This window comes from Solanum dulcamara, chromosome 4 (assembly GCF_947179165.1).
Source record: "Solanum dulcamara chromosome 4, daSolDulc1.2, whole genome shotgun sequence".
Lineage (NCBI taxonomy): Eukaryota > Viridiplantae > Streptophyta > Magnoliopsida > Solanales > Solanaceae > Solanum > Solanum dulcamara.
Genome location: NC_077240.1, coordinates 76,143,489 through 76,205,000, shown reverse-complemented (window position 1 = coordinate 76,205,000; position 61,512 = coordinate 76,143,489). Strand labels below are relative to the sequence as shown.

Here is a 61,512-nt window from a genome sequence, read left to right as displayed (position 1 = left end):
ATTTTTAAACTGCAAATCAAACACTATATTAATTTTTATATAGTAAAAAAGATATTCTACGAAATATAATATTACTTATGAAGAATTTAATATATAAATTACGAATCTCCTAATTAGCTATCAAATGACTCTTTATTCTTTGCAGGATCTTATTACCCCAAAATAATTTTAAAATAGAATTAAATTCACCCTGAAAAACTACAACCATATGATCTGTATTATGTGGCATGTGTATTAACCATTAAAAAAAAATTTAAAGATCTTTTTCCCTTACTTTTTATATATATATAAAGTAAAATTACAAATGTAATGACCCGTTAGGTTATTTTGAGAACAAGTCATTTTTGTTTCATAAAATACTTTTTACTAAATTTAAATTGGAATTTTGGACTTTTTGGTAACTACGATTAATTAGTTGACAGGTAATTTTAGATAATTAATTTAGTTAATGAACTAAATTGATAATTTATTAAATATCCTATATTATTAGTGCCATATTTATTAAAATTAATTAATGGTAAATTGAGGGTTACTATCGTTTGGGTCAGAAAACTCTGACACAATGTGAAGCGCCGACGAAAGTAGTGGGATCACACTTTCACGTGTAAGCCTAAGGGTTGAAGGAATTGTTTCATAAGTGCAGGTAATCAATTTGAATGAAATGGTTACAGGTGTTGTCAATTTGAATGAAATGGTTGCAGGTGTTGTCTTTGTTTTCTTTGTATTATATTACTTCTCTTTAAGAGAATGAGATGGTTGCAGTTGTTTTTTATAGACTAAAATTTGAGTGGACAATTAGTCAATGATAGGGTAATGAAGCATAATGATGAATATATGGCTGTATATGTTAGCTATTGCATGCTTTTTTGTATTTCGATGGTGATAAACTTAAATTCTTTGTTAACTTGGTTCTGCGTTGGAGCTTTTCTTATGGTATTACATTATTATTAAAGTTTGATAATATTAGCAAATCTAATTAAATATTAGGTATGTTTTGTTAAATGAATTTCATCGGATTTTATGATATTTGAAGTGTAACACCTCTTAAAAACGTTGTATATGATGTTTCAATTCTCGATGAAAATGATATTGGTTCTGTATTTTGGGCATAACGTTTAATAGGATGGTCCAAATTAGGTGATTCAAATTTTTAAATAACCCTAACATCATTACCTACAACTTTTGTAAGACCATAATTTAATTTTCGGAGGTTAAGTAAGTCAAATAAATTAATTATTGCAAGACATGGTGCTGTGACTAAATAGAATGTTTGTAGAAGAAAAATCATATCTCACTGTAGGATTCTCCAAATTGGTTGATTCTTGAACGACATAAAAGTAGACTTCTAGAAGCAAGCTGGGAAGGGGCTAAGACTTAGGATTCGAAGACCAAGTCAGAGACAATAATTCATATTAAGACACCAAATCTCAATGAGGAAGTTATCTTTTTCAAACGCAACTCCAAAAAAGGATATTCCGTTAAAAGAAGGTTCATCTCACCAACCATAGAAAGATCTATATCCATTTAACATCACCCATGTCATCAATAGTCCTCCATTTGACATCACCCGTGACATCACAATCTTCCATTAAATTTCCAGATTTGTTTAATAATTATTTTAATTATTGTTAGGTCTCTCCTTCACACCTATAAATACCCACCTTATTTCATTATTTTGTTCATCAAGCTTTCTCAAGCAACTCTCCTCTCTATACACTCCTTTACTCATTCTCAAAATATAGTTTTAGTTCTTAGTAGTGTAGAAATACTATTTCGGTGATTCATATACTTCGGGTAGAACACAAAACGCTCCGGCAAGGAGAAAATGCTAGGATTCAAGAGTGTTTATTAAGTCATTCGATTCTGAGTAACGCTTCGGATTTCAGGTATGTGAGACTTCAATGAGAGTATTCCTTCCATTCTCATACCTAAAGTATTTTGATTATATGATAAATTATATTTATTTTCTTTAAGTTTTACTCTAACGTATATGAGTATTGATTTATGGATCCTTTCATACATGAATCCCAAATAAATTGTCAAAGTCTTATATTTAATTCAAATATGAAACTTTATGGGTTTTCATATCATTATTCCAAATGCATAGATTATTAAGTAGTTGAAGTTTACTTACCTATCTTATATTAGCGTATGTAAGGCTTCAATGAGAGTATTCCTTCCACTCTCATGTCTAAAGTATTTTGATTATATGATAAATTATGTTTATTTTATTTAAGCTTTACTCTAAGTTATGTGGGTGTTTATCCATGGATTCTCCACCATGTAGTCCAAAACTCTTTCAACTAAATCTCTTGATTTCAAGTAATATTTTCTTATGGGTAATTCTTATTTCTACTTAATAGAATGAATCATGGTTAAACTAATAATTATTGGTCTATTTTGATGCAAAATAATTTCATATGTATGATTTGATGGTTTTCAAGTATTTTTCTCTATTTCGCTCTTTAAAGGTTCTTGAAATTTATGATGGATTGTTTAAAGCATGATTTTTAATTAATGGATTTCAAAATGTTTATGCATATTCACTTACATACATGTTTGCAAGTTGAAGTGATTTGAACCCACCTAGTTTTGCTATGTTTTCAATGAAGTTTGACTTGAAAGCTTTGACTCCAAATGAATGTTTATGAAAGCAATGTCTATGATTAAAAGGGAGTCTTATGAAATGAAAGAATGATGAAATGATATGAATGATGGATTCTTTATGCAATAAGGACAATTCTTGCATATTTGAATTACCAAAGGTTTTAATGAGCCATTCTACCGAATATGATGTTTTGAATTCTCAAGCTATATACTGTGACTATTTTGAAGTATTAAACTATTCTGTGGGATTGACTTAGCATCGAATGGGTCATTAAGGTGGAATTCGGTAAGACAATCCTAGTAACAACCCTTTGTCTCATTAACTATGTGTCAACATAGGAACCCTTGTAGGCTTAGGCTAATGGATCCACAAATAGCCCTTAAAGCTAAAGTTAAAGAAATGAATGAAGTTGACGGAGTTCTACCCGGCAAGTAGTCTCCCCGGCCAACGTAGGGGGCTATGTTGGATTTCATGTAATAGCTCGCATGATTTTAAATATCGGTTATGGTCATCTTCCGACAAAATAAATATTTTAAAGGATATCTATATGATTAATTATGCATGCATTGCATTATATTTCATATTACATAAATGTTTTAATGTTTCCTGAATGTTCATGCATGCTTACATACTTAGTATATTCAAAGTACTAACATATACTCTTTTTCCTACATGATATCACCATGTAGGGACCAGTGCTCCTCCACGTGGCTAGTTGAGATTTCGTTTGAAGACTACTTTTGGTGAGTTCCCATGTTCCGGGAACAATACTCTTTTATCTTTCTAGCTTATGATATGTTGAGATCTTTAGACACTTACTATGATATTTCTTTCTATTATGATTAAGGGTGAGATATGGACTTGTCTTAGCCCCGTTAAATCTAAAAGTTAGAGGTATTGTTGGATATATGTAAGTTGAAGATTTACTATTATAATTTCTGCTTGTTTATTTATTTTCATTACCTATGAAAAGCTAAAAGAATGCTAAGAGGCTTGTTTGAGGTACTTTCGGGTTCCTCATTCATCATGTCACATCTAGGCCCTAGGCTTGGGTCGTGATATAAAGGAATTGAGACCTAACCCTAGACTTGATAATTGAGACTTGATTATAGGTTTGGGCAAGTTTTTGGGTCTAGACTAGACATATAGTGATGTGGGTGTTGTTAGTTTCGAAATCTTATTGTGATCATTTATTTGATTAGATTGTGGTGTTTCAGATACTGTACGAAAGGGGAAGACTCAAGTCCCGAGTGATTTCTTGATTATTTGAGGCAAGTAAACTTCTAAAACTCTATAAATCATTAGAATACTCGAAGTTCATTTCTTGTATACATTGGGGAGTAATGGGAATGAGGTGATTGGTTATTTGTTCACATGAATTGACTTTAATAAATGAATGAAATTAATAAAAAGGCAATGTTTTTCTTTGATTGTAATTGAAAAATGTGAAATGCATTGATCTTGCTATTGATGACCATTTTTATGATATGCTTTGCTAGCTGCATTATGATTGTGAATTGCTTAGATTTGTCATTACCACATTATTGTGTGAACAAGTTGAATTGCATTTTATTCTTGAACACTGTGATGAGATGGACATGTGTGATGTTGAGGTCATTTCCAGTGAGAGTATGATGCCGAGGTCATTTTTGGTGAGAATATGGTGTCGAGGTCATTTTTGGCGAGAGTGTGGTTCCGAGGTCATTTTCGGCGAGAGTGTGATGTCGAGGTCATTTTCGGCGAGAGTGTGATGCCTAGGTTATTTTCTATGAGAGTGTGATGCCGAGGTCATTTTCGGCGAGATTATGATGCCGAGGTTATTTCTGGTGAGAGTGTGATGTTGAGGTCATTTCCGGCGAGAGTGTGATGCCAAGGTCATTTCAGGTGAGAGTGTGATGCTGAGGTCATTTTCGGCAACAGTGTGATGCTGAGGTCATTATCGGTGAATGTGACTAATGCTCAATTATTAATTGTGCATGAGCATCCTTGCATATATATTCGTGGTGTATTGACTCGTGTTTGATTCATGCGATACTTGTGATCTTTGTCTTGTCATGACTTAGTAGTGACGGTGGAACATATTTGAATTGTATATTGTGAAATCTAGGTTGGCTGATTTTTTTTGTGCAAGTTGTAGTTATGGAGGTTCGGTTGGAAAGAAAGGAGTTCCTTATTTTTTAGATTTCCTTAGTTTTGTTAGTTGACTTGCTAAGTACCGTGTTTGTTGGTACTCACTCCTTGCTTCTACACTTGTGTAGGTTCTAAGCCCAGACACTGAGTTCAAGATATCCAAAGGCTTCGAGGTGACTTAGAGAGGTAGCTGATTGACGTCCGGCGATATCCCTTGTCCCTTTTTACTTTATACTTTGTTTTATTTGAGATACAAAGACATTTGAGACTTGTATTATCTTTCATTTCACATTAATTAATGGCTTGTATACGTGACTATCAGATTTTTGGAAGTTATTTGAGATTATTTAAGACTTCCGCTTTTGGTTATTTTATATACGTAGTATTTCCGTGAGTATCTTCTATAATCATTGGATTTAGGCTAACTTGTTCTAATGGGATCAGACAAGTGCCATCACACTCAATTTTGGATTGTGACAACAAAACAAGTATATGATACACTACAACCTAGTCATAAAGGAATCGGTCAGGATAAAAAAAATCAAAAATGACTTGCTAAACATGCAATATGAACTATTGAAGATGTAAAAGGAAAAATACTTCAAGAAATACTGTAACACCCCCTAAAATGTTGTATGTCGGTATTTCAATTCTCGACGAAAATGATAATGCCTCTGTATTTTGGGCATAACTTTTCATAGAATAATCCAAATTAGGTGATTCAAATTTCGGAGTAACCACAACATCATTACCTATAACTTTAATGAGAACATATCTTAAGATTCAGAGTTTAAGTATATTAAATAAATTAATCTTTGCAAGACATAGTGCTGTGACAGAATGGAGTATTTGTAGAATAAAATTCATATCTCGATGTAGCATGCTCCAAATTGGATGATTATTGAACTAACTGAAACTAAACTTCTATATCTACAATTCTTATAAAGACACCAAATCTTAATAAGGAATTTATCTTGTTCAAACACAGCTTTGAATACGAATATTCCATTAAAAGAGATCTCATCTCACCTACCATATAAAGATCTAGAACCATTTGACATCATCCATGACATCAAAATTCTCCATTGAATTTTCAAGATCATCCTTTGTAATTAATTTTATTTATTGTTAAGTCCCTCCTCCACACCTATAAATACCCACCTTATTTCCTTATTTTATTCATCAAGCTTTCTTAAGCAACTCTTCTCTCTATATACTTCTTTACTCATTCTCAAATATAGTTTTAGTAGTATAAAAATACTACTCCGGTGATTCTTATACTCCGGGTAGTACACAAAACGCTCCGGCAAGAAGAAAAGGCTAGGGGTCCAAGAGTGCTCTAATTCAGAGTAAAGCTTCGAATTTAAGGTATGTAAGGCTTTCATAGCATCGGATTGAGTTTGTCCATGCGCCCAATATTTAAATTCATTATAATTGAGTTATAGTTGAGTTTTATCCAAATCTTGAATTCTAAATGAAATAATTCTTCTTCTATTGAGTTTGATATATTTATGCATTAATATTATTATTATTCTTATCTCTCATATTATTAGAATTATTGTTCATGGCTACTTTCCCATGAATCCAAATTGATTTGATGTTCATGAATATTTTTACACATGTTTTGAGTAAAGATGTTGGCTTTTTATTATTTTCATTGATAAAAAGAAAGTTATATGAATTAATACTATATATGTATTTTATTGGGTTTTGAAAGAGCAAAAGAGTTGAATTTGAATGAATTTGAGAAAAATGATATTTTGAGCAAGATGTTTTGATGAGATGTAAATGATGTTTTTGGAAGTATAATGATTGATGAACATGAAATGAGATGAGTTTGATGATTTAAATTAAAGTCCAATGAGACTAGATGATGAGATTAATATGAGCACATATTTTGGGAGTAGTATTGAGCACCGAGTTGGGTAAGAGTTTAATTGACTCAAACTCCTGAACTACGTAGCCAGCATAGGATAGAGGTTATGCCTCTTAAGTCCCAAAAAGAGGACTTTGATGAGTGAATCCAAGATAGTGATGTCCTTTACCCTGGCAAGGTATTGAATGGATGTGGCAACGACATCCCTTCGTTGTATCATCGCTAGCTCATAAGTGATGGTTGTCGGTTAGAGAAACTCTCAACTGAGTAAGCATTTCTTATTATTATTTTGAATTTACATTACATATTAATGTTGAGATGATGTTGAGTTCTGAGCTGAGTTTTCCTAAGAGGAATTTCTTGATGTATGTCCTTACCTTCCTTCCATTTTACATACTCGTATATTCCACGTATTGACGTCATTCGACCTACATCATTTTATGATGCAGATACAGGTGTTAGAGATCCTCAACAGGCGCATCGTTGAAGATCATTATTTTTCAGCTATTTGGTAAGTCCTTATATTTGGAGGAACTCTCTATCCTTTTATTATTTTTGAGTATTATGTTTCTTTTAAGGTAGTCATAGACATGTCATTGACACCATCTAAGAGTATTAGAAGCTTCATAGACAAAGGTTGATGATGTAATCGGAGTAGTTCTCCTTAGAAACTACTTCTTCTAAGAATTATCTATTTTTCCTTTGATGTTGATGATGACAAGCTCACATTAGTATTCTTAAGTCTTCCGCTGATGAACAAATGAGTAATGAGATCAAGTGGTTCTCTCGGAAGCCAGAAATAATTTTTGAGTGCCGGTCACGCCTAGGATACCCTCTCGGGCAGTGGCGGCCTAGGATTTTTAATAAGGGGGTTCAAAATCTGAAAAAGTAAACACACGAACTAGCCGAAGGGGATTCGACATCTACTATTTATACATAAAAAAATATTTTAACCATGTATAAATAGTATAATTTTTCGCCGAAGGGGGTTCGGATGAACCCCCTAATTACATGCTAGATCCGCCCCTGCTCTCGGGACGGGACAAATACTCAATAGATTCATGCATGATGTCACTAATTAATTAAATTATGTTGGAGAAGTCATCCTTCAAAGCAACATGATTGGAAAACTTTTGAATATCTTACTTGAATTATGGAAAAGAAAGCTCAATGCGATAATGAAAGTAGTGGCGGACTTGGAATTTTATATAACGTGATTCAATTTACAATGATTATAACTAATAGTATAAATAGTATTCAGCATCACAAGCCGAGTTTTGTGGCTTTTATTTATTTATTTTTACGATCACAAAATGAAATCATTTTAAAGTCAAAACTTTGTAATTTTAACAAAGTTAGAAACATTTTGCTTAAGAAAAGAAGAAACAACAAATTATTTACTTCTAATTTTTAACAATTGAATTATTTAAATTTGGAAAAAAAATATTTCAATAAAAATAATGAAATTAGCCAATTTAAATATTCATTAACTCTATAAAATTTAACAAAATCTAGCTTTTTTCTTGAAGAGTTGTTATTTGGAAATAAAAGATAATAAATAAAAGGTACACAACTAAACTAAATTAATGCATATAATTAAGGAAACGGTGTTATGTACTAATTTTAGAAATTTCAATATAAAACATCAAATGAAAGTAATAAATTGTTAAGCAAAAAAACAAATATAATAATCGGAGCACAAAAAACATTGATAACAGCTGAAATCAATGAACAAGAAACTACAAGAATAGTTTTAATACTATCTTAATAAGCAAGGTCCAAATATGACCATCAAATCTATCTCACATATTTAACTATCAACTAATTTTTATTCTAGTTAATCTGCGATCTTCAAATTCTTCCATCTAAATTCATATACTCGATGAGCTCTTAAACAGATGTAGGTCCGCCCCTGATAGAAGGTAGGAAGTTGGAAACTATGGCCACGAATGATCTCATGGGAAACATAAAAATCAATGAGATGATGACGAAGCTTCAAAATCAATGAGGTTATTTTCTTAATAGAGATAGTACCTTAATTAATTGATTTAAAATGTTCACTCTACCTTTACCTCGTCAATCTTTATTTTTTACTTCTTTTAACTTATGATACCCTTTTAAAAAATTCTATGAAAAAATCACTTATAGAAAAATAAATATTATTTTCAAGATGAAAAAATAGAGAAATGTTAATTGAGTACATAAGTTAATAATGTTTTACAATGAAAATAAATTAACAGAATAGGATAATTAAATTTTATTAATAATAATCAAAACTCTATGTCTATGTAAGCAAGTGAAAAACAAATAGTCATAACTTTATAAGCATATTTCAGTATAGGTAATATACAAATTAATTCATAAAAATAGTGGTATGTAATATAATATATTTTACAATAAATTCTTAAAATATTATTTATTGATATAGTAAAGAAATTTTAATTTTAATTTTAAAAATTATTTAATTACAATTAAAATTAATTTATCTATAAATACAATAAAAATAATAGAGAAGTGAATTCCCACAAAGTGGGATCTGGGAGGGTAAGGTGTACAAAGATCTTACCACTACCTCGTGGAGGTAGAGGGACTGTGTCCGAAAGAACCTCGGTTCAAGTGTATCAAATTCAAGTAAAAGAAAAAGAAAACAATAGAGAAAGTATAGCGGCTAAAAAGAAAAGCAATGTAAAGTCTACAAGAAAAAATTATAACAACAACAACAAAATAATGTGATAATCGAAAAATAATAACAACACAATTATAGTGGCACGACTAGTCCTATGACATATCCAAAACCGTCACAAGGTAAGACAACACTCTAACCCTACTAGCCTTCTACCCTAATACGCGACCTCCACTCCTTCCTATCTAAAGTTATGTCATCGGTAATATGATGCTGCATCATGTCCTGTCTAATCACCTTTCCCCAATACTTTTTCGGCCTACCTCCCCTTCGCATACCCCCTAAATACAACCTCTCGCACCTCTTTACTAGGGTGTCGGTGCACCTCCTCTATACATGTCCGAATCCATCTCAATCTCGCTTCCATCATCTTGTCTGTCATAGAGGTCACTCCCACCTTCTCCCAAATAACCTCATTACTAATCTTGTCACTCCTAGTATACCCACATATCCATCTCAATATCTCATCTTTGCAGCATGCATTTTCTAGACCTGTAAATTCTTGACTGTCCAAAACTCCACCACATACTACAAGGACGATCTAACCACCACTCTGTAGCATACCTACATACATAAATATTCATAAATACTTAATGCATGTAATATTAAAATAACAATTATAAAATAATAGCATTAGATTTTGTAATAAATTTATAAAAAGATTATCCTGCTTAAATTGCTAACGAACTTAAATGAAAATATATGATAAAATATAAAATTATTTAAACTGCAGGTTAAATACCAAGGTGAAAAGATAAAATATTATAAATAATTTTAAAAACATTACAAAAATGGTGATTGAAAATATTAAGGGTAGAATAGATATTGCACAAGATAAATGGGAAAGAATGTCTATTGTTGAAAGTTGAGGGGGGTTGATTTTAAAACAAAGTTTTGTGTGTGTGTGTGGTGGGGGTGCGGGGGGTGGGGGGGTTAAAATGGTTTTCACCTATTACATCCATACTTGTTTAATAACTATATTTTAACAAAACAATATGTATATATCTTGAATCCCTAATATTGTATAAAATTTAATAATATTTCTTATAAATATACCTATAACATAAATTTAGTTTTTGATAATTATTTTTTAATTTTTTTTAGCTATTTAATTATAGGCATAATATATTAGTGTACCCTTTTAATTTAACTTCGGTTGACCTCTATGCCTAACAACATTTGATGTGAACAAGTAGACACTTGCATAAAGTAGAATAAGTAAGCACATGTGTCGTGCATGGAAATTCATGTGAGACGTACTTGTGCATATCCAAAGTTGAATGACATAAATATTAGTTGATATCAAAGTTAAAAAAATATATATTTATATATTGTGTATTAATTATATTTGTGTGACCAAATATTACATTTATAATTACACCATTTTGACAAATAAACATATCTTTATAATAACCATACATTATGTAATTAGTAATTACACAAGTAACTTTCCAAACTATATAAGTACTATTACAATTTTTTTCACCCCATTCTTGTCTGGTTGTATCACAATTAATTCTAGTACGTTGTCTCTTTCACACACACGCACAACTTGCAATATAAGTATAGACCAGTTTTGCCTCTCTCTTCTCACTTTTTAGTTTCCTTTCTCATATAAAAAAGAAAACAAAGGCGCCCTAAGCTGCAATCTCTCTTTAGAAATATTTTGTCTTCAATAAGTTGTCAATTCTGTCAATCAAGGTAATTTTATCATTCTTTTTTAGATTGAAGTTCATGTTTTATGTATTGTATTACTATTTATAACTTTGAAGTTTTTTGGATTTTTGGGACTTCTAGTCACAATACTTCAAAAATAATTCAAGTAAAATGCATGTCCACTAACTTTCGAATTCTAGAAATCACAATTTCCAAAGTTTAATTTTTCAAGTTTTAAGTTTGAACTTCAAAATTCTATGATCAAAGTTTAATGTGTTCACAATAGTTCTTATGAGTTCGAAATTTAATAGTCCGCTGCTGAAATTCTCACATATTTATCAATATCTAGAAAGAAAAGTACCGAATATAGATGCGCTTGTAGGTCTGTGTGTATGTTTATATCTTTGTTTACTTTTTACTTATTATATTTGCTTCTTGACAGTCAAACTGTATAAACTTTGACCATCATTTTCTGATGTGTGTTTTCATCATATTACTATGAGAAGGATAGTAATTCAATTTAGCTTTGAAAATTAGTCAAATTGATTTTCGTAAAGCAAAATGTGACAAGTAAAAATTAACTATAGGAATAGTTACTAACTTGTTTACTAAATTGTATATTATGAGTAATTGTGTTTTGTTTACTAATAAATGTAGGGAGATATAGCCAAACTGTTGAAACACACATGCTATGAAATACAAGAAGATCAAGCATCCAAATCTTGACTTGAAACTAAACAAATCACCAACTAGGGTTACATCACAAAGAGCAGAAGCTTTCATGGAAAGAATATCATCACCTGCAAGCTCTTGTGTGTCTCGGGAACCGAGCCCCGACGACGACGAGAAGTACTCAGAGAAGACTAACATGTCCATCATGCTTGTGGGTTGCCCTAGATGCTTAATGTATATCATCATATTAGAAGAGAATCCAAAATGTCCCAAATGCAAGAGCACTGTCTTGCTTGATTTTTTCAAGGAGGAAAGGATCAAGAATTCAAAGACTTGAAATTAAGAAAATGTCATGATCTTCTTTTGTGTGGTGAGCTATGTTGTTCAGATTCTTTAAAATAATTGTTGTGTGCATATCGGATCTTTCATAAACAATACATTTTAGAGAATTCGAATACGTATGTGACAACAGTTTTTGAAGAGTCCGACAAGTGTGTGATTGGGGTGAGGTGTTGGGATGCTATTGTTTGCTAATTACATAGTGTTGGGTTTTTTAAGTTGACAGCTGTTGAGGTCTCTAATGGATTGAGAGTGACTATTTATGAAGTTTGTTTTATTATAATTAGCTGGTCATGTTTTGCTAATTTATAATGGTTTGATCCTACTAATTATTCTCATTATCATTTGACCAAATATTAGACAAGTAACACAAGCTTTAGGTGTGTTGTTGGTTTGGAGGAAACCATTTTTCAGCCATTTTCCCCTACCTCTCTAGTATTTGTCTAGATTTCATATACATATTATTTTCTATTTACTTACCAATCATTTCGTATTTTTCACGAAAAATATTTTCCAAGAAATCAAACACACCAATGCTTATGAGTATATATTTCTTGGAAGAAGCTTGACATGTCGCAATTGGTTAAACCTTGAAAGACAAATCGAGTGGTCTCAGTAAAATTCTTCAAGCAATTCGCTAAAGAACGTGTGATAAACGTTCAAATAAAATGTTTATCCAGTCAATCTTCTATAACACATCATTTGTCCAGATATTTTTTAGTTGTTAATTATGAAATGCTCATTTAGAGAGCATATAGCATAACATACAAAATCGATTCCAAAAACAAAAACAAACAAAAAAGAACTTGAGCATTATAATGAAATATTGCTATAAGGATAACTGTTATAAACGGGGGGGGGGACCTTAGTGAGTGCCAAGGGGTTCACTCGAACCCCCTCAGCAAAAAATTACACAATATATATATATATATATATATATATATATATATATATATATATATATATATATATATATATATATATATATATTAGGTAGGTTTTCTATATTTTTGTACATATACTAATTTTGGACAATCTAAATCAAAGAGGAGAGATAGCCTAGTAATACTAGACTCCCAAACTTGGGCCACGAATACTATTTCCAATTTGTAGGTTTAATTTTTGTTGGGTGCACATGTTACCTAATTTCTTAAAATTTAATTCTTTGCTAGTGTACAATTACTACTTTTAAAAAAAAAGCACTAAGAATAACTTAAAACGTTTTCCCTTTGATGTTTGTATAATTTGCACTCTAGAGCCCGCTTGGATGGGCTTTAAGTTGGCCAAAACCAACTTAAAGCCCCTGTTTAACTTTTGAACGTGTTTGCCTAATGTTAACTTTAAGCCATAAAGTTCTTAAAGTCGGTCAAAAATGAAAAGTTAGGATTCCTAACCTTTTTTTTAAGTGTTTAAAGTCATTTTCTTTGACCATGGAAATTACTTTTATATCCCTTATATTTTAACTAAATTCTCAAACTACCCTTTTTATTCTTTTAACCTTAAAATTTACATCATTTTCCTCATTTAAGCACTTTTATCCAAACACTCAACTGCTTATTTATAAAAATAACTTTCAGCACTTCAAAGTTCTAAAAGCACTTCATACATAAAAGTTATTTTTTTAAGCCCATCCAAACGGGCTCCTAGTTCACACATTTTTATTTTTCAAACCCCCTGAGTGAAAATTATGAATCCTCCAATGGTTATAAAAATGTCTTATTGTTTAGGACATCGATCAAGTGTTCTCACAAGAGATCAAATTCTTCAAGTATTTTTCTATAGACTGGTTCGATTAAACGTTCAAACTAAATGTTGAGAAGAGAGGAAAAAGCATTGTAGCGTGATTGATCTAGCAACACTGGTGTGAGAAGTTAATTAGAAAGAGGGTAGATTAGTCATTCACCAAGAATCAGTTTAAGCCTCTAACTAACAAGTTGTTAAAGTTGTTAGAGTAACTGATTTTGGTTAGTTAGCCTAACAAAGTGTATATATATATACACTAAGTGTAATTAGTTGTTGTTGAGCTGAAAAATAAAAAATATCTTCATTTTGTTACTTTACTCTTTCTCTCCTCTTCTTCTCTCTTCTGTTCGCTTATTCTCTCTTCTCTGCTCTTCTCTGCATTTGCTCTCTTCTTCTTGTTCTTTCTTCTTTGTTTTGCAGCTCACACTTATCTGCATGGTATCAAAGCGGATCGTCACAGTTGTCGCTGTGAGAAGCTGATCCTCATTTTTAAGTCAAAGAATCGAAATGAGATTCATAGATTCATCTAGGTTTTAAGACGGATCTATAGATCGAAGCTTTGTCGGAGTTAAAATTCCGTGATTTTGTTGTTGTTTGAAGGAATGACAGGTGACACAGCAGCAGCAAGTTCACCTCAAAATCTCAACCAAAACCATCAACAAGCCAGTGTGCCCTTCTCCTCGAGTAGCAATCTCACTCAAGGACAAGGTATTGACTATAATCATCCCTTATTTCTTAGTCCCACAGATGTAAGTGGAGTTAGCTCATCTCGTTTCATCTAACTGGTGTTGAGAACTACACCTTGTGGAGTCGTTCAGTCAAGTTAGCTTTGTTAGGGAGGAACAAGTTAGGGCTGGTTAATGGAACATGCAGAAAGGACATGTATCGTGAAGAACTATGGTGTCAATGGAAAAGGGTGAATGCAATTGTCCTGTCGTGGTTAATGAACTCGGTTTCAAAGAGCTTACTTAGTGAAATTGCATTTGCTTCAAGTGCATTGCAGGTGTGGACTGATCTACAAGAGAGGTTTGATAGAGTAGATGGATAAGGACTTACAGTTTACACAAAGATATTGTTACTCTACAGCAGGGTACTACCTTTGTCTCAGTATACTATACGAAGCTGAAAACACTGTGGGATGAATTTGAGGTGTTAGTGTCCTCGCCCTGTTGCAACTATGAGAAGTCTAGAGGATTTGTAGCTCACATGAATAGACAAAAGTTATATTAATTTCTAATGGGATTATATGACTCATACATTCAGGCTAGGAGTCGAATTCTCATGATAGACCCACTACCAACTATCAATCAAGCATATGCCATGATAGTAGGAGATGAAAGCCAAAAATTTGTTATTACAGGCGTCAATAATTTGGGACTACATTCATCCATCTTAGACTCAGTTGCTATGTACTCTAAAGGTGGCAGTAGTTCAGGTGTCAGTAACAGATTCAAGAAAAATAAACTTTTAATCTGTGATTTTTGTAAGTGTAGAGGTCATACCAAAGAGTTTTTCTATAATGTTGTTGGATATCCACCATACTTAAAGTTCAATAGGAAGGCACAAAGTGCAAACACTGCCTATACTGATACTTCTAGATTCTCTAATCAACCTCAGAAATCAGGTCAAGCTAATTTTTCTTATGGTTTGAACACAAATGTAACTGATGAATCAGTGTGGGGTAGGAATATTACAGCATAGCATATTACACATACAACATCAACTGAAGCTTCCAATAAGACTATGAGTCAAGCTGAGAAAGATGTCAAATAATTACTTCAAGGTTGCACATTCACAAAAGATCAATATGAACACAATCTTAAGATGATGAGTCAACAGTCAAACTCAAGAGCTACTATATCTGATTGTAATAAGGCAAATACTGCAGGTAAAGTCTTATTTGTAACTGAAAATAGTGATGTGTGGATTGTAGATACAGGTGCAACAAACCACATGGTGTCTAAGTTAGATATGTTACAGAAAGAATTTGTGCTAAAGCTTGACACTCCTAAGGATGTATGCTTACCAAATTGTAGTACCACACAAGTAACTTATATTGGCTCTTATAGTCTATCAGCTAAAAGTGTGATTACTAATGTGTTTCATATACCAGAGTTCAAGTATAACTTAATGTCTGTCAGCAAAATAACAAAGGAACTAGGCTGCTCAGTCTCCTTCTTCCCTGATTTTTGTGTTTTCCAAAAGCTTTACACTAGGAAGGTGAAGGAAGTTGGTAAAGAAGAAGGAGGACTATACTTGCTGTGGAGATATTTAACTCAAAATAGTGCTAATAATACCAAGGAATTTGCTCATGATATTGATACAGTTCATTCAAATGGCAAGGAGTCAAACATAGAGCTATGGCATCAAAGGCTTGGACATCCCTCTTCAACAGTACTTACAAAAATGTTTATTGACAATAAAGCCACTATGTGTAAGGTGTCTAAGTGTTTAGTTTGCCCATTTGCAAAACAAACTAGACTTGTATTTCCTTCTAGCAGCATTAAAAGCAGTAGATGCTTTGACTTAATACATGTTAACCTTTGGGACCCTATAACACAGCTCCTTTTGATGGCAATAAATACTTTCTAACAATTATGGATGATGTTTCAAGAATGACCTAGCTATTTTTACTTAAACAAAAGCCAGATGTTTGTGTATCTCTTCAAATGTTCTTGCAATATGCAGAAACTTAGTTTGACAGAGTGGTGAAGATTATCAAATCCTATAATGGTACAGAATTTGCTAATTCTGTGTGTTGCAATATGTTCAAAGAATAGGGCATTACTCATCAAAGATCTTGTCCTTATACTCCTCAACAGAATGGTGTTGCTGAGAGAAAGCATAGACACCTGCTAAAAGTGATAAGAGCTTTGAGGCTTCAAGTTAAAATACCTATCAGGTTTTGGGGTCACTGTGTTCTAGCTGCAGCCTATCAAATTAACAGACTTACTAGTAGTGTAATTGGTTCTCAAACTCCCTATGAAAGACTATATGGCATCAAACCAGGGCTATCTCATTTGAAGACTCTTGGATGTCTTTCCTTTGCTAAGAACCTTACTGAACATGACAAACTCATGCCCATGTCAAGGTTAGCAATTCACATGGGCTATTTTGAGGTGCATAAGGGCTATATCTTATTTGACTTACTCAATAAATCTTTCTTTATCAGTAGAGATATTATTTTTAGGGAGAATATCTTTCCATTTACCAATAATATTGGTGTTGATTCACAACAGCTGTTTGTAGACAATCTGCAAGAAGCAGATGTGGCTAGTCAAGATTTCTCTCTTATGGCTCCCATACTTTTTAACAACACTGATCAAGCTGTCATACCAGATGATAATCCAATTCTTGATGCAAGGTGTGATCACACTAATGTGGAGCAGCTTGAGGACCAGATACCTACTGATGGTACTGTCTCTGAGGCATCAACCATTGCAGAAGCAACTCTTACTAAGGGTACAAGTGTTCCTAGAAGATCTGCAAGATCTAAACAGCCTCCAACATGGCTGAAGGATTTTGTTTCTTTAAATATAACCAATGATGTTCAATATCCCCTGTCTAACTATGTGAGTTATTCCCATCTTTCTCCCACCTATCAGTGCTACATTGTTGCTACTTCTACTATAACAGAACCTACCAGCTATGCAAAAGCTATCAAGGATCCAAGATGGGTTGATGCTATGCTAGCAGAGATCCAAGCATTAGAGAGAAACCATACCTGGGAGATCACTATCTTACCTGCAGGTAAGAGATCTATTGGTTGCAGGTGGATTTATAAAAATTAAATACAAGTCCACAGGTAAAGTAGAAAGGTTTAAGGCCAAATTAGTTGTCAAAGGCTACAGTCAGCAAAAAGGTATTGACTACAAAGAAACATTCTCTCCAGTTGTGAAGATGGTTACAATAAGGCTTATCCTAGCTCTTGCTACCTCCAGACAGTGGCATATCCATCAAATGAATATGTTTAATACTTTTCTCCATGGGGATCTTGATGATAAAATTTATATGCACCTTCCTCGGGGTTTTGTCAGTCAAGGAAAAAAGATGTGTAGACTGACAAAGTCCCTATATGGACTAAAGCAAGCCCCAAGACAATGGAATCGTAAACTCACTGAGGCACTTTTCTCTCTTAAATTTAAACAGATCCAGTATGATCATTCACTATTCATCAGCAAATTAGAAGAAGGAATTATAATTATACTTGTGTATGTAGGTGACATGCTGATTACTGGAAGCTCCTTGAAGTTGATAGAAGACATAAAGAAGGCCCTACAAAAGGCCTTCAAGATGAAAGACTTAGAGGAGCTCAAATACTTTCTAGAAATTGAATTTACAAGGTCCACAGAAGGAATACTAATGCATCAAAGGAAATATGCCCTTGAGCTTATAGCAGAAGTTGGAATGGGAGCAGCTAAACCAGCAAGAACACCTATAGATGTTAATGTCAAACTAACATCAAGAGATTATGATCAACATGTGAAGAAAAGGCAAGAAGCGGCTGATGATCCCTTGATAGATCAGGTCAGCTATCAAAAACTCATAGGAAAACTCTTATATCTCAATATGACAAGACTAGATATAGCTTTTAGCACTCAGACATTAAGCTAGTTCCTGAGTCAACCAAAAAAATCTCACATGGAAGCTGCACTAAGAGTGGTGAGATACTTAAAGAAGCAACCTAGACAAGGAATACTACTGTCCAGCAACTCAGATCACAAAGTTACTGCATTTTGTAATGCTGATTGGGCCTCTTGTCCACTCACTAGGAAATTTGTAATTGGGTACATGATTAAGATTGGAAAGTCCTTGGTTTCATGGAAAGCCAAGAAGCAAACCACAGTATCAAAGAGTTCAGCTGAGGCTTAGTATAGGAGCATGGCATCCACTATGTCAGAGTTGGTATGGCTGCTTGGAATGCTGAAAGAAGTAGAAGCTGCAGTTGAGCTGCCAGTACAAGTATACAGTGACAGCAAGGCTGCAATTCAAATTGCAGCAAACCAAGTCTATCACGAAAAAATGAAACACATAAAAATAGATTGTCACTTCATCAGAGAGAGATTACAACAAGGTTTGATCAAGGTGGACTATCTACCGACTCAAGAACAACCTGCAGATATATTAACTAAAGGGTTATCCAGAATGCAGCATGAACATCTTCTATCCAAGATGGGAGTTTTGAATATATTTGCACCTCCTAGCTTGAAGGGGAGTGTTGTGAGAAGTTAATTAGAAAGAGGGTAGATTAGTCATTTACCAAGAATCAGTTTAAGCCTCTAACTAACAAGTTGTTAAAGTTGTTAGAGTAACTGATTTTGGTTAGTTAGCCTAACAAAGTGTGTATATATATACACTAAGTGTAATTAGTTGTTGTTGAGCTGAAAAATAAAAAATATCTCCATTTTGCTACTTTACTCTTTCTCTCCTCTTCTTCTCTCTTATGTTCGCTTCTTCTCTCTTCTCTGCTCTTCTCTGCATCTGCTCTCTTCTTCTTGTTCTTTCTTCTTTGTTTTGCAGCTCACACTTATCTGCAAACACACCTCTCGGTTAATGTTAAAAGGACAGTCTGATGCACTAAAGCTCCCTCTATGCGCGGGGTCCGGGGAAGGGCATGACCACAAGGGTCTATTGTACGCAGTCTTACCTAGCATTTCTATCAGAGACTGTTTCCAAGGCTTGAACGCGTGACCTCTCGATTAATGTTGGTGGCTAAAAAACTTCTAGTTAAGAATAAAGGAATTCCACCATCCTATCACACCTCTTGATCAATGGTGACTATATATATCACAAACACGTTTTCATTTATTCATAGTCGAATTCAGAATTTCAGAGTCTTTATAATTACGTAGGAAATTTTGGGAAGTCCAACTTAAACTACAAGTTGTCAAAAGGCTGGCAAATGAATAATAAGTTATAAGATGCCCACGTCTTTATCAATGGAGATCATTAATAACAATGGTTGGTGAGCTAATTAGCTAGCTCACCTTTCCTAGTCACAATTGAGATTTAATTTGAAGACTTTTAGCATTCAATTATATGTACTATTATTGTCACTTTTTATGTTGAAGACAAAAAAAAATTCAACAGTTAGGTTATTACCTAATTGAACTTATTGAATTTCATCTAATCTTCAACAGGGCATATACCTAGGGATATCACGTGGGGCGGTGCGGGTGCAAGCAGCGGTGGAGTCAGATATTTGGCGTAGATTTGCAAAATAAATTCTCAGTTATGTTAAGAGTGTACAAAATTAAATATAAAATTCATAATAACTAACATTTAACCTCTATATACTATATAATTTTTCAATGTAAAGTGTGTATCGAATTACCCTTCACCTGAGATGGCTCCGCCCATTGGTACAGGTTTAGACATATGTGGGTGCAGAGCAAGGCGGGGAGAGTCCAAAAAAAATTTAATTCTATACGGGCGTAGTTATGGCTTAGGATTAATATTTGTTTACAAAATATAAGTTAGAGTTGGTCATGTTACCTAGCTATTCAAATGTTTAAACTATTTTTGTCCTCATAAAAATAGCACAATGAATTAGTAATATAATGCATTTATTTGTGAAAATATGTAGGTGGAAATATTTGTGAGCTTGTGATATTAGTTTAATTGTGAGATAATTATGAATGGCAATTATACATATGTATATGCTTTGTTAATAACGATATTAGTTTTGATTTTGACTAATGAAGCCAAGATTGTGAATTTGTGATAGCTCTAATTAATGTAAGATCCTATGAGGCAATATACTATGAACCTGTGGTAAAGCAAGTATAGAAGATGATCACTGATCAGTGATCACTATGATTTTTTAAAAAAGGGCCTAAAGGCAAAAAGTATTATAATTTGAAAATCTATATTTTATTAGAGATGTATTTTTGTACAGCCCATGCATATAACTATGACAAGATAGAACAACAACAACAAACCCAGTATAGTCCCACCATGTGGGGTTTGGGGAAGGTAAAGTGTATGCAGATCTAAAACCCACCTTGAAAGGTAGGGCGGTTGTTTTCGAAGGATCCTCGGCTCAAGAGAGTAAACCAAGATAAAAGGTCAAATAGGGACAAGCATACCGGAAACAAGATGAAAACAAGAAATAGCAAAAGTGAGAAAGTCATGATAGAATAGTACGGGAAAAAAGAGGCATTAACTACTATAAATAAATAAGATAATCAAAGTACAATGGTCTCACACCTATAAACAACAATACAGTGCAGAAATTAAATGGCAATAAACAATGAGCAGAACTACAACTACTATGACAAAATGTATGACGTAAAGGTACATAATACATAGACGATGTCAGAGTTCTTGGAAAAGACTTTTTTTCCATCTAGTGTCCGAAATCCGTGGAGCCTCGACTAAATTCGGATTGCGCACCGCAGAGCTCATTCGGGGTGGCGCTCCCAACATGATTTTTTCCATACCCAGAGCTCGAATTCTAGATCTTTGGTTAATGGTGAAACAATTCCACCACTGCACCACAATTCATGTTGATTTGGAAAAGACTTACTCTCTCCGATCTTATCGGAATCAGATATATAGAGTACGACGCCAGTAAGTAGTAATATAAAATAAATAGAGATAATTTTAAATATATATAATAAATTAATTAGTTTACAACAAATATAGTAATATTTTATTTACATAAAAAAATAGCCTAAAATCATAGAAAATATACAGTGACTATACAACATAACTTGCAAAAGTCATAAAAAGCATATACTGATTATACGATATAGATTACTTATACATGAGTTATACACTGACTATATATTATGATACATTTTATACATAAAATATACACTAAATATACATAAATATACATCAAATAACCATTTTTTTTTATAATTAAAATAATCAAATGGTCATCTACTCTAATTATTTCAAATAAATATTGACAAGGAATGAAGGATGTAATTAAAAAAAATAGGATTGTTTTAGATGAAGAAAAGACAAACTTATAGTTATCGGTTTAAATTATGACGCAAACATGATGCCAAATATAGAGGTTAATGTTTGGGGGGGGGGGGGGGGGGGAAGCTAAGCAGTGAAGTTGCTCGTTGGAAGCAAAGTGGCCTGACCAGTAAATAGTCAGAAGGGAGTTTATTGGTGGTTATTAAGAAAAATTAATATAAGTAACCAATTAAAAAGATATGTGTTCAATTTTTTTCACTCGTCAGTTGTCTTTAAGAGAGTGTGCACACTCTTTATACCACGTCAGCTTTTAAAGTATATTTATTTCATTTTAAAATAATTTAGGAGATAATAAGACCCTAATAAAATTAAGGTGTATGTTGAAATATCGATCATAATTCAAAGTTCTTTTGCATTATCCCAATTATATTCGATATATTATTGTAAATTACTAATAAAGATTATCCTCTACTCCACCTTTTATCATAAGTAATTATGTAATCTGTTAAATTGTTTGACATTACAATTAATATGTGTACCCCAATATGAAATTCTATAAATAAAAAATGTAAAATTGCAATTTTTGCAAATTAGAAAAAGTTTTCGAGCTTGCTTCAATTGTAATAAATTGAAAAGAAAAAATAAGGAAAATGAGTAGTGTCGTCGCAAATCTTGAACTCCCGGGTCATATATAAGTTTCTGGAGCGCCTATATTTTCTTCATCATCTCAATAGTATATGTATCCGTGTGATGTGCGAATAATATTAAATTAATATTTTTGATCATTTCATATTGAAATATCTCATTTGAGCATGTTAAAATCATACTGTTATGTTAGAAAAAGACGGTGTTAATTCAACTTTATATAGAAAAAATCAATTTTAGAAAACAAGAGTCGCCACTTAATTTTTTTAAAAAATTAAGAAAACTTAATTTAAAATACCCTAACAAATTTAAGTCTTAAAAATTCAGAGAAAAAGGTACGAGATTCTTATTTCCACTTTGAGAAGGTGTTAAACATTCAAAGCGGCCGCTAACGCGCGGTTATCCAACGATTTGAAAAATTATTTAACTAACTTTTGAAAATATTAATTTAAAAGAAAATGAAGACTTTAAAATTATTTTTTAGAAAAAATGATCAAACTTAAACTTTGAAAATAATATACATGTATATAAAAAAAAAGTAAAAGTTTATCAAATGACTAAGTAAAGGTAGAAAATCATTTAAAGAGTAAATTAACATGAATTGATTTATTTTTAGAGGAGTTTAATTAAGTTAAAATAAATTAAAATTAATATCTAAGCAAGCATAAATAATATAAGTAAATAAATTATTACAATCCGAATCAATATAAATAAATAATAAATAACACATGAAAATATGGTCCGACACTTAGTTTCTGTACGTCTGGACTAAGTTGTTGGGCCATCTGCGTTTTGGGCCTTAAGCCCAATTCCACTATATATCGTAGCTGTATATACAATGTATACAATATTATTTCTGTATATCGAACTGTATACACACTGTATATCACATATTTTTTCCTGTATCTGTTGTATATCAATATATATATCAGACTGTATATTAGTGTATACAAATTTTCTTACATATCGGACTGTATATATATTATATATCAGTGTATACAACACTGTTTTCCACCTCTATTCCGTGTATACAATCCAATATCAATATTAAACCATGTATATTAACTTCCTTTCCATGTATCAACTCAAAACTCAATAATATGTAAGGAAGAAGTCCAAAGATGGACTCGAATTGATATCACATGTATCAAAATAAAATTACATAAACATTTACTCATTTTAAGTTAAACCAAGGAATATATCATGATATTTTAAGATGTTAAATTGATGGACATCCTAGAAGTGACTAACAACATGCATATATGTAGACAAAGGAAAGGAAAGAAGAAATAGATTCAAGTAACTAAAGAACACGGATTTAATATATACGTTATACTAGTTCAAATTTTAAAAAAAGAATTAAATCAATTAGGCCATGAAAGTTCTAATTAAATAACAATTTTAAGCATATTTTTGTTATCTAAATCATGTTAAAAGAAAAAATTAAAAACATGAAAATCTATATTGTCAAAGAAAACTATTTGGAAAAATAATGAACAAAACTAAGAGCTTTCATTAAATAATCCTAACGCATGATAGTTAATTAATCATTATACATGTTAACTATAAGAAATTTCTATCATTAATTTAATTATTCTTAATACATGCTAACTAAAAAACAAGATTACGAATCAACTAAATATAAAACATGAAATAATTAAATAAAATAAAACTGAATTTTTTTTTACCTCTTTTCGGGCAGCGAGACTAAAGATGACAAACAGAAGACAACTTCACCACCACCCAAGAGCTTGATGGAACTCCAATCCACAAAAAAAAAATAAAAAATTTTGACTTGAACCTTCGTGGGTTCGATGTTATAAGAACATTGTTCTTAGCCTAAATTTCAACTTCAATTTCCTATTTTTTCTTAAAGAAAAATATAGATTGAAAACTAGAAAATTTCACAACTTTTAGGCTGGGGACAAGAGTCCAAAATCCTAGTCAAGTTAAGAAAAATTCTAACTTTGGGTGGCTAAAAAACCTCCACTTCTTTTCCCTTCTTAATGAGAATATGAATCTTTATATAGGCTCCAAAAATCTCAAATTCTTCATGAATTTTTGATGTGGGAGAATGGTATTTTTTTTTGAAAAAACTAAAGATTTCAAAAATATAAACTATAATTAAACTAACCTAACTAACATTGTATTTAGTAAAAAATAAAAAAAATTGAGATGGTTTTCGAATAACCACATAAATAGTAATCAAAGATATAGTTATATAGAAATATGTATATATTATACTAAAATTTATAAAAAAGATAAAAATAGTTAAGAACAACATGAAAATATTTTTGTTTTTTTTATAAAAGCTAATTATTTAAAAAATGTTCGAAATTTAAAAAAACTTGGCAGTTAATTTGCGTTGTGGAATGTCAAAATTGGGTGTCAACACATATAACCTTGAAAAAAGAGTTCAACTATTATCATATCTCTCAATAAAATAGGGGGGGGAGTCTGCGCTCACCCCTACACTCACCCCCACCCCTCAATTGTTATTTTATTTTTTTTAAAAAAATGTTCTACTCTCCCCACACCCCCACACCCCACCCCATGACTCTAATACCCCGACCTCTAATTCAATTTATACGAAAAAAATATCCATGTAGTAGTAAAAAGAAAAGACATTTATTCTTCATATTTTAAAGTTATATTATTCAAAATCTAAACATATTAGATTGATAATATCTCCTTCCCCCTCCCCCTCATCCCTTACCCTACCTCTAATCAAAATCTATATGAGTGAAAATAATTATGTAATTAACAATAAAACTTTTGCGTTTAATATTTTTACTTATTATATTATTTACAATATAAAGATTTTTTATTCTCAAAAATAATTTAAATTTTTATTCTACTTTTTTCTCATTTCTCCCATTTTAAATTTCATAAATAATAATATGTGTATTATCTAATTACATTGTTATATTATCAAAAATTGTTCATCCCCCTATCCCCAACCCCAACCCCCGTTTACATTTTTTCGATTGTATTTTAATTACTTTATTTTTCTCTAATTTAACTTTGACTCTAATACCCCATGACTCTAATATCCTGACATTTAATCCAATTTATACGAAAAAAAATATTCATGTAATCGTAAAAAAAAGATTTTTATTCTTCATATTTTTTAATTATATTATTCAAAATCTAACCATATTAGATTGTTAATACCCCCCCCCCATTCCCTTACCCTACCTCTAATCAAAATCTATATGAGTGAAAATAATTATGTAATTAACAGTAAAAATTTTGCGTTTAATATTTTTTTCTTATTATATTATTTACAATATAAAGATTTTTGATTGTCAAAAATAATTAAAATTTTTATTCTATTTTCTCCCATTTCTCCCATTTAAAATTTATAAATAATGATATGTGTATTATCTAATTAAATTTTTATATTATCAAAAATAGTTCATCCCCCCCCCTCCAACCCCCGTTTACATTTTTTTCTATTGTATTTTAATTACTTCACTTTTCTCTAATTTAACATTGACTTAAATTATTTTTTTGTGTTCAAAGAATAATCAGTTGAGTTTTCTTTTCTCTTATATCAACATATAAAAATTAGAATAGACAATTTTGTTATGCATGATTAAATCAATGAAATATAGATTAGAAAAAGACTCCAAAATATTCTACTGTGTTAGAAGTGTTTATAATTTAAAATTTAAGTTAAACACTTTCTAAAAATATATATAAATTTTATCTTATATTTTATTTTATGTTTTTTTTTAAATCGTACCAAATCAAAGAGTGTCATATAAAATAAGACGGAAGGAGTATTAATTTAAAAAGGTGCAATTATTATATTGCTCTTCAATGAAATATACCGCTCTATCCCTTCATAATCAAATATTATATAGAAACGACGAATCATGTTAGAGCTCGTTTGGATTGGCTTAAAAAAGTGACTTTTATGTATGGAGTGGTTTTAGAACTTTTAAGTGCTGAAAATTATTTTTATAAATAAGCAGTTGAGTGTTTGGATAAAAGTACTTATGCTCAAAATAAGTTGTTGATGTGTTTGACAAACAACACTTATTTTTTGTCAAAATGACTGAAATACCCTTAAAGACTCCCTGATATATCCATAACTAGAAGATCCCTGGCTTTGACAACATTAATATACAAAAAATGCATTTGCTCCACCAAATCATAAGTACTAGCAGTCTTATCTCTACCCAATACCCTATTCTTGCAGCCAAAGGTGGCCTTGTTTCCACTAACCCAAATTCAGGCATTGGACCATCACCCATTTGCATCTGCATTACATTGCTAGCCATATATCCATCGATCTTTGTAAAATCAACCCTTTTTTCTATAACCACCGGAGGAGGTAGTGGGCGAGACGCCGGCGTCGGTGCCCGTGCCGGAATAGAATGAAAATTTCTTAACTCTGGTTCGTTCTTCTTCGTCGTCTTCTTGATTTCAGTCTCCTTCATTTACTGTTCTTCAAATTTGTTGGTGTTAATTTCTTGAAAAGGGGTTGCTCTATCTTCAACATTATTCACATTCTGCTGCTTCGTTGTTGCTCAAAAAATGAGGAACAAATGTAAATTTTAGGGCTTTAGCTGAGAGGGTACTTTGGGAATTAAAATAAAATATAAGGGATATAAAAGTAATTTTCATGATCAACGAAAATGACTTTAAGCCCTCGGAAAAAAAGTTAGGATTTCAAACTTTTTATTTTTTGGTGACTCTACGAATTTTATGGCTTAAATTTAGCATTTTAAATTGATAGTCAAACACCACAATAAGCTAAAAAAGGCTTATAAGTTGGTTGACCAACTTATAAGCCCTTCCAAACAGGCTCTAAGTCAAATAATTTTTATGTTTCATATTTTTTGTTTTCACGTTGTTCACTATTTTAATTTATTATATCACTAATATTAGTTGTTATTAGTTTATCACTTGGCTTTATATAATCAAGAGCATTTTTTATTAATATAAAATAGATATATTTATTTTGTTTACTATAAAAAATAATAATTTTTATTTAATTGTTCACATGGATCTCTTCAATTTTAAATTTATGGACAATAATATGTGTATTATCTAAATACTTCACAACATTATTAAAATTACTTCAAAAATATTATCTTCCGAGCCTCATTCACCTCTCCATTTTTGTCCGTTTTCTTATTCCTGGAATTAAATTTATTTCTAAACTTTTATTTCTTTGCTCAAATTTTTTTCATTATTTAAATTTATCTATTATATTTTAGTTTAAATGATAACTTCGTATTATTACAAAAAATAAATAGAGTTGGTTGATTATTTATTTTAAATTATAATCTTGTATAACGGTAACATATAAATAGAGATATTGATTGACTATTTATTTACTTACATTTTATAATGGGTAAATTTTGTATAACGTGAAATTAAAATTAGTAAGTTTTATTATGCATAATAGAAATGATAAAATAAAATATATATTAAAAAAAGACTCCAATATAATCTAATCTGTTAAAAGTGGTTACGGTGTAAAATTCAAATTCAAATAAATAATAAACACTTTCACCTCTAAAAGTGATTATGGTGTAAAATTCAAATTCAAATTAAATATTTATTTTTTATTGAATTAAAGATTAACCAACAGTAATAATAGCTATTAATTAGTCTTTTCCTTACTCTCCTTTTTCTTTCATTTGGCATTTTAAGTCTCTAAATTCGTACATGATACATTAGTATTTTATATCAATAATTATAAATCTTTTTATATAAATTATCAAATTCTAACTTATAGATATTTTAAATTTTATTACAATAAAAAATTGAATTAGATTAAAATAAATGAATAGAGAACAACTGTTCATGTTGAAGTCCAGACTACTACCAAGAAATGGGTGTCTATCTAATTTTATTTTCTACTCAAAAGTCATTAAAATATATCTCATAAAAAAATAAAATTGATCCCAAACTTTAAAGATGAGAAAATTCATCAACATTTCTATCCTTAGTTAATTTTTAATAGTCAAATTGATTGTAAACAGTTTTCAAGAGTTGGAACTATATTCTTACCTTTCGTTCTTGATGGTACGTTCAAGATATTATCATCATCATTTATGTATAAATCAAATCTGTAAATTCTGAATTAAAAATGAAAAATCAGAGTTAATATTTGACAAAATAAATCTGCAATTCTTATTGCTACGTATTTATAATGAAAACTTGATAAAGATAAGTAAAGTTAATAATTAAAATAGAAGAAGATAAAAGTCTAAACAATAATTTATATGTTATTAAAGGGGTATATATAAGAGGCCAAATGTCCATTTCAATTCAAATTAAAATTTAACTACACGCTTAAAACTGAAATTTTGTTTTCAAAATTCATAAGCATGGATAAGGTTTAAGTTGAAGAGGATCAAGCCTCTCATAAATTCTAAATGCAATTGTAAATTACAATTTTATTTATTATTATTTGACTAATTCTTATGTTTATTTATATTTTAATTTCTCATAACTCCTTTTTTACTTTAACAAACTTAAAATAAAAATTTTATGTTAAATAAGAAGAAAGTTTTATTTTTAAATGCATACGAACATTATGAAAATGCACACATAAAAATATTTAAGGTAAAGAAGATGAAAGTTTTATTTTAAGAATGAATATTGAATAACTAAAACTTGCAAAAAAAAATATAAAAAACTAAATAAAGTGAAGGATATTTTTATAAATAAACACCCTATTCTTAAAATTTATGCAATGCATATTATTTTGAATATAACAAATCAAACACTCAATAAGAAATAATCTCAATATAACTTATCACATCATAACTAATTCCAACATAACTCATCCTATCATAATTAATCTCATCATAACTTGTATTCAATCCAAACGACCTGGAACAAGTGCAGAACAACAGAAGATAAGGAAGAGGGTGAGGGTTAGGTGAGTACACGTGGAAAATAATTTTTTTTTATTTTTTTTATTTTTTTAATCTGATTTCAAATTTAATTTCAAATATCTTGTATTTAAAATAAGTTAATTTAGAATAGATATCAAAATAAGTGAAAAAATTAAATAAAATATAAAAAAATTAAAACATTAAAATTTAAAAACATTTTTTTTAAAAAAAAAATCCACATAATTTTTAAAAAAATAATTAATAGTGAAAAGATAAGAAATACTCAGGCTTCCTATTAAAATTGACTTTAAGCTACCGATCTTATTGAGCCGTCATACTCTATGGGACACGCTATTTCAACAATTACTATTCGTGTATCAATTTGGTTACGGTAGCAACCCGCAACCCGACCACAAAACACCTTCAAACTAATAAGATGGGGTTGTTGATACTTCATAGTTGACACCAAAAATAGATATTTCATTTTAGTTGTCCATTTTAGAATCAAGAGAGTTTTATGACAGTACTTTTTTTTGTTCATATTATCCTAATTAGTATTAAATAACTATATAAAATACTAGTAGTCAAATTTAAAATTTAAAAGTATCATTAATAAAGTTAATTTACCAAAATACGCTTTTAAATGCCGGACAAACATGTTAACTTAGTGTATATATGTTTACTCCCCTTTATTGGATAGTTGTTAATCTGGTACATCACTTAACACATGAACAATGAGAACAGTAAATAACTCGAGTTTTTAAATGAAAAAACACTTCGTTCAAAGAAGTAAAAACAACGACCCATCTCTAGAATTACTCTCAATAAAACACTTAGCCTAAATATAAAAGATCTCTTAGGAAAAAAAAAACTTCACAATAATGTTTCTTTGAATAAACAAATAAGTTTATAACTCAAAACACCTACTATAAAATCTAGACACAGTACTAAAAAACTAAACGCAACTTCAATTGCTTGAACTTGGTTCGTCAGTTTGATCTCTATCTTGCTCAGAAGAATTGCTTATTGCTTTGTGTTCTCTTAATGTAGGTGTGTGACCTTGAAAGAGGACAATCTCAACCAATACAAAGACACATCATTAGTAGCATTGTAAGAAAAACAAGGAAAAAAAAGGAGAACTCCTTGAGTCCCAATTTATATGACTCGTCTTCATTTTTTGTCAGTCTCAAATACAATGACACATTTCTATATTTAATAATAATTTAACTTTAAAATGTTCATTTTATCCCTTAATGAAATGATTTAAATTCACACAAACATCTATGACTTATTTTATACTACAAATTTCAAAAGTCTTTCTTTCTTAAACTCCTTGTCAGGTTAAACTAAATCACATAAATTGAGACGTGTGATACACTTTCCATAAATCTAACATCAATTATGACTACTTTCTCACCAACTTGGACTCATCATTAACAACAAGGGTCTAACGAGTTTTTCTATGGTATTATTTAGGCTGCTATTAGGTCAATTATCATGAAACTACAAAATATCTCGCATGAAATTTAATTCTACACTCGCTAAGATTAAGACACTATATAAGAAATAACTAGAAGGACCAGGTCCTTAAGCTTGTAACAATCAACCAAACTATCATATTTGTTTATCATCAAAATCATACACTTAAAAAAAACTTGAATTTAGTGACGGACAAAATCAAAAACCGTCGCTAATTCTATTTAGCGATGAATTAGTAATAAATCTCCGTTAGCTACGAGCAAAATAAAGACAGACCAGAGACGAAGTTCTTAGCTAATTCTAGTGTTTTTTAGTAGTGATAACTCGCCATAATTTAACCATAGTATAAAAAGGAAGACGTTTAAAAATATGACAACATTGAAATTATATTTCACATTTGTACTTTTGGAACGACGATTACATTCATTCCCCATAAATATATAGATTACAATTTTATCATAGTTCAAATAACAATAAATTAGTTAAGTCCAAGATATGTCAAACAACATCAAAAAACGTAAAAAAAAGGATGAGTGTAACATCATGAGAAGATGTTATATAACAATAGGACCACGTTCATACAAGTTTGCAGGCAATCTAGGAGTAGGAACAGCTTCTAGAGGCGTTCTCATGTAAGTGACAGTTCCAGGACTCTCCAACATGTCGATGTCCTCGCGCTCAGGTGGTGGTGACCATTTAAAATGGTGTAACAAGTGAGCTAACATAGAGGTAACCATATTGATAGCAAGATTAGTACCAGGACAACTACGTCTACCAGCACCAAATGGTAAAAGTCGAAAATCATGACCTTTCATGTCAATATCCTCTTCAATGAATCTTTCAGGTCTAAATTGCAAAGGTTCCTTCCATACTTTTGGGTCACGTCCAAGTGCCCAAACATTAACATGTACAATTGTACCTTTAGGAATGTTGTAACCACCAATTCTGACATTTGCACTAGCCATGTGAGGTAGCATTAGTGGAGTTGGAGGGTGTAATCTTAGTGATTCCTTAACTACATTTTGTAGGTAGGAGAGCTTGGACAAATCTGATTCAGTTATGACACGGTTTGACCCGATAATCCGATCCAATTCTTCTTGGGCCTTTTGTTGAACCCTTGTATTTTTTACTAGTTCTGCCATAGCCCATTCAACTGTTATAGCTACTGTATCCATTCCTGCTGTTATCATATCCTGCAATAATATTAATGAAAATAATTTAAAGTTATAGAATATCAAAATATTAATGATTTCGTATTTTTCTTAGTTTATTTAATTCGCATTTTAAATAGGATTTGTAATCAAATTTATATAGGGATAGATTTTATTTTTTTTAGTTAATGTAGATTTTGCAATTATTTTTTCTTCAATAATTGACTCATAACATATGAAATAATGATTTAGTTGAAACACTTTTTCTTCCGGTGGAAGACATGTTAGTTAATGATCACGGAAATCGAAAAAAAGATTGTGCTGTTTTCCACTTATAATACCTAATAACTCCTCCAATTTTTTTACTTTCTTTAATTTACTATATATTCTTCTTTACTAACCTAAAATTGAAGAAAAAAAATATGAGTTGGAATTCTGCTTGTAGGGAAATTTAATTAAGCTAACTCAATCGATAATAATATTTTCTCCATTCTAATTTACATGACACCATTCAAATTTCTTGTAATCAAACAAGTTTTTTCTTTGATTGTGATTTTTCATGTCATTTAAATATTTTGAATTATCACTTATTTGATTAATAGTACTTTTTTATGTAGTTTATATATATGTAAATTTTATGGCAAAAAACTTAATTTCACATCCGAATAAAAATTTGTCTTTTGAAATACCAAATGTGTCACATAATATAACTTGAAATATAAAAAAGTATTAAACATGAAAAAATGTTATGTATTTTTTTTGTAACTGACTAAAAAAAGAGTCGCATTGGAATGGAGGGACAGTAATATAGGGTTCCGTAATATACTTACCCAAAGAAGGCCAATAACGGTGTCATCACTCAGCTCATATTCTTTTTGTAGTGTAAGCAAAGCATCAACAAAGTGTTGTTTGGTTTCACCAGTTTTCTTCCTTGCAAGAGTGTGTTCTTCCATAATAACCCTAGTAAACCTATCCACATGACTATCTTGAGCCTTGAGAGCTTCATTATCATCCTTGAAAAAACAACTTAGCCATGGAACAAAGTCACCTAGATTAAGTTTTCCTCCAATCTTCATCCCATTGGAGACTATCTCTTTGAGTTCTTTACCTTGATCATCAACCTTACCCTGTGAATCCATAAACCTCTTACCAAATGTTAGCCTTGTTATGTTGTTGAATGCTACTAATCCTAAGTAGCTCCTTATTATCAAGCTTTTACCTACATTGCCTGCATATAAAGTAAGATCATCAACTTATATTAATTAGTCATAGTTTGTTGAGTATCAAATGAGAGACGATTGAAAATGGAAACAGACTGTGTACTTGATGTGAAGTTTATTGAAGAAGAGGATATAATGTGCCACTCTCTTATGGACAATACATAGGCAAAAGAAATGGGATATGAAAGATTGAAAGTGTAAACAAACCGCCTACTTGTTATCAAGCTTATATAAAAAAAAAAAGAAGAGGACATACAACATCATCCTCTAAAGAGTTATTATTGAACATTGTAAATGTTTGCTTTTAGGCCAATAAGGTTGTTGTTAAACATATCTGGAGGAAGGAAAATCAATCTAATGTGTAGATTTTTTGGCAAATAAAGATCATCGATATGAGAAAGATTTACTAGTCAGAAAAAATGTGCTCAAGGTAATGGTATTTCGACTTGAGCAATGTAGCTTAGGAAAAAAAAAATTATTTAATATTTTTCGATGTACCAAAAATATCAAAGCTAACCATTTAAAAGCCAGCTAAAAAAAATTGTAGTGTTAATTAGTGTAGATTTATAATTGAAAAACAAGGTACATAAGTAAAACATTGTTAGTAATGTATTTAATTGATTTGTGATACATGTAAAAACTAAAGCAAGCAAAATTATGAAACTCTTTTTTTTTTTTTTTTTTTATCATATCAATATATATAAATTGAGCTGTATTCTTTTCCAGGAAAAACAAAAGTCAAACAAACCTCCACCCTTCCTTTGGGTTTTGGATTATGTGTTCCATTATGTACAAAGTTTTCAGATCCAATGTGACAGTGAAATCTATATATGTATACTTTAATAAATGTTGTATATCCATTTATAAAGTTAATTAAAAAAGATAACTCATTAGGATATGTTTGGTATGGAGGATTTAACTTTCTCCTAGTTGATTGATTTAAAAAATACCCTGCCCTCCAACAAACTTCACCCTCATCCCCACACCCCTTCACTTTACCCCAAATGTAAATTTAGAATTTAAATTTTATGAATTCAATTTTAAAATTTTTAGCATTGAATTAATTTAATTTTTAAAGTTATGAATTCATATTTACTATTGTGACAACTTTAGTGAATCTTTTACACATACATTTGCTTTGCATCGAAAATATTATCAGGTGAAACCAATATCGTAACATTGGATCTACCCACTATAAATTCTCACTGTATTAATCTAGATTAGATAAAAATATTTTTAGAACAATATTTCATACTAACACATCAAACACAAGAAAAAAACTTCACTTATTTTTCAAGAATGACACACCCCTAGGTGTCACTTTATTTTACCAAACAAAAGCAAATTATTTGGGTTAGCCACTGCACCTCAATTTGTCGCTAAAAGAATCTTTCCGCCGTGGGGTCTATTTTTTGCTTCTTTTTTTTCCATCGGTTTCGTTGATATTAGGTGCGCACCACTATCCCTATTCAATTCTATTTATTTTTTTAATTCTCTCTGGTGTTCGGTACCTGCATTAGAATTCGATTATTTTAGATTCGTGTAGTGCATAGCCTCAGTCAAGAGAAAGCGCTTCCTTCCAATAATTTTTCTATACTTAATGCTCGAACACGAGACCTCTAATTAATAAATGCACAATCTCATCCACTGCATGATATTTTCTAATAATCCATATTAAATTCTGAATTAACCCTTTTTATGAATTTGTTTTAACTTATGCAGAGTAAACTATCCTCATGTCACATCATTGGGATTTTAAAAGTCAAAATTAATTTTGATCATAAATTAAGAAATTTAGGATATGAATATTTTAAGTTTTTTAAAATAGAATTTATATATTTGAAAAATATATATAAAAAACTGATAATCATAATAATTGATAAATTAAAATATTTAAAAAAGTATATAAAAAATTAGGGTAAAAAATATTTTAGATATTTTTAAGTTAAAATAGTTTTAAAACACTTTTATAATGTTTGAATAAAATTAAAAAAATATTTTAAAGTTAAAATATTGAGAATATCTAATTGACGATGGAATGACATTATTGGTAGATTTTTACTGTTGTAAAATGATGCAATTTAGTTGTACAACTAAGTTTTTTTTAAATACAAACACATGGGTGGCGCAAATGAGTTATAACTTTCTCAAATATAATACTAGTGATTTTACCCTTCTTTTTCTCCAACTTTAATTTTTTAACTAAAGGAGTGGGGCAAGTCAAAATCGACTCCTAACAAGTTATTGGCTTTTTCTTCTTTCTCTAACAGTTTGATATTTGATGGGTAATGAGGTCTCTTCTACCTTCTTTGGTTATAGTGGGGCCGGTCTACCGGGCTCCGAGTCCTCGACAATTTAGCCCTCGACCCAGCCCCTAGACCTAGTTCAGTGGATTAGATTGTGTCTAATCAGTGTTGGGTTATTTACGAGTTATGTTTATTGGGTCAATATCAAGCTGACTCGACTCACATAACATATTTATTTTTTTCACTTAAATATAAAAAAATTTATCTACAATAAGATATAAATTTATAGCATGCATGTATTTGACCCAAACATCGATCATACATTGGGTTGTCATTACAAGACTATGGTCGTAGGGGCTTCAGTAACTTTAATTAATTTATTCAAATGTGTGTAGATTGTGGATTGGTTAGTTGTCATTTTCTTTTCTTTCCTTTTTCCTTAACAAGACAAGAGAACTTTAAGCCATTGATTGTGAAATGTAGAAAATTGCATGTCATTGTATTTTTTTGAAATTTGAAAAACTTAATTATCTAAGTCAATGTAAATTTGTACTTTTATTGGGAAGTGACTGGGAGTCGGTTTCCACTTTTCATCTTTTTTCTTATTTAGTACTCGTGGAATTAATTAGTATTCACATAATATTTTTTTTTTCAATTTCACTACTATCTATTACTTATTATTTTGTTATATTCATCCTTTCAATTCTAAAATTGCCCTTCTTTGGAGTTGATGGTATATCGATAACAATTTATCCATAAAGATAAAAATAAAATTTATGTATATTTTATCATTTTCATATCCTATTTATGAAACTACACTTGTCGGTAGAATACTTAATTATGTGGCTGTAAAAGGTGAATTTCTATTTCAAAATGTGATGATTCTAGACCTACATGCCATCAAATGGTACACATTTTTCGAAATTCTTATTCAGTATGGTTGAAAAGATAAGAACATTATCTTTCCCTAGTAGTCCTTATAAAAGATTATACTCTTGACAGAAAAATCTATCTATATGTTAAAACTCTCGAATCACTGTTGTTTTATTATCATTATTAATATTATAATGAAGTAATCTTAATAAAAATGTGCATGCATGATGTATCAACTAAAAGTGAAGAAGTTTCTGAATTCGTCCAACAACTCTCCTAAGAAAATCATGCACAAGTATGGACAAAAAATGGAAAAATAAAAAGGAAGAATAAATATAACCAAATATTTCTATAATGATGCCATTTGTCTGGATATGTTTTGATTACTATAGTGGAATATTATTATAACATTATTAAAAAATCACTATTTTCTCGCTGAAAAATGTTTAGTGGTTATTCTCATAGATATTTTGATTGAATCGGTAAAAAAAAAGAAAAAATAGTAATATTTTCATATGAACAAATTAGAAACTTCCCACTATTTCAATGACAATCTATTTTTCACCAAGCATTTTTCTAATAAGTTGGTTCGACAGAAAATGTGTGAGAAAATCATGTTACATATACACAAACTTTCCATTGATTCGGGACGTGGGAAAAACTCTTGTTTTTAGTAGTGCAAAAAACATATATTATGACATAACATGAAAAAATAATCCCAAGAAAAAGTTGAAAGTTATAATGGAATGTTTTTATCAATTAGGATGACTGACATATAGAAGTTTGACTCTATTAAGTTATTGGAACTTGGCAATCATAGAAAAATGTTGTTATCATGGATGATTGTTATATAAATTTCTGACTCTATTAAGTTATTGAATTTTCGTGAATCCGTCTATGGCACTCTTTCTCTGCTCCGAGTAAATATACTAAACTATAAAAGAGATTCAACAACCGCTAATTTATGTGTGGTTAATTCCTGATTTTTTTAATAGTAGTGATATAAAGGGAAAAAATTTTAAAGCATACCTTGCTTTTTAGAGTCTCTAAAGATGTCATGGATCATGGAAGTGACTTCATCTTCTCTTATTGATCTAAGAGCTTCAATTCTCTTAGTAGTAAAAAGTTCAAGATTGCATAGTTTTCTCACTTTCACATAATGATGTCCATAATCAGCCCAAATCAAATCACTCCCATTTCTACTCACATTTGCCAATGGTTTAGTCCTAAACCTATCAGCCAAATTTTGGTCATTATCTTTCAATACTTCCTTAGCAAGTGTTGCATTATTTATCACAACATTTAGTTGTGAACCAAGGTAGAATGAGAAAATAGGACCATATATTTCCGACCACTCTGCGAAGCATCGGAACCTTATCGGCTTTATATCGTAGAGGTTTCCGATGATAGGCCACGGTCGTGGACCCGGCGGTAGCTTGGCTTTCAACCGGCGGTAGAAATTGTAAGCAATGAAGATAAGAAATATTGACACGGCCGGAAGTGCTAAAGAAAGAGCCATTTGGAAATGTATGTGTAATGTGTTTGGGAAAAATGAGGAAACCAATGGTCCCTTTAATAGGGAAAAACATTTTCCATCCATATTAGCATTTCGTATAAAAGTTATTATCTTTGCATTAATAGTGTTCTAATATTAATCCTCTCATACCTACTAATTGATGTACGTAATAAGGTGAGGAATCGAACCCTGATCAATAAGGTAAAATTTTAAATAATCAATCAGTTAGACTACTAAGACTCCTCCGTTATATGATAGTACTAAGGGTTTTAAGAATAAATGGGGGTAGGGAAATTTTTTCGATCCATATCAGTATTTTGTATAGAAGTTATTATTTCGTCAATAGTGTCTCGACATTAATCCTCTCATACCTACTAATTGTTCATGTACCTAACAAGAATTTAATCGAACTTTCACCAACAAGATGAAAATTTAGATAGTCAACCAACTATGCTACTAAAATTCCTCTGTTATAATTTATTTTTAAAATAAATGAGATAAAGGAAGAGGAAATAAAGGAGGGAATAACAATGTGAAGAATCGAATCGGATCCTCACTAATAAAGTAAAACTTCAGACAGTTAATCAATTAAGCTACTAAAAACTTTTCTTATTTTTAAGATTGAGCTAAATACGAACAAACTTGAAATCAGAGTAGCTAATAATTTTCCTTCACGACTTTTACAAATAAGTCGTTATTATCTAAATAATAGCTTAAAAGTGAATATTTGTGTAAATCAACTATTCTAGTACTTGTTCTAGAAACAATAAAAATTAATTATATATATATATATATATATATATATATATTCTGTTTTAATTTATTTTTTTTAGTAAAAATTACAACTTGGAGGTATATTTTATTTCTGACTAGGTTTTTTCATTTTTCAACTTTGATGTGTGTTAGGTGGATCGATTTGTTGGATGATTTGTTTGATCACTAATGATGATGATCTCACTTTCTTATGGTCACTCACCGACTCTAATGGTACAATTGAATGATTGCTTTACAGGTAATTTTTTGTTGCTGCACTAAATTACTTACTGATTATATATGCAATTTAAGAACATTTTGAAGTGAATATCCATCCAACAAATAAAGAGTCAATTATTATTTAGCATTAAAATTGTAACACTTAGCAATCAAATAATATTAAATTTAACAAGTGTTTTTCCACCCAAATTAGATAGACTCTTATAACTAAATTACTTACGGGTGTATACATGCGGTTCGAGAATACTTTGAAATGAACATTTATTTGAACAAATAAGAAGTCAAATATTTTTTAACATTTAGGTTGTAACACATAGCAACATAATCAGATAATGTTTAATTCAATAAGTGCTCTTCCACCCAAACTAGATAGTTCCTACCACTAAACTTACCAACTAAATTTTAGGGGTGTACAAAAATCAAATCAACCAATAAATCGAACTGAAAAAATGTTATTGCTATGGGTTAAGGATTAATGGGTTTTTAATGGTTTATAAAAAAAAATTATCAAGTTATTGTATAAACTGATAACCCATTAACACAATAGTAATTTGTTATTTTACCCCTAAACAAATATTAAATATTAATATGAATACATTATTGGTACTGTCTTTGCACTTGCAGAGTTCTTTTCATGTTAGTCACTATAGTTTCTATTTTATGAGCATTCCGTAAAGTTATATTATTGTCTTATCGTGTCAAATTGATGGAGAAGTCATATAATTATTTTATGAGCATTTTCTTATTGGTTAAACTCAAAATCGAACCGTTAAGGACGAAAGTCGATAAAAAATATCTTATTGGTTTAACATATTTCAAAACCGAAAATCGATAAATTGAATCAATAATACATAAAATCAAACCGACCCAACCGATGCACACCCCTCAAAACCTGATTTTTTTAATATTGAAACAAATCCATTTTTCTTCATTCCTTTCAATGAAATTTTTGTTATTGCACTAAATTAGTTATAGATGTAAAATACGTGCAGTTAAAGAACACTTTGAAGTCATGAACATTCATTTGAACAAATAATGAGTCAATTATTCTTCAGCATTTAGGTTATAACACTTAACAATAGATAATATTTAATCCAACAAATGCTCTTCCACCCAAATAGATAGGCTTTCTATCATTAAATTTACCAACCAAACCTAAAATATTATTTTTATTATTCTTATCAAGTATCAAAACAAATAACTCATTTATAGCTTGCCACTAACTAAGTTGCACCCATGTAGAAGTTGCCAATTAAATTCTATACCAAATGATAGAGTTATCCCAATTAATTAATGGGATCATCTTTGGTGGATCACTTTTTCTTTTTCTTTTTTATATTTTATAAACATAAATAAAATCATGGTATGTCAAGATTCTGTGTCTTTCTTTCTGGTCGTGGGAGGCAGTGTCTGCATAAATGTTAGGTTTATTCTATCACCAATTTTTGGCAGCATAAAAAAGTTTATTCATGTCACATGGTAAGTGTCAAGCTATTATATTTCTCTTATGAGAAAATATGTCAAAACATAATATGTTTAGCCAAGACTTAGCTCAAAACACATTACTCGTCCTATTTAGTTTGGTAATTATTATGGCACATGACTTTCAGAGTCGTGATTATATTATTGACAAATGTCTATATTAAAATATTTTTACTTTTCACTTTGGTAGCAATAATTTTTCTGTGGACTTTCAAAAAATCCATTTCATGTAGCTTGGAAAGGAAATTTTGAGGCATGAATACAAGACCATTTACATATAAGACCTATTACCCCTGCAATTTGGGATCCTCCCAATGTTTACCAGTTGTGGTATACAATCAGATTAATTACACGTACACTAATGAAGATTTTTATACTTGTGCTAACATTGTAAAGACAGAGACTTTCACGATCCGAAATCGGGTGTGATGACACTCATTCATTTCCACCGGACAAGTTTACCTAAACCCAATAAATGCGGAAATAAAAGCGGAAACAGTTCAAATGGATAATTAGAAGACAATAGTGACTTAATCAACTACAAAATTCTCCACGGACTAGTTGTCACATGTACAAGCCTCCAAATATAGAGATACTGAAATAAATACAAGTCTCAAAACTCTGTCTCTCGAATAGAACAAAGTAAAAGTAAAGAGAAATAAGAAAGATCGCCAGCATCAACAGCTACCTCTCAAATCACCTCTTAAAGTCTCGGATGGAAAGAAGGAAAACTAGGTCATTGTACGGGCTCGGAACCTACACAAGTGTAGATAACAAGGGTGAGTACCACCGACACGATACCCAGCAAGCGAACAACTAAGACTAAGCTAAACTAATAAAATACACGTACTCATGTCATACCAACCAATCCCTCAGACTACAACCTGCATAGAAATCAGCTCAGTCTAACATTCTGACAACATAAGTACATATCTCTCAGTAACAGTACAACTCAAGTCTCAGTCAAATCAGAACAGTCAACAGTATAGAATAGGAAAAGTCAGGGATAAAACAGTATTCAATGGCAAAACATGTATGATGCAAATGAAGTATAACGCTATGTTACGTATAGTGATGCATGTCTGTCCTAATGAAACATATACGCTGACTACCAGGCCAAAACCCACGGGGATCACACATGGACCATGTATCCACCGAAAATATTTTCCTTCGGCACACATATCAATCACCGGAACCATTTCCCTTCGGCATGATTCTCAAATCAAATTTTAGCTCAAAATATCAGAACCAATGCAATTAGGCAATGTCCATGTAAAACACAATGATGGAATGGTATAATCAATAAGTCACAACTCAAACCACACCAATATATATAAGTGTTCACGATAAACCAAGGATCAATTAACTTCGAACACAACATATTATATCATCTCATTTGCCATTTATTACCCCTTTTCCTCATTATCAAATTCAATTGAATATCCAATAATCTCCAAAATCACTTTCCATTACCTCCCAACATATAAGACACGAATACATGATCCTACAAGCTTAAGCAAAGATTTAGGAATTCACTTGCCTCGAATTTAACCCTGAACTACTTCGGAATCTGAGCCTTTTCCTTACGCCGACGTTCCAAATCAAGATATTATATTTAAATATTCAATTCCAATAAGAACATGAGTCTAACGATACCCAAATCAACATTTTTGAAAAACCAGACCGAATTTGATCCGAAAACCCCGATTTTGAAAACAAATAGAAAACTCAAAAAAATTTACATAAAACGATCTTTGAAGTATTCAGAATCTATTATGAAAACGGAATTGAATTTGGACCTAGAATGAGCTCACAATCATCAAAACATTAAAATTTCATTGTTCTTGAGAAAAAACCAAAATCAAGGTTTGAAATCGTGAATTAGAAGACAAAATCAACATATAATCAATGGGTAATGGAAAATATAAGTTAAAAACACTTACACACAAGATTCCCCGCAAAAATCCTCTTGAAATCCCTTTCTCCTGAGCTTACAAGGTCTAACAATGGAGGAAATGGATGTTTTCCCCGTCTAAACCCCTTCAAATGTCGCTTAAGCGACACAGGGTTCGCTTTTGCGGACGTTCTCTTTCATGTCTAGTAGTTCGCTTAAGGGAACCCCGCTTAAGTGACTCTGTTCACTAAAGCGGAGTTCGCTAAAAAGGCACTCCCTTCGCTAAAGCGAAGGTACCAGATATCACCAACCTCAAAATTTCACTAAGTCTCAAAAGTCTCTGAAATGACCCTCGGGATTCGTTCAAAATTCGGAGCACGCAAACTTTATATGCTACCCTACTAATTTCGACGTTCCGGGCTCAATGGAACCATAAAAATTTGAATTCGAGGTCTTCTTGACCTAAAACTCGAAAAGTCGCAACTAAACTAACTTAAGCCTCCCAAAATATCAAAACGAGCTTGGGACCTCTAAAAATTCAACCTTGCCACTCATAGATGAAAAACCATCCCTCGAATCCAACAGAGTCTTCAAAATTCCATCCCGAGCATCGGAACTCCAAAAATTGAGAAAGTCAAACCTTGACCTAAAATTCCTCAAATTTCCAACTCAAGACCTCAAATCTCGGTTACAACTCCAATTTTGATTTTGTATCTCTCCTAAACCAATTTCCACATTTCGGAGCTGTCGGAATCGACGGAACTCCGTTCCGATACTCGTAACTCCGGTTGGTCCCAAATACCATATTTGAACACTTAAAGCTTATGAAAACTCAAAATTTCTAAAACTCAACTTTTTCATAGAATTTTTCTCAAAATCAACACTTTATACTAATCAGAAATGACTCGGGGCAACTATAGTGAGGGGTAAAACAGTTATTCAGGGTCATTACAGGGACGAACATAGAGTTCGGCATGCAGATTCGACAAAACTCGATAGTCTTTGTCTATATATTATATTTGTATTAACAAATACACAAAATGTATATAAAAATTAAGTATAAAACACAATTACTAGCATTTGAGGTCATTGTCTTATAATTTAGAACCCGCATAAAATTCAAAATATAGATCTGCTTCTATGTAATAGAGATTGGTGTCACGCCCCAAATCTAGGTGATGTGGAGCATGCTCCATATGAACACATAACCAGTAAAAGATAATTAATTATATTATCACAAAAAATATCATCAATTTACGTGTTTTGACTCTGTTCTGTTTTTTTTAAAAATAAAATAAAAAAAGAAAAGGCAAAGGAGGGAACAGCTTTAGAAAGAAATTTTTAAAAAACAACAAGAAGTGGCAGCAAGTGGAATTCAATATGTTGTATGCAAATAATGCTAGACAGATATTCCATGAATTATTTTTGATAGATATATTTTGAATTTTAATATTAATGTGCCAGGCACATCTAAAAAAAATAAACCATAAATCCGTAATTCTGCATCACAATTAAGATATAATTTCCAATTAACCCAAAAAAATATATTATCTTCATTTGGTAATTTACCGGTGATTTTAAGAAGAAACGGTACATGGTGGAAAAGAGGAAATAACAGTTTTTTGTTAATAAACCACATGAATAAAAAAATAGTACTTCTAGGATAAATAGTGAACTAGAAATTTTCCTTTATATTAAAAAAAGTGAAAAGTAATATTAATAATTTAGATCTGTAGTTATTGTGACAAGGACTAGTGGTTTATTAATACTTTATTAAGCCCACTAACATAAAATCTGAATATGTATGAGTTGGCTAGAAGGACTTAAACACACTTGGCCGTCGATAAAAATAGGAAAAATTACTTAAATAAACATATTATTTTATCATCATCTCTAAATTTTCCTATCATTTAATAAATTTAAAAAATTCTCTCTTTGATACATTACTACTCTCGACGATACATCCCTATCTCCCTCTCTGATACATCCCTTCTGTAACGATCTGTCCTCGTTGTTATGGATAGGTCTATGAGGAAGGATTTGAGTCAGAAAATTTCGGATAGTAACTTTGAAAAAATTTATACTAGGCCAGACTTGGACGAATTCTAGGTCTAGGGTGACCTGGTGATAGGTGGGGGATCCAATCTTTAATTTGCTTGAGTTAGCTGATAGCGAGGACGATACAAAGCATTTACGAATTTACGAATTGCATTCGGGTGAGTAAAACTCCCTGAATTAGACTTGGCATGAAGGGTATAAATTAAGACGTCTTGGGGAAAGGGTATGTTGTGAAAGGGGAGACTTGGAGACTCTTTACGAGCTCTATGTCTCCGCATATTCCATTAGAGTGGGATTAGTGCCACCAAAGCGGGATGGTCCCGCCAGAGCGGGACAGTCCCGAACTTAAAGATGGAAAAAACCCCAGAACGGTTTATTTCATTCTCACTTCGTTCTTGAAAGATCAGAAACGACCTAGGGCGATTTCCTACTGATTTCCACTCCAAATTATGCCAAAGGTAAATAATTTACTCCCTAAACTTGTGAATTGACATCTAGAACCCATAATCTATAGTGGGTGATCTTGAGGGAGGGTTTTGGCTTGAAAACTAACTGTGGAAAATAGCCTTAGAATGGGGGTTAGGATCATGGGGTTGGCCTAGGATTAGAATTATGTTATAATTCATATTGGTTAGGCCACTGTCACGACCCAACCCCGTAGACCGCGACTGGGGTACGACCTGGACTCCCGTATACATATTTATCAGTTCTGGTCAAGTCGAATTATAGACACGTAATGCATATAAATCAAGTATAGTCAAAACGGACTACAAACAACATGATACGTACATGAGAACCCCCCCATGGGTCATAGCATTTCATATATCTGTAGCCTCTTTCATTTGTATCATAACAGGAAAGGGCACGCAAGCCGACAAGGCTGCCACAACATAATAACACGTACAATACATCATATAGACCCAGTTGAACCAAACTAACATACATAACTCACATATACATGTCTGCAGACCTCTAAAAATATTGATGACAACATATGGCGGGACAGGGCCCCCGTCGTACCCCTGAATAAACAAAAACAATTATATACATCAGCAGTCGGTGCAAAAACTAGGCTTCGATATAATGGAGCCTATTCCAGCTGAGCTGAATGGAATCCTAAGCTGACGGACTCCCAAAACCTGTATTTGTACCTGCGAGCATGAAACGCTGTCCTCCGAGAAAAGAGGGGTCAGTACGACATATATACTGAGTATGTAAAACATAACATAATACAACTGGAAGTATATCTGAAATAGAGAAGCAGGGGATAAAATATCAAATCAGAAACCTGTACCTATACTCAGTGAATCATAAAAGTATGCATGCTTAAATTATACAATATAGCCGACCCCATCAGGGATCTGGTGAATCATATTTGTAGGACAATCATAGGCCCGACGCCATCACCATCTTATTACAACACATCATATATATATATATATATATATACGTACCCGACCCTCTAGTAAGGAACTCAGTGAATAATGCAGTGAATTGTGCACGAGAACATACCTTGGCCCAGGACTCAGTGATAGAAGGGTTACAGTATGCACGAGTAGAGTAGTGAGTAACCATATGCAATTTAAAACATTATCAGAGACTTGACCGTATAAGAAGATTAAACTTTCGTCTGAGGACCCGAGTAGTAGTGTAGTCACCATGAGTGCCCTCTAAATGCCATTATGGGCTATATCAATTGTAATCTCGAGGACCCTAGACATGTATTAACGCAAAGCCAAACCGCCTATGGAACCAGAAACACTTGTTAACATATAGTCTTTAAGACTTGGAGCCTGTACATTTGTTACCTCTTTAACATATAGAAGTTTCCAGGGAAATAGTTCAACTACTATAGGATTTCAATATTCAGAAGTAAATAAGAGATGCTTAAGAATGGAATTACCCTAGAGCTCATATCATATTTAACTTACAACTACGACATGCCAAAAAAGAAAGAGAATAAGCTATATATAGTATGTACTTCCCTTCATGTGGTCATCATGTATATATTTCGTACCCGGCCCATCCTGGGACTCGGTGAACAACTATGGCATCATAATCTCATTTTCATGCCAAGTACATATCAAGAGAAAGGAGAGATAGCTTTTCACACACTACTTTTTAACACATAGAAGCCTTGACAGGCAATACTCAATTTTTGCAGGGGTTCCAATACCGAGAAGTGGATAGGGATTATGAGGCGTACTTGGAATTATGGGAATGTAATTATCCCCACATTTGACATACAATTCACTTACGGCTAGGACATGCCAAAAGGAAAGAAAGATAGTTTTACATACCTCTTACGAGTTACTCTTTATCACGTTCGCCTCGTCGTACTTGAACCTATTTAACATGGAAGAAATATGAGTATCAACAATCCTTGACTTTTCAGCTTCTTAAGTTGCACACGAGTATTCATAGAACTCATTTTCTTGCTCGTCTTCTCGACTAGTCCTTCAGTTAGTTAAGACGTTACCGGAAATCGGGCAGCACCTCCCCTATAACATGCCCTATCCGAATTTATAATTATATTCCTAATCACTACAACCAACAAATAACAATAACATGAAGCTCATATACACACAAAACATGGCAACATTACACCACACAAGCTCCAAACAACTTGCTGAAAATTACGATACCAAAGTAGGGTCTTTAATCTTTATTTTGTAAAACCTTTAACCGTATGAAGCGGAGGGTCGTGTGGCTGCAACCAGAAGCTCCCACACCTCTTTTAGAATACTTTTAAGCCCTGCAACACATCACCACACACCTGCAGCCGCACACCACAAGCACACCACCTCACTTCGACTACAATTTAACTATAGCAACTCCAATTTAGTTTGTTTCGAACGTCAAGCATCTCTATGGATTTTTTTTACTTCAATCCACATAAAAGGAATGTAATACACTTCATAACAACACCATAAAGTCCAAATTGAAAGGATAAACCTTACCTTACCCGAAATTGGCCAAAACTTGCCTCAGAAATCTCTTGACGTGCTGAAACGGAGTGGACTGCTTGTGTCACTTCTACTCTGCCCCAAATTGTGATTTTATGCTATTAAATATTGTTATGTATCCATGGGATACCTTAAATAATTAATTCATGGAATGAAATCAGGCCTTACGTTTTTCTTGAAGCAAACCCGTAGCTCTCTCTTCTTGCTCCTAAAGTTTTTCTCTCAACTTTCTCTTATCTTTCTAAGTATAAAGCTAAATAAATGAATCCGTAGTCACCATAGGATACATGTATACATCTCTACGTGATCGAGGAACACCTTAGATAATTAATTCGCGAAGAAAAATTGGAAACTTACCTTAATTTCTTGGTTGTCGTAGGTACTCTCTTTCTCTCACGTTTTCTCTCTTTTTTTGGATTTCTTTTTGGGTGAAAAATGACATAAGAGTCATTAAAATACATATATATGTCTCCTCAAGAGGTGACATGTGTTATCCCCAAAGGGTGACACGTGTCCAGCCTCCATTGGGCCAACACATTAATGCAGCTAATTAGGGCCTGCTATATGATAGTGGGACCCCCTCCCCCAAGCAGGTGGGTCACCTACTTGAACCTAAGAAGGTGGGTCACCTACTTCCATGTGTCACTTTGCTATGCTGCCACGTGGCGCCTCCTCTTGCTGCCATATATCATTCTCTCATCTTCCTCGTGGGTTCATTATCTCGTCTCATTTTAAGAACCTATGTAATCCTTGTCATGTAAACTTGGTATGTACTTAAGTAACTTAAGTATGTAAGAATTCTAAGTTAGTAGCTTATGTAGGTAAATTGAGTCCTACGACTCGTTACTTGGCCTCCAACTCCTTCCAACTTCTCATGATCCTATTTCCAACCTTTCCTCTCATGGAGTGTCGCATTCTCCTTTCCTTAGAGTTGTTTGATAGTGTCGTAGATTATTTGGCTCACATGATAACTTCTAAGAAGCTTAAGAGACCTTCCGAGCCCAAGAGTATGGGGTGTAAAATTCTTCCCCCATTTAGAACATTCATCCTAGAATATTAACTTACCTCGTAGGGTTTCACAAGGATTTTGGGGTTCTGTATAACTGTCGTCTCTTAATCCATTTAGGGGTTTAGATTACCTTTATATATAGGGAACAAGTATGGATATCTTCTCTCTATCTCCTTTTTGACTTCCCAGGTCATCCTCTTTCTGGTTTTTATTTTGCCACAATACCTTGACGGAAGTCACGTTCTAGTTCGCAACCTTCTAATTTGCCGATCCAAGATGGCGATAGGTTATTCCTCGCAGGATTCCATTTTATGGATATCATCTATGGGACATATTCTGAGTGGATCACCAGTACATTTGTGAAGTATCCGTATCAGATGTACTGGCGTATAGTTTCGTAATCAGGTGGTAAGTTCAACTTACAGGCAACTTTTTCCATCTTACAAGCCACTTGATAAGGTTTAATGTATTTTAGGCTAAGTTTCCTTTTCTTGCCGAATCTTATTACTCCCTTCCTGGGTGACCCTGTTACGAACACCTAGTCATCAATTTGAACTCTGAATGTTGATATCGACTATCTGCATATCACTTCTGCCGACTCTAGGCTGCTAGTCAATAGCTTGCTCAATCATGTTGGGGCCTTTTAGTATTTGCCCCAATAGGGGGACTTACACCCTCTACCATACAACGTCTTGTACAGGGCCATTTGGATACTGAAATGGTAGCCATTCTTGTAGGCAAACTCAATAAATGGTAGACGATCATCCCAGTTACTCTTGAAGCCAACCACATAGGCTCGCAATATATCTCCTAGCATTTTGATAGTGCGCTCAATCTGTCTAGCAATTCGAGGGAAAATACGGTACTAAGACCTACTTGTGTCCCCGCTCTCTTCTTGGACTGATCTCCAGACGTTAATTATAATTGAAGTCCCTTTATTTAAGATAATAGTTGGGGGAACCTCATGGAGTCTTACCACCTCCTTGACCTATAACTTCACCTGGTTTCAGCTGCATAGGTGGTCTTGGTTGAAAGCAAATGGGCTGATTCATTAGCCTACTCACAATAACCCGTATAGCACCCTACTCCCGCATAGCATAAAATAGGTCTGTAATGACGTTGATGATTTGGGAATCCTTAGCCTCGTATAGTCCTCCTCGACTCCTTTCAAAACCTTAACTGGCACTCTACCCTTTTGGGCATTGTTTTTCAATCCTTAAAGTTGGCTTTCATAGTCATTCTGTACTCTGTCTATCATTACTTGACATAATTCTGAAGGAATTTGGCACATAAGTCCGTCATCATTTAGTAACCCGTTAGTTCTGCTCCTCTTGGTTAACCCATTTCACAATTTCCTTATCCCAGCTTATCCCAGCTTGTAACACGCCATCCTTTACTTTTACAAGAATATGAGAAGGTGCTCGACTTAACCTGTTACATTCCGTATTTTTGCATTTTGGATTATTCGTACGCTAACGATTATAAATTCAAGGACTTTTAATTTTGAATTTTAAAAGGACATGATTTGTTGTAGATGCCAAGTTATATGAATAATTTATGTGTAGTAAAATACATCTCAAGAAGGACCCTTAAGCCAAATCAAAATAGAAGCCATCAAATATGTTTTTCTTAAAGTTACGTTTCGGGTAAGCTGACTTCGGGAGGCCATAACCTCTTTATAATTTGAGAATTTGGGAAAACTCTCAACATGAAAGTTGTAGATAATTGAAATATCTTTCCAACCATAGGTCGTGGGACGAAATGTGATATCGGAGTAATAAGATATATACGTTTTAAGTCTGATAGGCCAAACTAAATAGTGAATTCGGCCCAACCCAATTTTAATTCGGGTCAGGCCCAATACCCACGAAATTAATCAAAATTCTATGTCTTTCTTCATAGTTTAGACCAAGAAATATCTAGAAATTTCCAGAGAGAGTAAGATAAGGGAAAGCTAGAGAGAAACACCAACATCCACCACAATTAAAGCCCCGAATCTCAAAGCTCTTGAAGAGAAAATTGTTGTACGTCGCATTGGCTTCAATTTGAGCTAGAAATCAGCCAATAAGGAGAAGATTTTATGTGGTGCTGCAAATTTAAGGTAATATTAAAGTCTCCTTTTCATTGTTAATAAGTTTAGTTAGAGTTTTAACGGATTAGAACGGAGAAAATAGTGTTATAAACTAGTTTGGTGATTTGTTGAGAGTTATGGGTTAAAGGGTTGATTTAGGTAGATTAAATAGATGGAATTATCTTAGTGATGATGTATAATAATCTTTGATATTGTTTTGATGTTGTTGATGAGTTGTTGTTCTTGAATTTGGAGGAAAAAGGTGTATGAAGATTGTGAATGTTCAAACCCGTTTTTGGAATTGAGTAGCTGGTAGTAATTTTGGAATATCTCATTGTGTAGACCTTCGATTTTAGATATTAAACATGTTTTGGAAATATAATACACGTACCTACAACTCTTATGTTTATGTCTTAGTCTATATCTGCTGTTATGATGTCGAAAACTGAGCATGAATCTTAAGACAAATTCTGTCCAGATTCTGGATTGAAAATTCCTTCATGTATAGCTGTTCGTATTTTGATGATATCTCTTTGTAGAAAATGAATTTTGAGTTGATTTCTTTTGCATTGGAAACTTAAGACAGATATCTAAATGTTTCATGAAGGTTATAAAGTCCAGTTTTGCCGTTTTCATTTTCAAATTTTAGATACAACGTGAGGTACTTGACTTTCCGAATTTACTGCTTTGGTAACATGAATAATAAATCTTATTTTGTGTCAATATTTTGGATTGTTGATGTTGGTTGATGATTATATGGCTGGTTTGAAAGTGGGAAAAGTGAGTGGTATAGGGGAGGTGCTGTCCAATCTTTTTTAGAAATAACCTACTAACGATAGACTACGTTTTATTCTTGTCCATAGCTTAATCATAGTGCTTAACGTTTTAATATAGGTTGAGACAATATTGGACAACATATACGTATAAACGCTAAAGGTATGTAAAGTTAACATTTTCTTCTTTTGGCATGATCCATATGAAACGAACGAATGACGTATGCTTAAATTCCAAAGAAACTCTTATTCGTAGATATACTCGGATGGCTACCGTTCTTGATTTTCAAAATTTATATTGTTATGTCTTGACTCATGTGTATAATTCCAGCCATCCTAGTTGGTATAACTCATGTTGTGGTATAATTCATATTTTAGTATAATCCATAATTAGTGTGATTTATAATGACTATTGTCTTGGTTTTCAAATGATGGTCTGTTTTGCTTATTCTATTAAGTCTCCGATAATGATTAAATTTCACAAGGTTGTTAATGATATCTTATTCGTGCATGCTGTTATGGTATTATTCACCGAGTCCTACGATAGGCCGGGTATGTTATCATGTATGGATTCCACTACATTATTCACCGAGTCCCTTACTAGAGGGCCGGGTACGTGATATGATAATATGATATTATAATGATATGACGATATGATTATGGCACCGAGTCCCATAATGGGCCGGGTACGGTATCAGTGTACACTACTCTATTCACCGAGTTCCTTGCTAGAGGGCCGGGTATGGTATATATATACATATGACGATATATTGATATAATTGTGATACCGAGTCCCATAACGAGCCAGGTACGATATATGATGATGATATGCATGTCTTTATTTTATAACACAGGTGCAATGATTTATTGATTATGACACTTGACTCCTGAATCTTTATTTCAGATGTGATCTCCTTTACGATATTTTATGCTTTATATACTCGGTACATATTTCGTACTGACCCCCTTCTTTGGGGGTGCGTTTCGTGCCCGCAGGTACAGATACTTATTTTGGAGAGCCGCCACCTTAGGATTCTACTCAACGGGTTGAAGTGCTCCATTGTCTCGGAGCCTAAACTTTTGGTACTAATCCTTATAATGTATATATTTGTGTATTTTGGTGGTACGGCGGGGCCCTGTCTCGTCATATGCTATTGTTAATCCTCTTAGAGGTCTGTAGATACATGAGTGGGTTGTATGTAGATATTGTCTGATGTACTAGTATGGCATATGTTTTTGGACATTTACATTCGGAGTGAAAGCCTTGTCGGCTTACGTATTATGTTATCTTATTTTTGACAATTAAGACTCCCCAAGAAATAGCTAATTTTGGTATATATATAAGTGACAGCTTGAGACAACGTGCTACCCATATAAATTCTATATCGTGTTTAATTGTCGATTGACAAAAGATAATATGTGTGTATACGAGTGTCCAATTCGGACACTAGTCACGGCCTACGGGGCTAGGTCGTGACAAAAGTGGTATCAGAGCAGTTCATCCTCGGAATGTCTACAGACCGTGTCTAGTAGAGTCTTGTTTATCGGTGTGTTGTGCACCACATCTATAAACTGGAGGCTACAGGACATTTAGGATGTTATCATTTCTTTTACTTTAAATCGTGCGATAGAGTTGTATTATCAGGATAATTTCTCCCTAACATACTATTATATTTACAGCGATGCCTCTAAGAAAAGCGACAGCTGCCCAAAAGGGAAAGTCAGTAGTAGGAGAGACTAGTCGGACCCCGAGGATTACTAGGGCCCGTGCCCAGTCTATGCCTGAGGTTGTGCTCCAGTCGGCGAGCTCTACTACACCACCATATGAGGAGAGAGAAGCAGCAACTGACACTATGGATCGGGGGGTTGCTTCACCGCCAGCTCCAGAGGCTCCAGTACCTGAGCCTCCAGCTCTTCAGCCAGGGGCAGAGGACAGGGCTATGAGAGATGCAGTTCAGTTGCTGACCAGAATAGCGACAGGGCAGGCTCGCAGGCATGGGTTAGGGGTTGACTATGCTGATAGACATGATAGTTTAAGGGCTCGTGATTTCTTGACTTGTAATCCTCCAGAGTTCTATGGGTCAAGGCCCGGGGATGACCCGTAGGAGTTTATCCGACAAGTGCAGCGTACGTTGAGGATAATTAAGGCTTCTGAGACAGAGTCTGTTGAGTTAGCTTCCTATCGGCTGCGTGATGTAGCTGTTAATTGGTATGAGTCATGGGAGTTATCTAGGGGCGAGGGTGCTCCTCCAGCGGTGTGGGGTGAATTTGTGGAGGCCTTCCTTGGCCACTTTCTACCTCCAGAGATGAGACGAGCCAGAGTAGACAGGTTTTTACAATTGAGGCAGAATGTCAGGAGCATCAGAGATTATAGCCTTGAGTTTGACTCGTTGGCGAGACATGCGCCAGCTATTGTAGCTGACATGGCTGATAGAGTGCATCGGTATGTGATGGGGCTGGATCGTTATTTGATTGATAGCTGTATGGCAATGGCTTCTCAGCCAGGTATGGATATTGCTCGGGTACAGGCATATGCACAGGGGGTAGAAGATCGGCACAGAGGGCGTCAGCCCGATAGAGATCATGATAGAGGCCAGCGTAAAAGAGCTAGATCAGCTAGTTATTCTGGGGAATTTCAAGGCGGGCAGCCTCAGCAGTACAGTAGATATCCTTCTCAGCCAGCCCGGAGTGCACCCCCACAATTCAAAGGTAGTAGATTCGATAGCACAGGGTATTCAGGATCCGGTCAGAGCTCCAGGGTTTCAAGTTCACAGATAAACAGGGGTTCACGTCAGTCGAGACCACCTTTGCCTCGGTGTCCTCGTTGTGGTAGGTCACATTTTGGAGAATGTCGTTTTTCTACAGGTGCATGCTTTACTTGCGGCCGTCAAGGCCATATTATGAGGGAGTGTCCATTTAGGGGTAATTTAAGTGGTGCAGCTCAGCCTACTGGGTCAGTTGTTGGCTCATCTTCTTCTGTAGCTATGCGCCCTGTGGGGCAGGGTATTCAGATAACAGTAGGCCGTGGTAGAGGCCGTGGTGGATCTTTCAGTTCTAGCGGTCCTTCAAACCGCATATATGCCTTGGCTAGTAGACAAGAGCAGGAGGCGTCGCCAAATGTAGTTACAGGTATATTATCGATTTTCTCGCAGGATGTATATGCATTGATAGATCCAGGTTCCACCTTATCATATATATCTCCCTTTGTTGCTAGTAGAATCGGAATAAAATCTGAATCAATAAAACCATTTGAGGTAGCTACACCGATAGGAGATTCTGTTATAGCCAACAAAGTATATAGAGATTGTTCGGTGATTATATATAGTCGACACACCAAGGCAGATTTGGTAGAGTTAGCTATGACAGAATTTGATGTTATTATGGGCATGGATTGGCTAGCTTCTTGTTATGCTAATGTTGATTGTAGAGAAAAAGTAGTTCGATTCCAATTCCCAGGAGAACCAGTCATAGAATGGATGGGCAATAGAGCATCACCGAGGGGTAAGTTTATTTCATACCTCAAGGCAAGGAAAATGGTTAGAAAGGGTTATATTTATCATCTGGTTCGTGTCCATAACTTGGAAGCAGAGGAATCGACTCTTCAGTCAGTTCCGGTAGTTAACGAATTTATAGATGTATTCCCAGATGAACTTCCAGGTCTTCCTCCTGAGCGGGAGATAGATTTCAATATAGATATATTGCCAGATACCCAGCCTATATCTATTCCTCCCTACAGAATGGCACCTGCAGAACTGAAGGAGTTGAAGGAGCAACTGCGAGACCTATTAGAAAAAGGCTTCATTAGGCCCAGTATATCACCTTGGGGAGCACCGGTATTATTCGTGAGAAAGAAAGATGGGTCACTACGAATGTGTATTGATTATAGGCAGTTGAACAAGGTGACAATAAAGAATAAATATCCTCTCCCCAGGATTGATGATTTATTTGACCAATTGCAAGGTGCTAAGTGTTTTTCAAAAATAGACTTGCGGTCAGGCTATCACCAGGTACGGGTAAAGGAGGCAGATATTCCAAAGACTGCGTTTAGGACCCGATACGGGCATTATGAGTTTCGGGTGATGTCTTTTGGGCTGACCAATGCCCCAGCAGTGTTTATGGATCTTATGAACCGAGTGTTCATGCCATTCCTAGACCTGTTCGTGATTGTATTTATTGATGATATTCTGGTCTACTCACGATCGGAAGGGGAGCATGTAGATCATTTGAGGAAGGTACTTGGGGTGCTCCAACACCAGAAGTTGTATGCTAAATTTTCTAAATGTGAATTCTGGTTGACTTCAGTAGCATTCTTAGGGCACATTATTGGAGCTGATGGTATTCGAGTAGATACACAGAAAATCGAGGCCGTAAAGACTTGGCCTAGACCTACGACACCTACTGAGGTACGTAGTTTTCTTGGGCTAGCAGGATATTACAGGAGATTCGTTGAGAAATTTGCTTCAATTTCAGCACCTTTAACAAGGCTAACTCAAAAGGCCATTAAGTTCCAGTGGACCGATGCCTGTGAACAAAGCTTTCAGTTGCTGAAAGACAAGTTGACTACGGCCCCAATTCTAACCCTTCCTGAAGGACCAGATGGCTATGTTATTTATTGTGATGCTTCTGGTGTTGGGTTAGGATGTGTATTGATGCAACATGGTAGAGTCATAGCTTATGCCTCCCGACAGTTAAGGAAGCACGAAAGAAATTATCCAACTCATGATCTGGAATTAGCAGCAGTAATTCATGCTTTGAAACTATGGAGGCATTATTTATATGGTGTACATATTGATATCTATACGGACCACAAAAGTCTCCAATATATCTTTAAGCAGAAGGACCTGAATTTGCGACAGAGAAGGTGGCTAGAGTTGCTAAAAGATTATGATGTTAATATTCTATACCACCCAGGGAAAGCAAATGTTGTAGCAGATGCACTTAGCCGTAAATCCATGGGTAGCCTGGCAGATGTACAACCAGAACGAGAAAAGATAATCCGTGATATTTGCCAGTTAGCTAACCTTGGAGTCCGTTTGGCTGATTCTAGTGATGGTAGAGTTTTTATTCGAGGAGTTGCTGAATCCTCTATCATAGAAGCGGTAAAGCAACGCCAGTATGAAGACCCTATTCTGGCACAGTACCGAGATGAAACCCTTCAAAAGGAAAGGACCCCATTCGAGGTCACACCTGATGGAGTGCTAAGATATAGAGGCAGATTATGCGTACCTGAGATTATAGGGCTACGACAATAGGTTTTGGGAGAGGCACACTATGCCCGGTATTCTGTGCATCCAGGGTCGACAAAGATGTATCATGACCTTAGATGTTTATACTGGTGGAATGGCATGAAGAAGGATATAGCAAAGTTTGTAGCCCAGTGCCCAAACTGCCAACAAGTTAAAATTGAGCATCAGAAGCCTGGCGGACTATTACAAGAGATAGAAATCCCGACTTGGAAGTGGGAAGCAATTAATATGGATTTTATTACAGGCTTACCTCGCACTCCACGGAAGTATGATTCCATATGGGTGATTGTAGATAGGCTGACAAAATCAGCCCACTTTCTTCCGATTAGAACTACATATTCAGCGGAGGACTATGCAAGGTTATATATCAAAGAGATAGTAAGACTTCATGGGATTCCCATATCTATTATCTCAGACAGAGGGGCTCAGTTTACAGCTAGCTTCTGGAGATCATTTCAGAAGGGATTGGGAACACAAATAAATCTTAGTACAGCATTTCACCCTCAGACTGATGGGCAGGCTGAACGCACTATTCAGACGCTAGAAGATATGTTACGGGCCTGTATTATTGACTTTAGAGGTAGTTGGGATGACCATCTGCCACTTATTGAGTTTGCCTATAATAACAGTTACCATTCTAGCATTCAGATGGCACCGTATGAGGCTTTATATGGCAGGAAGTGTAGGTCACCTATTGGCTGGTTTGATGTTGGTGAGGCTAAGTTAATCGGACCCGATATGATTCAACAAGCTGTTGATAAAGTGAAGCTTATTCGGGAAAGGTTATTAGCAGCCCAGAGTCGACAGAAATCATATGCAGACAATCGACGTCGACCCTTAGAGTTTCAGGTTAGTGATTGGGTGTTTTTGAAGGTGTCACCCATGAAGGGGGTAATGAGATTCGGTAAGAAAGGAAAGCTTAGCCCGCGCTACATTGGCCCTTATCAGGTTACTTGTAGAATAGGCAAGGTTGCATATGAGTTGGACCTACCATCTGATTTGGAAGCAGTGCACCCTATTTTTCACGTGTCGATGCTTCGCAAATGCATTGGTGATCCTTCTAAAGTATTCCCCATGGATGATATCCAGGTGACGGAGGAGCTTTCTTACGAGGAAAACCCTATAGCTATACTTGATCGCCAAGTCAGAAGGTTACGTACTAAGGATGTGGCTTCCGTCAAAGTATTGTGGCGAAATAACAATAGAGAAGAGATGACCTGGGAAGCCGAGGAAGAGATGAAGGATAAGTATCCTCACTTGTTTTCTACGCCTACAGGTAATCTAAACCTCTCGATTAATTATATTGATTGACATATGAAACTATTTGTTGTTGCAAAAAAAAAGACTATTCCCCCAAATTTCTTATAAGACTTTATGAGGCGGGTTTAACATTCGAGGACGAATGTTCTAAAGGGGGAAGAATGTTACATTCCGTATTTTTGCATTTTGGATTATTCGTACGCTAACGATTATAAATTCAAGGACTTTTAATTTTGAATTTTAAAAGGACATGATTTGTTGTAGATGCCAAGTTATATGAATAATTTATGTGTAGTAAAATACATCTCAAGAAGGACCCTTAAGCCAAATCAAAATAGAAGCCATCAAATATGTTTTTCTTAAAGTTACGTTTCGGGTAAGCTGACTTCGGGAGGCCATAACCTCTTTATAATTTGAGAATTTGGGAAAACTCTCAACATGAAAGTTGTAGATAATTGAAATATCTTTCCAACCATAGGTCGTGGGACGAAATGTGATATCGGAGTAATAAGATATATACGTTTTAAGTCTGACAGGCCAAACTAAATAGTGAATTCGGCCCAACCCAATTTTAATTCGGGTCAGGCCCAATACCCACGAAATTAATCAAAATTCTATGTCTTCCTTCATAGTTTAGACCAAGAAATATCTGGAAATTTCCAGAGAGAGTAAGATAAGGGAAAGCTAGAGAGAAACACCAACATCCACCACAATTAAAGCCCCGAATCTCAAAGCTCTTGAAGAGAAAATTGTTGTACGTCGCATTGGCTTCAATTTGAGCTAGAAATCAGCCAATAAGGAGAAGATTTTATGTGGTGCTGCAAATTTAAGGTAATATTAAAGTCTCCTTTTCATTGTTAATAAGTTTAGTTAGAGTTTTAACGGATTAGAACGGAGAAAATAGTGTTATAAACTAGTTTGGTGATTTGTTGAGAGTTATGGGTTAAAGGGTTGATTTAGGTAGATTAAATAGATGGAATTATCTTAGTGATGATGTATAATAATCTTTGATATTGTTTTGATGTTGTTGATGAGTTGTTGTTCTTGAATTTGGAGGAAAAAGGTGTATGAAGATTGTGAATGTTCAAACCCGTTTTTGGAATTGAGTAGCTGGTAGTAATTTTGGAATATCTCATTGTGTAGACCTTCGATTTTAGATATTAAACATGTTTTGGAAAGATAATACACGTACCTACAACTCTTATGTTTATGTCTTAGTCTATATCTGCTGTTATGATGTCGAAAACTGAGCATGAATCTTAAGACAAATTCTGTCCAGATTCTGGATTGAAAATTCCTTCATGTATAGCTGTTCGTATTTTGATGATATCTCTTTGTAGAAAATGAATTTTGAGTTGATTTCTTTTGCATTGGAAACTTAAGACAGATATATAAATGTTTCATGAAGGTTATAAAGTCCAGTTTTGCCGTTTTCATTTTCAAATTTTAGATACAACGTGAGGTACTTGACTTTCCGAATTTACTGCTTTGGTAACATGAATAATAAATCTTATTTTGTGTCAATATTTTGGATTGTTGATGTTGGTTGATGATTATATGGCTGGTTTGAAAGTGGGAAAAGTGAGTGGTATAGGGGAGGTGCTGTCCAATCTTTTTTAGAAATAACCTACTAACGATAGACTACGTTTTATTCTTGTCCATAGCTTAATCATAGTGCTTAACGTTTTAATATAGGTTGAGACAATATTGGACAACATATACGTATAAACGCTAAAGGTATGTAAAGTTAACATTTTCTTCTTTTGGCATGATCCATATGAAACGAACGAATGACGTATGCTTAAATTCCAAAGAAACTCTTATTCGTAGATATACTCGGATGGCTACCGTTCTTGATTTTCAAAATTTATATTGTTATGTCTTGACTCATGTGTATAATTCCAGCCATCCTAGTTGGTATAACTCATGTTGTGGTATAATTCATATTTTAGTATAATCCATAATTAGTGTGATTTATAATGACTATTGTCTTGGTTTTCAAATGATGGTCTGTTTTGCTTATTCTATTAAGTCTCCGATAATGATTAAATTTCACAAGGTTGCTAATGATATCTTATTCGTGCATGCTGTTATGGTATTATTCACCGAGTCCTACGATAGGCCGGGTATGTTATCATGTATGGATTCCACTACATTATTCACCGAGTCCCTTACTAGAGGGCCGGGTACGTGATATGATAATATGATATTATAATGATATGACGATATGATTATGGCACCGAGTCCCATAATGGGCCGGGTACGGTATCAGTGTACACTACTCTATTCACCGAGTTCCTTGCTAGAGGGCCGGGTATGGTATATATATACATATGACGATATATTGATATAATTGTGATACCGAGTCCCATAACGAGCCAGGTACGATATATGATGATGATATGCATGTCTTTATTTTATAACACAGGTGCAGTGATTTATTGATTATGACACTTGACTCCTGAATCTTTATTTCAGATGTGATCTCCTTTACGATATTTTATGCTTTATATACTCGGTACATATTTCGTACTGACCCCCTTCTTTGGGGGGCTGCGTTTCGTGCCCGCAGGTATAGATACTTATTTTGGAGAGCCGCCACCTTAGGATTCTACTCAACGGGTTGAAGTGCTCCATTGTCTCGGAGCCTAAACTTTTGGTACTAATCCTTATAATGTATATATTTGTGTATTTTGGGGGTACGGCGGGGCCCTGTCTCGTCATATGCTATTGTTAATCCTCTTAGAGGTCTGTAGACACATGAGTGGGTTGTATGTAGATATTGTTTGATGTACTAGTATGGCATATGTTTTTGGACATTTACATTCGGAGTGAAAGCCTTGTCGGCTTACGTATTATGTTATCTTATTTTTGACAATTAAGACTCCCCAAGAAATAGCTAATTTTGGTATATATATAAGTGACAGTTTGAGACAACGTGCTACCCATATAAATTCTATATCGTGTTTAATTGTCGATTGACAAAAGATAATATGTGTGTATACGAGTGTCCAATTCGGACACTAGTCACGGCCTACGAGGCTAGGTCGTGACATAACCTGAGGAATATCTTTGCATCGTTTTGCTAGGTCTCATGTGTTACCTTGTCGTTTCTTCCCTTATCCTATAATTGATGTCGGGGTAGACCCTTGGGTCCAACTGTGGCCACATCTTACTTTGCCCGTAGTACTAATTTTATTTTGATAGTTTGGCTTACCTTATCTTTATTTCTCGGTAGGGTATCCCAAAATATCATAATTGCATTATCATTATTGAACCCCTATTCCTTTTATCCTGTACTTACTCACTTAGCCTGAGGCTTATATATACATACCCGTAGGCTGCACAACCATTCTGATGCAACTTATATGAGGTAGACGTAGTCTTTCCGTCTCTTGGTTCATTTTACTGTACATATCTCACTCACATTGGAACTTGCTTGTCCTATCTTATTATACTTCTTTCCTTTCCCCCTTATTCCCCCTTTGCTCTTCTCATCTCCTACTATAAGAGGTTGTCTATTCCTTTTCCTTGGTTATTTATCTATCGCAACACCACTTGCGACCAACTCTATAGTCAATATTTTGGCTTTTGGTCTAGCATGATGTTATTCAATGTCTTGTTAAAAACTTTTTAACACTGCCTTACATAGCATTCTAACTTTTATCCAATTATTGGCGGCTTCCAGACCTTCCTAACTTGGTTCAGCAAGGGATCTTATTAAAGTTTAAGCATCCATCTATTGCCAAATCAATTGCTTCCACCTTACCCTTGCAATTTTTCTCATTGACTTCCCCCCTTAGGAGGGTACTTGTACTTTTATCTGTTTGTACCTTGCTCTATGTCTCTATGTCCAGTCTCAATTTCGTCCAATCTCCTTCCCCAATTTACTTGGTACTGTATCATGTCTCTGTCTCTCTACATATTTTATAACCTAATTATCCATGTACGGAACCTTGGCTAAATTACGAGGCAACGAGAACCTTTCCATATCTAATGTGATATCACATCTACTAATCGGTATTTGAATAATGTGACCCAGGAAATAACTCATCCAAGGCCACCTTCTACTTATCTTTATGAAAGGTTAATACTTACTGGTAGTCGTCTCAAATTTTAACTAGGCAA

At 33.4% G+C, this 61,512-nt stretch overlaps 1 protein-coding gene and 2 long non-coding RNA genes across 3 annotated transcripts; 2 read left to right on the top strand and 1 right to left on the bottom strand.

The window, feature by feature from the left end:
• The first annotated feature begins 10,909 nt into the window (after positions 1–10,909).
• On the top strand, positions 10,910–12,247 carry LOC129885115 (uncharacterized). The gene is made up of 2 exons (XR_008766059.1): positions 10,910–10,998; positions 11,611–12,247. It is a non-coding gene; the product is annotated as an uncharacterized LOC129885115 (long non-coding RNA).
• An 18,830-nt stretch (positions 12,248–31,077) lies between these two features.
• Positions 31,078–37,704, bottom strand: LOC129887625 (cytochrome P450 98A2-like). Its single transcript, XM_055962792.1, has 3 exons — positions 37,146–37,704; positions 32,608–33,005; positions 31,078–31,819 (listed from the first exon to the last, which is right to left on the bottom strand). The coding sequence occupies exons 1-3, from the start codon at positions 37,633–37,635 to the stop codon at positions 31,181–31,183; spliced, it is 1,527 nt and encodes a 508-aa protein (XP_055818767.1). The 5' UTR covers positions 37,636–37,704; the 3' UTR covers positions 31,078–31,180.
• A 12,258-nt stretch (positions 37,705–49,962) lies between these two features.
• LOC129885114 (uncharacterized) lies at positions 49,963–52,178 on the top strand. The gene is made up of 3 exons (XR_008766058.1): positions 49,963–50,135; positions 51,000–51,041; positions 51,875–52,178. It is a non-coding gene; the product is annotated as an uncharacterized LOC129885114 (long non-coding RNA).
• Positions 52,179–61,512: the final 9,334 nt, after the last annotated feature.

Excerpts from the sequence above, each read along its gene's own strand:
- LOC129887625 (XM_055962792.1), bottom strand. The coding sequence starts at position 37,635 with ATGGCTCTTTCTTTAGCACTTCCGGCCGTGTCAATATTTCTTATCTTC. Across the intron at positions 33,006-37,145 it reads TAGAGACTCTAAAAAGCAAG|GCAATGTAGGTAAAAGCTTG; the intron begins GTATGCTTTAAA and ends CTTTATATGCAG. Across the intron at positions 31,820-32,607 it reads CCGTTATTGGCCTTCTTTGG|GATATGATAACAGCAGGAAT; the intron begins GTAAGTATATTA and ends ATATTATTGCAG.